The sequence below is a fragment of the Procambarus clarkii genome, chromosome 21, assembly GCF_040958095.1.
Source record: "Procambarus clarkii isolate CNS0578487 chromosome 21, FALCON_Pclarkii_2.0, whole genome shotgun sequence".
Lineage (NCBI taxonomy): Eukaryota > Metazoa > Arthropoda > Malacostraca > Decapoda > Cambaridae > Procambarus > Procambarus clarkii.
The window spans coordinates 29,135,961-29,208,049 of NC_091170.1; the positions used below are offsets into that span (position 1 = coordinate 29,135,961).

At 40.8% G+C, this 72,089-nt stretch overlaps 4 protein-coding genes across 6 annotated transcripts in view; 2 read left to right on the top strand and 2 right to left on the bottom strand.

Annotated features, from left to right (window-relative positions):
* Positions 1–10,185: 10,185 nt before the first annotated feature.
* Positions 10,186–24,909, bottom strand: LOC123760674 (glycoprotein-N-acetylgalactosamine 3-beta-galactosyltransferase 1). 2 transcript variants are annotated; one of them, XR_006773170.2, is made up of 10 exons: positions 24,688–24,909; positions 19,483–19,582; positions 18,867–18,955; positions 17,722–17,865; positions 16,177–16,315; positions 15,471–15,583; positions 14,527–14,637; positions 13,754–14,000; positions 12,480–12,644; positions 10,186–10,675 (listed from the first exon to the last, which is right to left on the bottom strand). XR_006773170.2 is itself a non-coding variant. In XM_045746458.2 (10 exons), the coding sequence occupies exons 1-10, from the start codon at positions 24,695–24,697 to the stop codon at positions 10,604–10,606; spliced, it is 1,092 nt and encodes a 363-aa protein (XP_045602414.2). In that variant the 5' UTR covers positions 24,698–24,909; the 3' UTR covers positions 10,186–10,603. The 2 variants fall into 2 exon arrangements, 1 of the variants encoding a protein (XP_045602414.2); XM_045746458.2 differs by having other exon boundaries at positions 13,852–14,000.
* A 5,096-nt stretch (positions 24,910–30,005) lies between these two features.
* On the bottom strand, positions 30,006–43,669 carry LOC123760829 (glycoprotein-N-acetylgalactosamine 3-beta-galactosyltransferase 1). 2 transcript variants are annotated; one of them, XM_069328236.1, is made up of 11 exons: positions 43,469–43,669; positions 41,343–41,505; positions 36,924–37,023; positions 36,320–36,393; positions 35,562–35,714; positions 33,902–34,040; positions 33,372–33,484; positions 32,308–32,418; positions 31,727–31,875; positions 31,286–31,450; positions 30,006–30,721 (listed from the first exon to the last, which is right to left on the bottom strand). In XM_069328236.1, the coding sequence occupies exons 3-11, from the start codon at positions 37,001–37,003 to the stop codon at positions 30,650–30,652; spliced, it is 1,056 nt and encodes a 351-aa protein (XP_069184337.1). In that variant the 5' UTR covers positions 37,004–37,023; positions 41,343–41,505; positions 43,469–43,669; the 3' UTR covers positions 30,006–30,649. The 2 variants fall into 2 exon arrangements, with proteins under 2 accessions (XP_069184337.1, XP_069184336.1); XM_069328235.1 differs by lacking the exons at positions 41,343–41,505; positions 43,469–43,669 and adding an exon at positions 40,939–41,210.
* Positions 43,670–45,905: 2,236 nt separating this feature from the next.
* LOC138366941 (glycoprotein-N-acetylgalactosamine 3-beta-galactosyltransferase 1-like) lies at positions 45,906–59,495 on the top strand. The gene is made up of 10 exons (XM_069328237.1): positions 45,906–46,132; positions 50,778–50,877; positions 51,942–52,024; positions 52,447–52,596; positions 53,012–53,150; positions 54,091–54,200; positions 54,630–54,740; positions 56,446–56,594; positions 57,775–57,939; positions 58,112–59,495. Exons 1-10 carry the CDS (start codon positions 46,123–46,125, stop codon positions 58,187–58,189), a joined length of 1,095 nt encoding a protein of 364 aa, XP_069184338.1. The 5' UTR covers positions 45,906–46,122; the 3' UTR covers positions 58,190–59,495.
* A 6,446-nt stretch (positions 59,496–65,941) lies between these two features.
* Positions 65,942–72,089, top strand: part of LOC123753839 (glycoprotein-N-acetylgalactosamine 3-beta-galactosyltransferase 1-like) — a 6,915-nt gene continuing 767 nt past the window's right edge. Inside the window, exons 1-6 of the mRNA XM_069328636.1 lie at positions 65,942–66,042; positions 67,391–67,473; positions 67,971–68,120; positions 68,557–68,695; positions 70,443–70,555; positions 70,962–71,072. Of these exons, the coding sequence (XP_069184737.1) occupies positions 65,981–66,042; positions 67,391–67,473; positions 67,971–68,120; positions 68,557–68,695; positions 70,443–70,555; positions 70,962–71,072 (658 nt within the window). The 5' untranslated portion in view covers positions 65,942–65,980. The remainder of the gene's footprint in view (positions 66,043–67,390; positions 67,474–67,970; positions 68,121–68,556; positions 68,696–70,442; positions 70,556–70,961; positions 71,073–72,089) is intronic.

Sequence of the window (72,089 nt, forward strand, 5' to 3'; positions counted from 1 at the left end):
ACTAGTGACTAGTGAGAAATTAAGACAATGTAACAAATTATAATTATTCACATCGATAGCAAAATCCGTGCACAGTAATAACACTTCTCAACGCAATGGTAATGTTCACTTTGAAGATGCTGCGGTATCCTGGTCTCCTAATTTTAAGTATTGCTTAAGATAAGCAAGAGAAGGAACAGACCAGAGAACATCTTATACTGGCATCAGGAAACAAACCCAAGAACTTGATTTGTGTTCACTTAGGCGGCTTATGTTACGAAGGACACCTAATTCAAAACCTTTAATTTATCAAATAAATTTGGAATAATCAAGAAGTAATTTCAGTTGCAAGATGAGTTAGCAGCAAAGTATGGAGCTCATTCGAAGAAGAAAACATTTAAAATGAAGTTGAAGTGCAATGCATCTCAAAGGATGTTGAATGCAACTCAGGAGAAACTGAAAACAATTCCGGAGAAGTGCATGCAATGTCAGGGGTAGGTAATACGGTCATTACCTTACACTATTGATATAAGTGTAAGGTAATATCTGATATTTGGCCTGAAACACAATGCTGATCTTATTTAAATTGCTGGATAAATATTATTCAGAGAATTGATTCGATTGAACATAGTAGCGAAGGCCAACTTTAACAGTTGTCTTGAATGACATGAACTGGGTTCTGCATTCCCTCAACACTTCTCAGACATAATGTTAAAAAAAATATTGAATCTAATACGAGGATAGTGTGCTAATGTTATTTGTAGGAGAATTACATGGAGCAGTAGTATAAGTTTTCGTTGCAGCATTAAAAGTAATATCAGTAGCAGCCGTTGTAGTAGTAGTAGTACCAGTAGTAGTTGCAATAGTAGTAATATAGTAGCAAGAGTAGTGTGGGAAATTTTTACCCACCATATCTAATAATCATCTAAGAAATGTATAATTTCTATATCATATCTAAATCATATCAAAATCATATCTAAATCGTATAAAAATCATATTTGAATTATTAAAGATTCATTTTATAGCTTGATCCTGGATGACAATGGCACCATGAACACGTACGCAACAGGGGCCCTTTTGATGCCTACGTGACTTTGTACATGATCTTTCAAGGATCCAGAAGCTTCTAGAAGGACTTCTTAATTAAAAAACTATTGGAACATTGATTCAACATCCGGTAGGATTAAAAATCGAATCCTTAATAAGATTCAGTGGTACTTTCAAATACTACTTATAATCTTTAAATCTTATATCTAATTATATTATAATCACATCTTATCTTAATCATAAGTCTAGACTGTAAAAATAATCAATCAATATTCATTGCAAGCTACCTCTCAAGGGAGAGGGGGAAGGCTCTCGGGGGGCGAGAAGCGCCCACGACGATGCCTCGAGGCACTCCGCGTTTGTTTACAAATGAGTGAACAAGTGACTGATCCTTAGCGAACATTACCAGCTCAAGGACACCTTATCTAACATTTTTATCGCCAGTGAATACTCTCTAGAACTGGGGGAGTACCTGGACAATATCTACAAGGAAAATCCGTGAACATTCACATAAAATAGAGTGTATAGTGGAGATCAGTGACACGGTTTCCTCCACCTTCATTCATAAACTTTTATCTCGAATCATTCTTCTGCAACTGCAGGATAATCACGTAGCAACGCTACCAGATCATCATACAGCAACGCTGTAGCAAAATATCGTGCCTAAACTCGACAAGAGAGTTAATCAGTCTGGCAAACTTGTCAGACAGGCACCCCGACTGGCAGAGAAGTATATTGAAGGTTATTTAGTGTATGATTGGCCAATTGTATGCTTGTGTAACTTTAATATCCTATAAATCTGTCTGTTGGTTAAAAAGCGAGGCTAAGCCTCACATTTCAGTAAGTTTATTAAAATTGTAGTGTAGCTGTGAATCTTATCCAAGCACTGAACCTCATGAGTGTCCATTCTGTCAGAAAAGAATTCAGCCTCAATAAGTAAAAACCTCACAAGTGTCCATAGCGTGGGAAGAGATTCACTCAAGCTAACTGTATCATATAAATTGAATATGTCTGCATATATATTTGAATATATAAATTAAGTTATCAATTGTTTGCTTAGTTAATTTTTAAGTTATCATATAAGTTCATTTAATTGAATATAATTTCTAGTACTTGACAGTATTTAGACTACATTTAAGGTCATTTATTATACTTTTACAATTTAATTTGTTGTTTATAGTATAAGTACATATTGGCTGTTAAGTTATGGTACTAGGTTAGACTATGTATGTTTAAATCTCTGATTTAAACAGAGCCAGTGTTCAGTCAGATAACTGAATTTATCAAATCTTATCCTTGTATAAAATACAAGCTGATGTGAGATCCCTGTCTACAGGTGGATTGGAACTTCTATCAACATAGTCATTCACCCCACCTGTCCCTTACAGCCCACAGTTTGTCATTAGGAAAAGAGGATCTAGGATTTACAACCCTAGCTAGAGATTTTAATTGAATTAATTTGCAGACAGTAATTTTTTAATTTAGTTCAGTACAAGTCCCTGGTAGTCTCCTCTTATATCAATCCCAACAGGTTTTTCCCACATTAATGGTCCTTCGAACCTAGATAATAATGGTCCTTTGTACCTAGATATTTATGATCATTCGTTTACTGAATATTTCAATGCCAAATACATAAGAAACTTCTTGATTTTGCATTGGAATAATTCTTACATATTCTAGCCTAACCTAGCTATCAGCCAATATTTATCATAGCTATATATCTAAGTAAACAAATAGTTTGCAGTGGCTTAAGCCACCATATCCATTAACTAGTAAGCATTCATAACAAACTGATACTGTTTTGTGTTAAGAAACCACAGTACTTAATTATATCAGTGTCACAGACACAACTGCATCTTAATCATAAAATACCATTATCTACCTCATTGTGGTAACATTACATATATATTTAAGTGTATTATCTAGCATTATCTCTAATCTACTGATTTTCAGAGCTGCTCATTACATAATATTCTTTAAAAAAGTGTTATCATCACTGTAAGAGCATATCATTACAATCTAACTATAATCAACTGTATCAAACCCTATTCCAGGTAAAACCAGTAGACATTCTACTGTATTTTATCTAACAATTATTATGGTAACAGATTTTGTAATAACTTTGCAAAAATAGTGCCATTTACTATTTTTAAAAAATTATTACAGGATTTACCAACTTGGTGCATTCGTGCATTCGGGTCACAAATCAAATTATTACAGTACTTTTGATAATTGAACACCTGCTACAACCAGATTCCAGGGAGGAAATGAAGGACGATCTTTGGAATCATTACCTAAGTAGACAGGAAAGCTCATTTATCAAAATACATTAACATCAAACATATTTATCAGAAAAAAGAGAAAAATCTCGGAATCTCCGAAACTCGGAAAAGGTCAAAATGGCTAACAGTATTCCACCAGCAGCTGAAACAGAAAAGAAAAGGACACAAAGTGTCTAAAAACTCACTTGAATCTACAGCCTACAGACCATTTAAATCAGGTGATAGACAAATGTCATCATCACTTGGCTACAATAGTCTACAATTGGGGATTAAGACCAATCTTAATCTCACATCACAATCTGAAAGGCTAACAACACATTGACAATGTCAATACAAATATTATCATCCATCTAAGATAACTATCTTAATCCAAGAATATAGTCTTGATCACCTAATCTCATGCTTTCACTGGAGTGAAAGCAGCCTCAGAAAATCTGAAGTTAATCAAGCATCTCAAAGAGACTTACTTAATAGAAAGGCAAAGCCGAGAAAAAAGAAAAAGCAAAATGCTTCATCACATCATGAATAATGTAGATACACATTATTACAGATACAATTCATCCTTTAAGGAAATCCTTGGAGGAGTACAAGTGTTACATGCTTGTATAACCTACTTGCATGTAATTACTTACCTACAAGTGTTACATACTTGTAACAACATCTTATCACAAAGCCAAATCTTTGATGGACTTCGAGCTTACGTACAAAGATTACGAAGCCGAGGAAAACTTAGATCTCAAGAAAAAATCCCCAAAGGTGAATCCACGGACAAAAGCAAAAATGTCCAGAATGGCAGTCAAAAATCAAGACAACAAAACTCCTCTTCTGCAAAGTGGAAACAGAATAATGTTGGCTCTTATGCTATATCCCCCACAGTTAACAGAACTGTAGGAAACCAAGCTCCTAAGACAGATAAGACAAAAGGAGCTACAAGTGCCCCAAAATGTTTATTCTGTCAAGAAGCACATACCATTTATCAATGCACAGTTTATGTAGGCCGTGCCAGTCGAATCGATCGACTGAAATCTCTGAACAGGTGCATCCGTTGTCTACGGAAGCACGATACAAGTGAGTGTATCACTCAATTGCAGAACTGCCAATATTGTCATAAAAGTGTACATCACACAGCACTCTGTGGTGATATTAACACTCAATCCAGATCACAAACTTCCAATAATCAACCTGCATCTCAGGCAAAGCCCAAAGATGATAATACCACAACAGCCGTACAATTCTGTACAGTAATGAGCAATGTCAACGACTTGGATACAGAAATTGTTACAGCAGCCATATTGCCTACTGCACAGCTAGAACTATGCAATCAAGGAATTTGTATTCCAACTAGAGGCTTTTTTGATCAAGGGTCACAGAAAACCTTTATCAGTAAAAAGATGGCAGAAGATTTACAACTTAAATCTTCAAAGCAAGTATCTACATCCATATCAGGGTTTTTTACTAATTCTGGTCGTAGAACCTTTCCAGTAGTAAAACTCAATGTCTGTCTAGGTACATCCCAAAGGACAGTAGAAGCCATAGTAGTTGATAAAATTCCTACTGAAATGGAAGTGACTGGTCTGACAGCCACAATTAAATTCCTAAAAGAAAAAGGAATCCAATTAGCAGATCCTCTACTTGATTCTGACTACATAGGGGATATCGGAATCCTGATTGGAGCTGACTACTATCATCGATTCATTCTGGGATCAGAAGAATCTATGGGTATGAATATACTCAAATCAGCAGGAGGCATATTGATGACAGGACCTATACTAGATCTTGAACCTTCAACTCCTGAAAAATCACATCATACAGAAACTGTAATAGTGGCATGACTAGGCAAAGAACAGTCACCACTTAAAATCCCCCACATGATTGATGATGGATTGGAATCTGTACCTCAATTGTGGGAACTTGATGCCATAGGAATAATTCCTGAACAACCAAGTCCTGATGATGTCTGTGCATATAATCAATACTTAGAAACTGTACAGTACAATGATGGACAGTACTGGGTAAGGCTACCATGGAAAATCAACCATAAAACCTTACCTACCAATTATCACATGGCTTATAGTCAATTTAAATCACAACTAGCAAAGCTAAGAAAAAGGCCTGAGCATTTAAAACTCTATCATGAGATTATTGCTCAACAATTAAAGAATAAATTCATCGAAGTCGTGAAACAAGACAATAAGCAAACAGGCCATTTTTTACCACACATGGCTGTAAAGAGAGAATCAAAAACGACTCCTTTACGGATAGTTTTTAATTGTAGCTCTAAATCTGGACCCCAAGGAACCAGTCTAAATGATTGTTTGCAAACAGGTCCAAGTCTAACTCAGAAATAGTATGACATACTGTTGAAGTTTAGACTTAACAAATATGCGTATTCAGCAGATATAAGTAAGGCCTTTCTAAGAGTTGGCTTACAGGAAGAAGATAGAGACTTCACTAAGTTTCTATGGGTAGAGAACCCAGAAGATGTCAATAGTCCTGTAGTGACTTTCAGATTCTCATCAGTTCTTTTCGGCGCGACAAGCAGTCCATTTCTATTGCAAGCAACTCTAGATACTCATCTGAAGAAATCATCAAGTCCCTGTAAGACTGAAATCAGTCAAAATCTATATGTAGATAATTTTCAAGGGACAGTTAACAGTACTACTGAACTGTTACAATTATATCAAGAGGCTAACAAGGAGCTACAAGGTGCAAACATGCCACTACAATCTTGGGCCTCTAATAATGCAACATTGAATAATCAAATAGCAAGAGATTACCCTGAATATCACGTACCAGAATCACAAAAGGTGTTAGGTATGGATTGGGATTTAATCTCGGACACAATATCGATCAAATCTGTGCCAGTAAATTACAACATCACTACAAAAAGGGATTTGCTTTCACAAGTTAGCAAAGTATTCGACCCACTTGGTCTACTAAATCCTTTGACTATCAAGTGGCGTTTATTGGTGCAACAAGCATGGAAGGCTAAGGTTGGTTGGGATGATCCACTACCAATCCAGTTACAAAAAGCTTGGATGGAAGTGGCTCAAGAACAAACTTTAGTTGAAAAGATAATCTTTCCGAGACACATAGTCGAGGAAAATGAGGAAGTATCACTACATGTATTCGCAGACTCGTCAGCCAAAGCTTTTGGAGCTTGTGCTTACTTAGTGACTTCTAATCAATCATATCTTATCACCTCTAAGGCCAGAGTCGCTCCATTAAAAAAGAGGACTTTGCCTCAGATGGAACTAACAGCACTGCTAACTGGAACACGCTTAGCAGTGCATATCAAACAAGTCTTGTCTACCATGAACATCAAAGATGTCATTATATGGTCTGACAATGAAGCTGTCTTACAATGGGTACGAAACGACAACTGTCCAACTCCATATGTAAAAAATCGCGTCTCGGAAATTAAAGAAATTTCCGCAGGCTTTCAATTGTTGCATGTACCAACAAAGGATAATCCAGCTGATCTCTTATCAAGAGGTATGACATTTAAACAGTTTGCAAAGGCAGATATTTGGTTTCAAGGGCCTCGATGGTTAGTGAATGGTAGTTGGCCTGAGCAAAAGCCACACGTCATTACGACACAAACCATAACTACCACCAGGCAGCAAGCTCAAATATCAGTCTTGGATTGTACTCGTTACTCCTCGCTAATCAAATTAATCAATGTAACACAGAACGTGTTTCATTATCTCAGGAAAAAAGGTATAAAATACACTTTTCCTGATGCACTTATCTATTGGGTAAGACAAGCCCAGAGAGAAACTTATGGGAATAACTATGAAAATCTTCCACATAAGTTAAAACACAATCTCGGTCTGTGGATAGACCAAGAAAATCACAACATTCTGCGTTGTGGAGGGAGACTTAAACACGCAGATATCAATCTAGATACCGTGCATCCATGGCTTTTACCAAAAAATCATTGGATCACAAGGTTGATTGTGTTGCATACACATCAACAAATCATCAAACATGGAGGAGTGTTAGACACACTCACACAAATCAGACAGCAGTACTGGATTCCTCAGGGAAGACAGTCAGTCAAATCAATCTTGAAGAATTGCATGATATGCCGAAGGTACGATGCAAGAACTTGCTCTTATCCAGGGCCACCACCCCTGCCAAAGGAACGAGTGGTCCATCTACAACCTTTCGAAACGACAGGAGTAGATTATACAGGAGCAATATATCTAACAGGGACTGCAGATAAGCAACCTATCAAGGCATACATCTGTCTGTTCACCTGTGCTACCACCAGGGCAGTACATCTAGAGGTAACACCCGATATGACTGCTCAATCATTTATTCAAGCTTTCCGCAGATTCGCAGCACGCCGATCATGCCCTAAGCTGATGATTTCAGATAACGGAGCAAACTTGGTAGCTGGAGAAGCATGTCTACGGGAAATCTGTTCCCATCCTGCAGTTACTTCCACACTGGAACAGCGTCATTGCAGATGGAAATTTATCCCTCCGAGAGCCCCATGGCACGGAGGATTTTATGAACGGTTAATAGGAACTGTAAAAAGATCCTTGAGAAAATCTCTACACCGTCAGAAAATCAATCTTCAAGAACTCCAGACAGTAATCACGGAAAAGAATCAAGGGTGAATAACCGGCCGTTGACTTACTTGTCTGAGGATCCTACTCAACATGAGCCATTAAGTCCTGCCCACCTAATGTATGGAAGACTTCTGACTCCAGTACCATCTCTAGTGGATGATGAGATCAGAGATCCCTCATATGTGGGTCAGAGCGAGTTGGTTCAGGGGTATAAACATCTGTCTAGCATAATCCAAAAATGGAATGATGTTTGGACAAAAGAATATCTTACATCTCTACGAGAACATCACTATGGGGCCAATGTCCCACATAATATATCTAATCTCCAACCTGGCGATATTGTCTTGGTAGACAGTGATGGCCCTAGGGCTGACTGGCCATTAGGTAAAGTTGTCTCAGTCCATCCAGATAGTCAGGGGATTTTGAGAATAGTCAAAATCCTGTCTAAAGGAACAACTTCCCTGAAGACATTGGACAAACTCATCCACATGGAATCAGTGAGCCAGCTGCAGTTAGATCCTGAGAGACCTCAAGACACTCTAACTCCACAAGACCCACAGACTCCTAACAGACACAATCGTCCACAACGGACAACAGCAGAAAAGTGCAAGCACAATCTGCACTTGTATTATCAATCCAATGGAGAGTAAATAAATACATATGGTTACTATTGTCCTAAGTATTGGACTCTGTGCCAGTTCTCTCCCTCTGGAAGATGTGGGAAATTTTTACCCACCATATCTAATAATCATCTAAGAAATGTATAATTTCTATATCATATCTAAATCATATCAAAATCATATCTAAATCGTATAAAAATCATATTTGAATTATTAAAGATTCATTTTATAGCTTGATCCTGGATGACAATGGCACCATGAACACGTACGCAACAGGGGCCCTTTTGATGCCTACGTGACTTTGTACATGATCTTTCAAGGATCCAGAAGCTTCTAGAAGGACTTCTTAATTAAAAAACTATTGGAACATTGATTCAACATCCGGTAGGATTAAAAATCGAATCCTTAATAAGATTCAGTGGTACTTTCAAATACTACTTATAATCTTTAAATCTTATATCTAATTATATTATAATCACATCTTATCTTAATCATAAGTCTAGACTGTAAAAATAATCAATCAATATTCATTGCAAGCTACCTCTCAAGGGAGAGGGGGAAGGCTCTCGGGGGGCGAGAAGCGCCCACGACGATGCCTCGAGGCACTCCGCGTTTGTTTACAAATGAGTGAACAAGTGACTGATCCTTAGCGAACATTACCAGCTCAAGGACACCTTATCTAACATTTTTATCGCCAGTGAATACTCTCTAGAACTGGGGGAGTACCTGGACAATATCTACAAGGAAAATCCGTGAACATTCACATAAAATAGAGTGTATAGTGGAGATCAGTGACACGGTTTCCTCCACCTTCATTCATAAACTTTTATCTCGAATCATTCTTCTGCAACTGCAGGATAATCACGTAGCAACGCTACCAGATCATCATACAGCAACGCTGTAGCAAAATATCGTGCCTAAACTCGACAAGAGAGTTAATCAGTCTGGCAAACTTGTCAGACAGGCACCCCGACTGGCAGAGAAGTATATTGAAGGTTATTTAGTGTATGATTGGCCAATTGTATGCTTGTGTAACTTTAATATCCTATAAATCTGTCTGTTGGTTAAAAAGCGAGGCTAAGCCTCACATTTCAGTAAGTTTATTAAAATTGTAGTGTAGCTGTGAATCTTATCCAAGCACTGAACCTCATGAGTGTCCATTCTGTCAGAAAAGAATTCAGCCTCAATAAGTAAAAACCTCACAAGTGTCCATAGCGTGGGAAGAGATTCACTCAAGCTAACTGTATCATATAAATTGAATATGTCTGCATATATATTTGAATATATAAATTAAGTTATCAATTGTTTGCTTAGTTAATTTTTAAGTTATCATATAAGTTCATTTAATTGAATATAATTTCTAGTACTTGACAGTATTTAGACTACATTTAAGGTCATTTATTATACTTTTACAATTTAATTTGTTGTTTATAGTATAAGTACATATTGGCTGTTAAGTTATGGTACTAGGTTAGACTATGTATGTTTAAATCTCTGATTTAAACAGAGCCAGTGTTCAGTCAGATAACTGAATTTATCAAATCTTATCCTTGTATAAAATACAAGCTGATGTGAGATCCCTGTCTACAGGTGGATTGGAACTTCTATCAACATAGTCATTCACCCCACCTGTCCCTTACAGCCCACAGTTTGTCATTAGGAAAAGAGGATCTAGGATTTACAACCCTAGCTAGAGATTTTAATTGAATTAATTTGCAGACAGTAATTTTTTAATTTAGTTCAGTACAAGTCCCTGGTAGTCTCCTCTTATATCAATCCCAACAGGTTTTTCCCACAAGTAGTAGCAGTTTCCGGTAATTAGAAAATTAGGTTCAGCATTATGCCTTTCTAGTTAAATTTAGGTGAAATTATCTTACAATCTGTTGCGTGAAAAACATAAGTTTTCCTGCTGGCAATGTTCCCAGCAGATAAACCAGGAGTACCTTAGGATCTGGCGTTATCTGCTTTGTCTCTCTCTCTCTCTCTCTCTCTCTCTCTCTCTCTCTCTCTCTCTCTCTCTCTCTCTCTCTCTCTAACTGACTAGAAATAATTTAATCTATATTAAGTATTATTGGACAGGAAAATTTATGTTTCTCTAGGGCTTGTAGGTGTTTAAACCGCGCTGCGCTGCTCCCATAGTGGCCGTCACCCCGCTCATCTTCAACACCTGGAATGTGAAGGTGTATATCAATACACGTGACTTACAGCAACGCTGAATTCACAAAGAAATTGTTACACATGTGAGATATTATGTCTAATCCACTCCATCTCATCGGCCCTCCCTGTGAGGCATTATCTTCCTTTATCAGCAATTATGAGAACAAAGACAGATGTGCTAAGCAGTTTATCAGCAAATCCTCCCTAAGACCTCTATGTGATCTGAGTCACTGTGGCGCAACTCTGGTTTCCTTTCACCAAATGCTGCTGTTCACTTAGCAGTAACCCGGCTTCGAACTAAGTCCATTCCATCCAGCGGTCGACCCCAAAGACGCATTTAACAATTTAACTTGCTCTTCATTCAAAATAGGAATATTCTCAAATATAAATTAATATTATTATATATTAACATATTGTGCATATTTAGACACTGGTTAGGTTACGTTAGGTGTTTAGGTTCTGTTGGCGATTATTTGTAGTACGTGGGTGAAGCATTTACAGAGTTGTGGTTCGAACAAAAGTCGTCAGCGAAGCACTTGTTCCGGAAGTGTTCGGACGTCATCAGTTGTGAGTCGTGTGTAAACCGTTTTTCATTCACAATCAGGAGGTTTGATGGGTGCATGGAATGGACCTTGGTCTTTGTTAATGAGGACGGGCTGAAATTGGTACCCGGGAGTTAGGCAACTGTTACAGGGTAGGACCCTGGGGAGGGTCAGTAGTAGGACCTTAGTAGGACGTCCATACAAACCTAAAGTATATATATATATATATATATATATATATATATATATATATATATATATATATATATATATATGATCTCATAAATATATTTGATGGCATATATAATGCCATATCATACATAAATATTCCAACCCATCCGCCTAAAGGTTATCATTTATTGCAAATATTTGATCGAACGTTCAAAAATGGGCTGTGGCAGCGAACATTGTTCATGGTTCGTACTATTAACTTTGTAGAGTTGTAGAGGGCACGAATGAAAGAAGGCAAAAACCAAATTGATATAGTAGGCCTGAGATAGAGTATATTAGGCCTAGGGTACCTTGAGCAAGTTCTTTTGTTATTGTTTGTGTCCACATGTAGTTGCATCAGTACTAAGTTTCTTCACGTAAAACATAATTGGAAGTTGAGTTGCGTCGCCTCCTCATTTTCTGGTGGGTGGTTTGGTCATTATGGGTTGCAATATTCATGAGGAAGGAGTTGTTAGTGTCAGAAAGAAAGGGATTGAGGGAGTAAATCCCACTTGAAGGGAATTGGGGGGATGTTTTTGGTATATGAAAGATGAAAGTCGTGGACTCTTTCTCTTAGTAGATATGATTCTGGTTACCATGGGTACGGGGATTACGTTTATCTGCTGCGAGATGCTACTGGTGTTCCGATCGATACAATCGGTCCCTCACTCACCTGAACTGACCTGAAGTGGAATCCTGCTAGTATCTGAAGGAAGGAGTCGTGAGATGCTGATATTCGCAGAGAAAAGGAATAGGGATAAAAATTTCATCTACAATAGGATGCTGTCGGGACCGGGAATGAGAGGGCGGTGGGTAAGACTCCTGAACGAGGTCTATACAGTGCAGGCGATGAGTCACAAAAACGTGGCTGAAGTATGTTGACCAGACCACACACTAGAAGGTGAAGGGACGACGACATTTCGGTCCATCCTGGACCGACAATCGACTTGAGAATGGTCCAGGATGGACCGAAACGTCGTCGTCCCTTCACCTTCTAGTGTGTGTGGTCTGTTCTATACAGTGTCACGTAAAGAGCGAAGGTCCTCCTGCACCAGCACTCACCTGTGGGGGGATGCTGTTTAGGTCCGGAGGAAGAGGTACCGGAACGGGGTGGTTGGGGTGGAGGCCGTGGGGCCTCAGGTGGTACAACAGGTACTCCATCACGTACATCAACTGGGTGTCAACGTAGTGGAAGGTGACGGCCGAGTCTGAGCAGCAGTTGAGGCCCTGAGGACGGGTCGACAGGCATCAAATTATCAAGAGTACGTCTTGCTACAGAACTGAATTTTCTACAGGAGATTTCTGATTTTATGTTGACAGATAGGGTGATAAAAAGACATTCACAGGTTGTGGTCTGGAAAATAGTGTTCAGAAATCTAAAGTTAAAAACATCAGGAAAGTTTTGGACTCGTTTATCCTTAGCTGTGATTGATCTAGATAATGATTTGTTAGTCAATTTCTAGAAATGCGATATATATATATATATATATATATATATATATATATATATATATATATATATATATATATATATATATATATATATAAATATATATATATATACCGCATATATATAAAGTATATATATATACTCAGAATGCCTTCTCGCAGTTCATGTGTCTTTTTCTTACCCAATATATATTATTTTCGTTTCATATGCACGTGTTCTGTGAGAGTTACCGATGACTATTAAAGGTCATAGGCTCATAATGGTCTCACAATATTAACCAAATTATGTTTTAACTAAACAAGTTACACTACTCACAAACTAGCTACTGTGGTTGTTAGCATACCCATCAAGTGCCTATTTTCATTGTGAGTAAATGCACTCATGATTGCTCCAAACCCCAGTCATGAGCGGTGGTAAAAGGATCACATGGACTCACAAAGTGTTCAACAAATACACACCTACAGTTTTGTTTATGCTAATCAAGTTAATTTATTTTATTTTTTTTTATTTGTTTAACTTTATCCCTTGTTTTTTTTATCTTTATTGTTCCCCTTACGCGTATGGGATATCTAAAGATGGATTGTCTTTTCCATGCACCTAGATGCTCTCTTTCATCCACTAAGAAAGGTCTGCCATCCACCCCACTGACATCAAACATCCACCTGTCGCCATCTTGTGAATGGACCGCCATCCACGGTTTTCCCTCGGCACCTTTGATCTCCAATTTGTCAAGAACCGTCAGTGCAGCTTTGTCTTACTCTTCGTGTTATTTTCCTATTCTCAAGACTGTGACCTTCGATCCTTGTTGCTTGTACGCCGACCTGGTCAACGCCAGGTGACGTACCGTGCTGGGGGGGTGACGTACCGTGCTGGGGGGGTGCCGTACCGTGTCGGGCATGTAGTAGACGTAGTCGAGGTACCAGTTAGGGACGCCACCGAAGAGGTGCGTGCTAGGGGTGACGTACCGTGCTGGGGGTGACGTACCGTGTCGGGCATGTAGTAGACGTAGTCGAGGTACCAGTCAGGGACGCCACCGAAGAGGTGCGTGCTAGGGGTGAAGGGGAAGAAGCGGCCTCGACCCATGTTGTCCCGGGAATCTCCGGCCAGAACGCCGATATTGTCCAGACACTTTCCTGCAAGAAAGCACTGCCGTTATAATTGTGACTAGACACTTTCCTGCAGCGAGCCCTCATTTGGTAAGATCTAGGCAAGTGTCCTCATTAATAGTGGTGGAGGTAATTTATTTCTATAGTCTTTAGAGTGAGGAAGGAGGGAACTATCGTGGGAAAACGCCAACCCATTACGACTATATAGCACTTGGAAAGGGTCAGCATAAGGATTTGGGATGGGACGGGGAAAAGGAATGGTGCCCAACAACTTAGACGGTCGGGGATTGAACGCCGACCTGCGTGAAGCGAGATCGTCGCTCTACCGTTCACCCCAAGTTCTCTTATTTGTTATAATGGTTCTAACCATACACTTGGTTACCATTCACTTGCCCAACTTAGCATCCACTAGCTCATATCAACATTCAATAACCCATCTCAGCATCCACTGATTCATCTCAGCTTCCACTGACCCATCTCAGCTTCCACTGACCCATCTCAGCATCCACTGACCCATCTCAGCATCCACTGACCCATCTCAGCATCCACTGACCCATCTCAGCATCCTCGGCGCCAGTGTTATCCGGCTTACAGAGCTTCTTGTCAGGCAGCGATACCTCCACAAACTGCTTCAAGGCCTCCCTGCTCAACACGTACCCTCCACCTGCGGGATGGGAAGGAAAGAGAGGGAGAGACAGACAGACAAGACAGAAACAGAAAGAAAGAAAGAGTGACAGACAGACAGACAGACAGACAGACAGACAGACAGACAGACAGACAGACAGACAGACAGACAGACAGACAGAGGAAGAAAGAGAGGAAGAAATAGATAGAAATTAATCTTGGTATATACATAATATCAAATCAATACATGTAGAAATATATTTCAAAGAAATAGTCTATTTAAATTTTCAAGTACAGAAACAAAATCTAAAAATTTAATGACTTTTCCAAAATGTTTCTAAGAATTCAGCAGTAACGTAAGACTATCTGCAACATGATTCCAACAGATAAATAGTTAGTGACCTTTAAACTTTTGCAATTAGGTTTATTGAAGTGATGTTTAATTTCTGATCTGTAACACAATTAACATCTCTCTCTCATCGACATTCTTGCAAGCACTTATAATGTCTCATAGACACCCCAGTCTCCCACTCACCCACAGTCTCTCACCCACCTACAGTCTCTCACCCACCCACAGTCTCACCCACCCACAGTCTCTCACCCACCTACAGTCTCTCACCCACCTACAGTCTCTCACCCACCTACAGTCTCTCACCCACCCACAGTCTCTCACCCACCCACAGTCTCTCACCCACCCACAGTCTCTCACCCACCTACAGTCTCTCACCCACCCACAGTCTCACCCACCCACAGTCTCTCACCCACCCACAGTCTCACCCACCCACAGTCTCTCACCCACCTACAGTCTCTCACCCACCCACAGTCTCACCCACCCACAGTCTCTCACCCACCCACAGTCTCTCACCCACTTACCTCCACTCATGTAGCCTTGCTTGGTGAACTTCCTGAACCTTGAGCCGAAGTAGATGGGGAAGTTAGGGTCGTAGGGTGAGAGCATGTAGCGCATGTTCTCCATGATGGTATACCTGAGTGGTAGACTGTTTGTGACTGGTGGTTGGTGACTGTGACTGGGGGGTTAGACTGCTTGTGACTGGTGGTTGATGTCTAAGTCGTTGTTGACTGTGATTGCTAGTGACAGATTGATGGATGACTGTGGTGGGCAATGTCATATGGGTTTATATGACTGGATGGTTGTGGTGGATGAGGTCTAGACTGTCTATAGCTAACATCATAAAGGCTGCAAACTGGTCCTGGTGTTCAGAGAGTGATGACTGTAACTGTAATGCCAGATGGGGCGATTAGTTTACTTAATTTTAATATGTAATATTCTGAATGTGACTGTTACAAGCGAATTAGTTGATGATTTTAACTTGTGATAACAAGAGGATGACTGGCACCTCCAGGTAGTTTACCAATTAACAGGTAACAGGAAGGTAACAGTAACTGGATGAGAGGGGATGGAATGATAGTACACATGTTAAGTTACACATGAGTATCTGGTAAGGACAGTTAAGATAATGACAGCTAATAAATGTTGGATTGATGACGTCCATAACTGTCATCAACTACGAATTTGATATTTAACATCTAATTTGTGTAGATCTACGAGGTGACTTACGTGTCGTCGTCGGCCTTAAAGAACCAGTCGTATTGAGACAAGTAGTTGTTGTAGACGTAGGTGAAGGCTGCCTTTGTCTTGCCCCACAACACGTTCCTCCCCTCACCAACACCAAGGTCGATAGTCCCAAGCTGAGTGTCTGCGGATACGACCTTCTTCAACACCACCAACACAGGGAGAGGAACTTGAAGAATGTTTACCTCGTGAGTTAAATTCAATTGGGTGTAGCTCAGTGTAAATATTGAAATATACTGAAAACAGCTCTGTTGTCACAGTCTATCAGGCGATCACTTCATTGTTCAACGTGGCAAATATTGTAAACATGAGATATCACTCAATATATGACAAACATTACTAAACACATACAAACATTTGTATGCACCTGAAACATTTCAGGTATGTGGAACATTAACTAAATATAACAAACGACATTTCTAAACATGGCAAACTAGTATAATCACGGGAGTCATTGTAAATATGTGAAACATAACTAATAATGAGAGGTTTATTAAACAAGAATAAACAAATAATAATCCATCATTATTCATTGTTAACACTTATCTAACGAGAATAACATAAAATATGAATTAAAAAGTGCTGAATATTTTTTGTTATGATTTCATTAACAAACGCAAAATTACTAACCGTTTAAAACACCTACCACGAAGCAGAAATACAAAGAAAGTTACAAATCAAGCAAGTAAGAATTTAAGTCTACTAAAAATTAATAAATTTTAGGGACATTTAATAAGGTTCAGTAAAAAAAATATTAATTTGTTTATTAACTGCAAAACAAAGAGTAACAACTTCAAACTGCCATCCAAAATGGATTTTGTAGTTACTAAGGATGGAACTACAACAATGGACTAATGGGTCCAAATAAAAGTTAACGTTTTGCACTATTTATCTTGTAGAAGACGCGAGAAAGAGAGCAATGGCCAAAGAGAGAGCAATGGCCAGAGAGAGAGCAATGGCCAGAGAGAGCAATGATATACCTGTACTTAATTAGTCATACGATATTAGGCCTAGAATTGTTTATATTGGTCAAGAACTGGTTAGGTACAGAGCTACTATTTCACCTTTTTTAGTGTGCCGTGAATAGTATTCCAAAGTACAAAATCAGATTATTTAATTTATTTTTCTTTTATACAAACGGTCCATATTTGCAAATACTATCTATTGTATCTGTAGGTATTATCATTTTTTGGAGGACATGTTAAGCAAATTGAACGAGAGAAGCCTTTAGTTATTATGTCAATGAGGAATATCCATCAGGAGAAGGGCCATGCACTGGCCATTCCCAAGAGGGTCATTGACCACTCTGAGAAGGATAGGTACTACTGACCATGTTGACCAATCCACACACAAGAAAATGAAGGAACGACGACGTTTCGGTCCGTCCTGGACCATTTTCAAGTCGATTCTCACAATCGACTTGAGAATGGTCCAGGACGGAGCGAAACGTCGTCGTCCCATCACCTTGTAATGTGTGGTCTGGTCAATATACTTCATCCACGTTATTGTGACTCATCGCCTGCTACTGACCATTCATGGAGCTCATGAAGATGAGTTTGTCACAGCGGGCGCCCCAGGTGGCCTTGACGTGGACGGCCTTGCTGTGGTGTGTCTCTGGACGAGTCATCACCCAACACAGCACCCGCACCTTCTGCGTCTCCTGCAGCGCCTCCTCTGTACACACACACACACACACACACACACACACACACACACACACACACACACACACACACACACACACACACACACACACACACACACACACACACACACAAACATACCATTAGTATGTCACGTTTATACAAGTCTAGTATTGACTCAATATTAAAGAGTAGCGAATATTAGTTATTAGCGAAAGTCCTTAGGAAAATTAAGCGATTATTAGTACAAACCCCAGGTACACAACAGGCTTATTATCACAATACCCTCGTTAATTAACTGGTTATTAAGTCTGACTATAAAGAGACATCAATTACACTGCACAAAAACACTCAATATCATCGTTATTCCATGGTACATTTACAAGCATTAGTGTTCATAATATTTTCATTCAAGGTTTAACAAGCGTAAGGGGAGTTTACCTGGGTGTTGGCTGTGGTTGAGGGTACTGAGAGGGACCACAGAGGGGCTGAGAGGGGAGACGTAAAGGGGAGTTTACCTGGGTGTTGGCTGTGGTTGAGGGTACTGAGAGGGACCACAGAGGGGCTGAGAGGGGAGACATAAGGGGAGTTTACCTGGGTGTTGGCTGTGGTTGAGGGTACTAAGAGGGACCACAGAGGGGCTGAGAGGGGAGACGTAAAGGGGAGTTTACCTGGGTGTTGGCTGTGGTTGTGGGTACTGAGAGGGACCACAGAGGGGCTGAGAGGGGAGACGTAAAGGGGAGTTTACCTGGGTGTTGGCTGTGGTTGTGGGTACTGAGAGGGACCACAGAGGGGCTGAGAGGGGAGACATAAGGGGAGTTTACCTGGGTGTTGGCTGTGGTTGTGGGTACTAAGAGGGACCACAGAGGGGCTGAAAGGGGAGACATAAGGCGAGTTTACCTGGGTGTTGGCTGTGGTTGTGGGTACTAAGAGGGACCACAGAGGGGCTGAGAGGGGAGACGTAAGGCGAGTTTACCTGGGTGGTGGCTGTGGTTGTGGGTACTGAGTGGTGAAATGTGAGGGGTAGTTTACCTGAGAGGAAGGTATGATTGTGAGTATTCAATGGCAAGGCGGGGATGAACTCTCCAACCAGGTCATCGTGGGACATCGGCTCTCTGGGCCTGGGAAAGGGTTCAGTAGTCAACATATATTATAGGGGGAAATAAGTATAATAGCAGGAGAGGAAATTAAAGGAGCAAATGGTGGATAAGGAAGAGGGAGTTGTGAAAGCGTAAGTAGAGAATAAGGAAGTACGAAGACGAGGAAGAGAAGAAGATAGGGAAAGAGTAAACAATAATATATGTGAAACATATACCGGATATTGATAAGCGACGAAAGAGAAAGTATGAATGACAAAGAGATAATAAGCCAAACAAAAGAATATTGAAATCAGTTCCAATCAGTATTTTGGCTGCATATATCATTATAAAACCATGTAAAAGAAAATTAGCTTAAATATATAAATAATATATATATATATATATATATATATATATATATATATATATATATATATATATATATATATATATATATATATATATATATATATATATATAGAAATATATATATATATAGTAGACACACAAAAAAACACAGATTGGTCAACCAATGTTATATAACGTAATGAAAGAGGTTGAGTTGATACCTGACGTAGAGGTAGTGAGCAGGGATCACCCCCAGGGAGGAGAGGAGCACTCCCACCATCACCGAGATCACCATCAGAAGGCTGGTCTTCACCGACGACCCTGCAGGAGGAGGCGCGGGATAATTATATTGTAGCAAGTCTTCATTGATGATTATATAGGGAGGGAACACTGTGTTACATGGTGGGCAGTCTTAACTGATGAGTCTACAGATGGTAGACAGTCTTCACTGATGATTCTACAGGGGGTAGAATCTGTTGGGCTTGAGGACTATCACTCTCTGCTGGGTTATTAAAGCCAAAGAAGTACTTATTGACCAACTTATTTTATTTTAGATTCGACCGCGTCCACAGCTTAAGTAAACTCTCCTTCTATATACACAGCTATTGGTGTGTGAGTGTGTGTGTGTGTGTGTGTGTGTGTGTGTGTGTGTGTGTGTGTGTGTGTGTGTACTCACCTAATTGTACTCACCTAATTGTGCTTGCGGGGGTTGAGCTCTGGCTCTTTGGTCCCGCCTCTCAACCGTCAATCAACTGGTGTACAGATTCCTGAGCCTATTGGGCTCTATCATATCTACATTTGAAACTGTGTATGGAGTCAGCCTCCACCACATCATTTCCTAATGCATTCCATTTACTAACTACTCTGACACTGAAAAAGTTCTTTCTAACGTCTCTGTGGCTCATTTGGGTACTCAGCTTCCACCTGTGTCCCCTTGTTCGCGTCCCACCAGTGTTGAATAGTTCATCCTTGTTTACCCGGTCGATTCCCCTGAGGATTTTGTAGGTTGTGATCATGTCCCCCTTACTCTTCTGTCTTCCAGTGTCGTGAGGTGCATTTCCCGCAGCCTTTCCTCATAACTCATGCCTCTTAGTTCTGGGACTAGTCTAGTAGCATACCTTTGGACTTTTTCCAGCTTCGTCTTGTGCTTGACAAGGTACGGGCTCCATGCTGGGGCCGCATACTCCAGGATTGGTCTTACATATGTGGTGTACAAGATTCTGAATGATTCCTTACACAGGTTCCTGAACGCCGTTCTGATGTTAGCCAGCCTCGCATATGCCGCAGACGTTATTCTCTTTATGTGGGCTTCAGGAGACAGGTTTGGTGTGATATCAACTCCTAGATCTTTCTCTCTGTCTGTTTCATTAAGTACTTCATCTCCTATTCTGTATCCTGTGCCTGGCCTCCTGTTTCCACTGCCTAGTTTCATTACTTTGCATTTACTCGGGTTGAACTTCAACAGCCATTTGTTGGACCATTCACTCAGTCTATCCAGGTCATCTTGTAGCCTCCTACTATCATCCTCTGTTTCAATCCTCCTCATAATTTTTGCATCGTCGGCAAACATTGAGAGGAACGAATCTATACCCTCTGGGTATAGATTCTATACCCAGATTCTATATAGAATCTATACCCTCTGAATCTATACCCTCTGTGTGTGTGTGTGTGTGTGTGTGTGTTGGAGAAATTATATATCTAATTCCAGTCATATATTGCAAAGCGAAATGTTTGGAAATTTTAAGGAAATTAGGCCTGTTAGGCAACTCTGGCTATTATATATTTATGGTCAGTAGTATATCTACTGTATACCATTTCTATGCTAGTTTTGACTCGAATTAATATATATATATCATATACAATGTAATGGAAAGCTTTATCATTCCGTGAAAAAATTGTGGAAAATATATTTCAGGAAAATTTGGCTTGTTAGGCAAATTGGCCTATTAAGTACAAGCAATAGAGTATGGATAGCATAAAATTTCTTGTAATTTTTCACAGATTAGTGAATAATGGTGTATATTACTATAAGAAAAAAGACATCCCTTGCTCCATCTCAGAGTTAATACAGGATTATCTTCAAGAACGGACTCTAAGAGTAGTTCTCAATGGAGAAGAATCCGAAAACCACTCAATTGGTGCCAGCTTTCCACAGGGTATGCTGGGCACCTCTGCTGTGGAATGTCTATTTGAACAATCTACTTAATCTCATTCCTAAAACTCAAGCCTATGCTGACGGCTGCACGCTGACCTTTACATACAGAGAGGAAGAAATGCCAACTGCTATAAAACTCATCAATCACAAACATTTTCAGCGATTTCTACCTGAGGAAGGAGATAACAGGTCACATTTGCGGCTGAGAAACCACAAGCGTTGATGATAACTCGACTGAAAATGGCAAATCGGACGGGCTTGTAAATGGATGTCAAAAACCTCGAGTTCAAAGATGAAACTGACATATTGGACATGAAGTTTGAATCTTCTATGACCATGAAGAGTTACTAAGTTTCAAATAATAATCTCATGAAATAAATGAGTCTCTAGGAGCAGGCTTCAGATGAGCTGAGGTAAGAGAACAGCTCTTGCTTGCAGTTTCACTAGACACGTCATGTGACAGCCCTTATTAACCCTAATCTTAGTTAAAAAAAAAAAAAGGAGAGAGAGAGAGGGAGAGGCAGGGAAAGAGTGGGAATGGTGAGAGCGGGAAGGAACAAATTATTACAAAACAATGCTCATAAAGAAATACCTTAAAAACATTAAATTCAAAACAAGACATATCAAAACACATTGGAAAAGGAAGGGAACTATCAGGAGAAAGCGCCAAGCCATTAGACTATATAGCACTGGGAAGGGGTCAGGATAAGGTTTTGGGATGGGACGGTGGGGAAAGGAATGATGCCCAACCACTTGGACGGTCATGGGGATTGAACGCCGACCTGCATGAAGCGAGACCGTCGCTCTACCGTCCAGCCCAAGTGGTTGGGCGTCCATATTGGCAAGCGGTCACTCCACTTGTGCTAACCGCTTGATACTCCTCGAGAGCTTCACCTGTAATGAATGCTCAGGTGTTTATCACAGCTGATGACTCCCAATTGAAACAGCTGTGTAACCCATTTTAGTGACACGGAAACATGTCGCGACTCACTCTTCAACCCTTACTAACCATCCCCCCCCCCTTACACGCTCCTATCTCTCCCCCCCCCCCTCACCCTCCTATCCTCCCCACCCGATCCTAAACCCAACCAGCTCGAGGGAGGATGGAAGGATTGCCTTTGCCTGCCGCCGCCTGTAACTGCATCGTTTGTAATTACCTCTGATTCTGTAACCTACATTTAAGCGGAGGTTAAGTTATCAGTTGAGGTTCTGTGTATATTTCGGTCTAGGTTTGGTTAGGTGTTAAGGTTCTGTTGGCGATGATTTGTTTGTGAGGTTTCTGGGTGAACACTGACAGAGTTACGACTCGAGGAGTTGTGGGAAACGCGTAAATGTTTTTCATTCATTAACAGGGAGTTTGTTGGCTGCATAAACGATCACTTGACCTTTGTTGTGGAGGATGATTTGTGTTGATGATGACGGGATGTGTTCATGATGAGTTGTGTTGATGATGACGGGATGTGTTCATGATGAGTTGTGTTGATGATGACGGGATGTGTAGATGATGGCGTTTCTAATTTAAAACATTTCCACCATTAAACTCTGTCTATATCTTATATTTTGTTTATGTTATCGTAGTTCCCTGATTCGCTTTACCGTCAAATGGAGAGTTTGTGCATTCTGAGCCTTTTACTGTACGTGAGATCCCTTAGCTCTGAAACAAGTCTAGATGTGTCTCTGTACCTTTCTATTTATTCTATTTATTCAGATGTGAACTCTGTACTAGTGCTGCATACTCAGTTGTTGGTGTTATGTAGGTTGCCCAATGCAATACAAAGGCCTCTTTATCTAGATTCCTGAGGGGGACTCTGTTCGTGATCCTGCAAGTGTGATTAAGTAGCAAAGAGAGTGGGAAGTTAATACAAGTATATGGTTAGTTATACATATGTTTGTGTGAAGTTAAACACACACCACGTACGCCCAAAATTAACATTAATGCTATTAAGAAGGAAGTTTGTGCTGTCGGGTAATTAAGAGAGAAAAGTAATTTCCTGATTCATGAATGAATAAAAGTTATCTCATATTAATTACTCAAGGACACACTCATCAGTGAAGCAAAGTCATCAGGAGGTGCCATAATAATTTCGTACATGATTTTTAAATGCATAGATGAAGTAAACAAAACGACCAGGTGAATGTTGATTGGATACATTTCTTTAACCTTGAAGAGATATATTTTAGTATGAATACTCTCTCCCTCTGACTGACAGTAATGGATATCATCTGTCAGGTTCAATATACAGCTGGAAATCAGAACAAGAAAATTTCATTTAAAACTGTAATTTACATGTGGAATTGCATGTAGCATTTTAAAAGAATATGTTAGCATCGCAAAGCCAGGGAGCAACATGAATACCTCAGCCAGTGCCAGTGGGAGGCAACATGAATGTCTTATCGTCGTCAGAGGCCAACATGAATGTCTTAGCCATGCCAGAGGGGCAACATGCATGCCTTAGTTATGACACGGTGGGAAGGATATATCAAGTGTCTTAACATCATCAGAGGGTGAAGGTGAGATGGTACGTAACTTATTCATATCTAAGATTATTGTTTTTTCAGTTGGATACTCAACTAATATATTATATAGTTATTGTTATTAATTTATACACTCACCGCCTGAAAGTACAGGAGTAATGAATGGTTATAATGGTAAGGTCATTATTATAAACACATCCATTGTAGAGTTTTTGTAAAAAAAAAATTGCATTATTTTTTATAAAGTTAATTGCTTTTTTTCACTGTTTTCGACTTTTGTCTCATAACTTTTAGGCAATTTGAGTTTAATTCGATTAGAGATTTTATACCCACAATTTCTTCTTAGTCTTGTGCAAAAACGTACAAATATCTTTCAAATCCTGAAGTGCGGTTGATGTAAATTCCAAATCATTAACTTAAGATTCTTCAATTATGTAATCTGTAATTACCAGATTATTAATTTTAGATGCTAGTGTTGAAGAAGGACAACTGCTCCGCTGGTTTACATTCCCACAGATGATGTAAACTCTTTTCCTGAAGCCGAGACGTCCGATCGTTATATACTTGGGGGTATTTACGAACCAGCTGTCGTTTGGGCTTCGTACACCAATTAAGCCGACCCATAAATAAATCCTTGCTCCCACCCTTACATCTCTTCATCAACTCGCCCACCTATGAATTAAACCAAAAGATTCATCCTCTAACCCATCAATCCATTCTTCTAGTCACACACACACACAGCTATTAATCCATTCACCTACCCATACATCCATATATCCACAAAATCCTCCCTTACCTTTCAGCATCTTCTCGTGAAGCAGATTCACAGCAGTAACATAAGAGATAGCAAAACAGGATCGCCTGCTTCCGGGGGGAAAACAGCAAGAGGTACTTGTAAAAAATGCCTTTTGAGGAATAAACTATAATCGTCTAGGAGATGGTGGAGTCGATGAGAGAGCTGGTGGATCCTGCCCGACCCGCAGGTGCGCCTCGTTCACACTGCGAATTCGTTCGCTCTCAGTGTGTCTCATAGCTTGAGACTTAGTGAGATTTCCAACACGCGAGCTTATCTGATAATTCTGACGCTCTCGTAGCCCTTCCCTAATACCCCTCCCAGGTCCCTGTCCTTTGTCCCTCTGTCACCTCTCAAGCACACAGACATACCCTACCTGTCCCCCCCTCTGTCATTCTTATACGTGAGTGCCTCTCGTTTCTAATCTACTCGTTTCAATCTATTGCCACTTGGCATCTCCCTCTGCCCACTGTAGTCACGTGTTCGCCTAGGAGGGGCTTTGGTGGGAGATGATGGAGTGGGGGGGGGGGGGGGGTTCAGCCTCTGCATACCACCATTCAATAGTACACTTGTGTGTCTTGTAAAAATCAACGTGTGCCCGAAACGATAAATATGTAGTAATGGCTTTATAGAATGTTTATTTTGTATCTACGAATTATCCACTGTATCATGTATTAAATACATATACTTTTTATAAATAAATTTATTATTATTATTAACAATAATGATATTATTATTATTAGTATTAGTAGTAGTAGTAGTATTAGTAGTGGTAGTAGTAGTATTAGTATTAAAGTAGAATATGAAGGTCCCCACAGCTCAGGGAAGAGAGGGCCGGCATTCGGGGAAACATTCTCCTCACTCTCAACACCATAAGGTCTGCGCTTATATGAATTGAGATTAGTTAATTTAGCTTCATTAAGAATCATTTTATGGCTAATCGGATCTAACTAAAAGATTTAGTGCCCTTTACTGTCTCTGTAGAATCTATAATTAGAATCTATAATTTTATTAGGCGTCGCAATTTGATAATCTAACAGGATATATACAATTCTACTGTTATTAAAGTTCATCATGTGATTGAATTCCATTGCTAACTATTGTTGTGGTTGTAAGAGAATGTATTATGGAGAAACTGACTACAATGTTGTAGTGCTTAAGTGAAGGTGAATGTCAGACCCAATTTTATGTTAAAGTGTAATAAAAACCTTGAAATATATATTATCTATGAAAATATATTTTTTCATTAATCATCACAGCTCATTACACCCTAAACATGTCACTCGAATGGTACTTGCACTGAGCACATACTCACCACATATACACACACTCAAGTATGACACACCTGAGTACATATACTCACGATACTTTGCATGCATTCAGGGAGTTTCTCTCTCTCTCTCTCTCTCTCTCTCTCTCTCTCTCTCTCTCTCTCTCTCTCTCTCTCTCTCTCTCTCTCTCTCTCTCTCTCTCTCTCTCTCTCTCTCTCATCTGAGAACTCGACAAGGTGTCCAATTACTGATTACGCAACACTTCAGATCTTCAGATACTAAATGTTATCTCAAAGGCTTTACGTGTGCTGAGTCTTATCAGCTGCCACGGTCTTGCTGGACTTGGTCGAGAGGTCTTGCTGGACTTGGTCGAGAGATCTTGCTGGACTTGGTCGAGAGGTCTTGCTGGACTTGGTCGAGAGATCTTGCTGGACTTGGTCGAGAGGTCTTGCTGGACTTGGTCAAGAGGTCTTGCTGGACTTGGTCGAGAGGTCTTGCTGGACTTGGTCGAGAGGTCTTGCTGGACTTGGTCGAGAGGTCTTGCTGGACTTGGTCGAGAGGTCTTGCTGGACTTGGTCGAGAGGTCTTGCTGGACTTGGTCGAGAGGTCTTGCTGGACTTGGTCGAGAGGTCTTGCTGGACTTGGTCGAGAGGTCTTGCTGGACTTGGTCGAGCGGTGAAGGTGTGGCTGTGGCTCAGACCCGATCTGAAATTCGTTTGTCTATTTTTGGTAATTTTATGTATGACGATTAAAGTTTTTGAAGGTAAAATGTGCTTAGTATTTAATAAGTAATTTTGGGTTCCTTTTTGCAAGTATTAGCGTTGTTATAGGGACAGTGGTGAGGCTAGGGTCTGCTGTAGGGTGTGGTCGGTCTGCTGTGGGTGTGTGGTCGGTCTGCTGTGGGATGTAGTCGGTCTGCTGTGGGGTGAGGTCGGTCTGCTGTGGGGTGTAGTCGGTCTGCTGTGGGATGTAGTCGGTCTGCTGTGGGGTGTGGTCGGTCTGCTGTGGGATGTAGTCGGTCTGCTGGTAGTTAAGTCAGACAGGCCAGGACCTGGATTCAATTTTAATTTTAATTTTAATTTTTATCTTTTTAATTTTATTTTATCTTAACATTTTAATTTTATTTTAACATTTTAATTTAATCTTTCTGGCTTTTGTTTACGTTTATTAAACAGTTTATGAACTCCGAAGCACTAGAAAGCTGTTTATAGCAATATTAACATATCGGGAAATTTCGATAGTGTAATTTTATCTTATATCTCGACAGAATAAGGCCCAGTGTACCAGTATTTAAACGACAATGGTTGCACAGATGGGGTGAGAGAAAACTCAACCTGTTTGCGACACAATAGTATCTGCTGCACTATAGCAGCTTAGGATATCGTTTTCTATATTACTGTGTTAAAGAAAACTGATCTTAATGAGGATATACTTAATTGTTGGCTGCTTTTTTTCATCTCTACAATCTTTTCAACTCTTCAAAGCTTCACATTACTATGTGAACTCACAACATTATGTGAGGTAAATGCCGAGTGCTACAGACTATGTGATACTATATCTAGCGATTGTAAACAAGGTATAAAACACTGTTCGCTCCTCACATATCAGTGCGAGAAGTTACCATCAATATTGCAAAACCAGATATATATTCAACATTTGAAAATGGATTTCATTGCAAATAAATTTAGAATTATTAAATTCAAAATAATATATATTTGGTTAATAATAAATACTCTTAATGTTAAGCAGCAGTCATGTTAGACTGATGTGAAGCACTTAAAATGTGTCTTTAAGCATTCATGTGGTAAGTCAACCACAATTCATGTGGTCATTCAACCATAATTCATGTGGTCGGTCAACCACAACTCATGTGGTCATTCAACCACAATTCATGTGGTCATTCAACCACAATTCATGTGGTCATTCAACCACAATTCATGTGGTCATTCAACCACAATTCATGTGGTCATTCAACCACAATTCATGTGGTCATTCAACCATAATTCATGTGGTCGGTCAACCACAACTCATGTGGTCATTCAACCACAATTCATGTGGTCGGTCAACCACAACTCATGTGGTCAGTCAACCACAATTCATGTGATCGGTCAACCACAATTCATGTGGTCGGTCAATCACAATTCATGTGATCGGTCAACCACAATTCATGTGGTCAGTCAACCACAACTCATGTGGTTGACTTGATTTCATGAGTATCTAATTACTAAGTGAACAATTTTTTGTTTAATTAAGACTAGGGTTCATAAGGGCTGTCAAATGACGTATCTAGTGAAACTGCAAGCAAGAGCTGTTATCCTACCTCAGCTCATCTGAAGCCTGCCCATAGAGACTCATTTATTTAAAAAAAATGTACTTTGAAACTAACTATAGTTAGTTTAGTTCATTTATTATGCACCCCATACCCATCTTGTGGGCGGTAGTGGCAAGGGTTACAGAGGCACATAATGGGCTCAGGGACTGAACACCACAATTCATTTAGCTAAGCAAGCTTACAATCTTAATGAGTTAGTTACAAAATTAAGTATAAGTCGTCACGTCAATGGGTTTGAGATCGACCAGTAGTACAGTTTCTTAATTAAGCAACTGACATATATGGAGAACTAGTGTTACAATTGATATGTTTGTCCTGCAAACCGCCCCCCATCCAGTGGGCAGCGGTGGATAGGTTACAATCACTTAGTTACTACCTATAGTTAGCAAACTGGGGATATTTGGCTAAAACTTCTGGTAGCAGATCATTTTAAAATATTTAGCAACATAGCAGAAATATTTACACATCGTTGGAACATTGGTTATAGAATTGTCTCTGAATTCACGTATCTTTTCGCAATCCATTACATAGTGACGGAGGGTGAGCGAATAATTTTGTTGACACAGTTTACATTTGGTCAGGTCTACATCAGCAGATAATGAGAATTCCCAGAGATACTTGTAACCGAGTCTAAGCCGAGCAGTAGTAACATCTAGAAGTCTGCTGATTTTATTGAAGGAACCATAGATGTGTGGCTCCTCTTGCATGATAGTATGATGATAGATGGAATTACTGGTGTCGATTTCAGATCTACAAGATTTTGTTGAAGTTCTCGGTGTACTGCTGCTCTCAGATTGCTCATTGGCAATCCAAGATTACACTCAACGTCTCCTTTAAAGGCAGATTCTTTAGCTAACTCATCAGCTCTATCATGCATTCGGAGGCCAACATGAGATGGAGACCACATGAAATGGACTCTGTTACCATCATTAATAATTTTGTTGTATTTGTGTCTAGCTTCGGACACGAGCATGTTATAGTCATGTCTTAAAGAGTTGAGAGCAATTAAGGATGGTAAAGAGTCACTTACAATTAATGTATCAAGTTTGGAGACTTGTACACATTTCAGTGTAAAGAGCAAGGCAAATAGTTCGGTCTGCAGGGTAGAGGCCCAGTTGTTTATACGGACTACGCACTCAAAATATAAGCCATCGCCCATTGTCAGGACAACTGCACTTCCAGCTGCACCCGTGGTGCTGTGTAGGAAATCATCAGTGTATGTGATTTGAGAGAGAGAGAATGCTCTGTGGAAAGAGCATCAATATGGCTTAAGGCGTTGAGCTTTGCCTCAAGACGAAGCTTGAGCTGATCTCTAATTTGCTTCTTGGGTGGAAAGGGAGGGATTAAAATTGGAAAGGGTATACTCTCCCACAGTGCAGGAAAGTGCCGTTGTTGTCTCTCTTGGTACAAATTATATACCTGATACATTTTGAGTTCAGTTCCAGTTTTAGTTATCTATTTGGAACAATGCTGATCTTCAATAAAGAAATTCTGGAACTAACTATAACAAAGGGAAATAGCATAAAAGGAACCTGGTGAAACTGAAAGCAAGAGCAGTAATCCTACCTCAGCTCAGTTGAAACCTAGAGACCCATTTATTTCATGAGCCTATTCTATACATCAATAGGAATCAACTTTATTCGTTAACATTAGGTAACAATCGTATAAGGAACAGGATGAGCCAAGTTCAAGTTTAATCATATAAGGAAAAGGACGACTCAAGTGCAAGTATGTTTATTGAGACTAGAACAAAATACATCCCAAAGCAAAGGGATACTTCATTCCCAAAATGTCAATTTCATTTGTGAACTTTAAGGTTTTGTCACCCATTTGCAAGCCTCTTCGATTTGCAATATGCAGTTTTGTTATCATCATCATCGTCGCTTGTGTTTTCTCAGCCGCAATTTCTCTCTCTCTCTTTCACTCTCTGATCTTTTACTGACTGAAATCAGAAATAATATTCACAGGGAAATCACACTAACGTGATATATATCAACGATAGCATCACCTGGGACCAGATTCACGAAAGCACTTACGCAAACACTTACGAACCTGTACATCTTTTCTCAATCTTTGGCGGCTTTGTTTACAATTATTAAACAGTTAATGAGCTCCGAAGCACCAGGAGGCTGTTTATAACAATAACAACAGTTGAATAGGAAGTTTTCATGCTTGTAAATTGTTTAATAAATGTAAACAAAGCCGTCAAAGATTGATGAAAGATGTACACGTTCGTAAGTGCATTTCGTGAATCTGGCCCCTGGAGCACTGAGGTGACCTGAACTCAGCACAGAGTTGATTGTCTCATTCGAGGTAATATGGTCTATATTAAGTATTATTGGACAGGAAAATTGATGTTTGTCTAGGGCTTGTAGGTGTTTATCCCGCGCTGCGCTGCTCCCACAGTGGCCGTCACCCCGCGCATCTTCAACACCTGGAAAGCGAAAAAATAATTCAAAAATCTACATAAAGAAGTAGATGAGATACCCGGCTGTGCCCGGGTCTCCCCCCCCCCTTGACACCTCCCGTTCCTTACCCTTCTTCTCTTCTCATCCCATCTCCCTCCCTCTCACCCTTTCTCCATTCATTCCTAATCTTTCCTAATTCCCTCTCTCTCACTCTGCCCTACCCACCACAAAATTATCATTGGGCTGAATCGCGAAATTAGCAGAACAAGGTTGTTTCCCTAATGTCGGCTTTTTACCTTTCACGTTTGTATTCTCCTTGGCGTCCTACAGAGAAGTCTAACAGTCAACAGTCAACAGTCAACAGTTAACAGTCAACAGTCAACAGTCAACAGTCAACCGCCATTGCCTATACTGGAGTCGTGACGTCAAACTCCTGTCGGTTGCAAGGACGGGGGGAAGGGAACTATCAGAAGAAAACACCAGGCCACTACGACTCCATAGCCCTTGGAAGGGATCAGAATAAAGACCTGGCAAGGGACGGGGGGGAGAGAGAATAATCAGAATAGGACAATCAGGGGGATAAGACTCACTTGAGAGGGGACGCTGTCCGTATCCGGGGGCAGAGGTGCTGGGATGGGATGCTTGGGGCAGACGCCGTGGGGCCTCAGGTGGTACAACAGGTACTCCATCTCGTACATCTTGCGTATGTCGATGTTGTGGAAGGAGACGGCCGAGTCTGAGCAGCAGTTGAGGCCCTGAGGACGAATGAACAGGTAAGACCTCCTCAGATATCCTAACACCTGTCTACTGGGCATTTTCTGCTGGATTTCTGATTTCAATTCGAAGTATATCAATTCTAATATCTTGAAAACTCATAAAAAAAAAAGAGTCTAATTTGAGAAACACTTTGGAAAATAAAAAGGCCACTTCAAACGTTATGAGAAATAAATATAAAAATATAATTATAACTTCTAGACGGTCAAGCAATGGTTGTTGTGAGAACAAATGACCCGCATGATGAGAGGCCGTACCGTGTTGAGGTTGTAATAGGCGTAATCGAGTAATGAGAAATGGAGCTCGTTGAACAAGTAGCTGGTGAGGGTGCCGGGGAAGAAGCGACCTCGACCCTTACCATCCCGGGAGTCTCCTCCCAGAACTCCGATATTGTTCAAGCATATTCCTGCAATGAGTAACTATAGCAATGAACAGATACTCTCCTAAAGCCTGTTATTATCACTAAAACAACTCACAAGATACCTTTCCAAGATCATTCATCTACTTTACTGCATTGTCCTTAATATTGTGTCTTTACTCCTAGACTGCAACTTACATCAATTTACTGACCCCAATTAGTGAGGTTATAAGCAGCTTTCGTTAATATATTGTTACTCTTAATAATATTTGAATTAATTACTGAAATAAACTAATACAATTTTGAAGCTTACAAGATATTAACACCAAATTATCTTGGGTTTTACTGATCAATCTCAGCATCCACTGAGACATCTATAAGCATCCACTGAGACATCTATAAGCATCCACTGAGACATCTATAAGCATCCACTGAGACATCTATAAGCATCCACTGAGACATCTATAAGCATCCACTGACCCATTTCGAGATCCTCGATTCCGGTGATTGATGGACTGCACAGCGTCTTGTTAGGCAAGGACACCTCGACAAACTGTTTCACAGCTTCTCTGCTCAGCACATATCCGGCACCTGTAGCCACAGGCACAGAGAAAGTGAAATGCACAGAAAGGTGCATAGGGAAATGACAAAGAGAAAACGGATACAGAGAACGAAGAGCAGAGAAAGAAGATTTATTGAGATATATTTACAGAGAAAGAAGGGTAAGATATGAGATAAGGAGCTATTAGAATTAGATCTACTTTATACAGATGAAACCTTTGATGATGTGGATTATAATGAAACCATTGATGATGTGGCTTACAATGATGGGACTTACATTGAAACCCTTGATAATATGGCTTACAATGCTGTGACTTACAATGAAACCCTTGATGATGTGGCTTACAATGAAACCCTTGATAATGTGACTTACAATGAATCCCTTGATAATGTGGCTTGCAATGAAACCCTTGATAATGTGGCTTACAATGAAACCCTTGATGATGTGGCTTACAATGAAACCCTTGATAATGTGGCTTACAATGAAACCCTTGATGGTGTGGCTTACAATGAAACCCTTGATGATGTGCTTTATAATGAAACCCCTTGATGTGCATTAAAATAAAATCCTTGATGATGAGGAGATTTACAATGAAGAATAAAGCTCCAAAGAAAATATTTCTTTCACAAAGCAAATTAAATACTACGAAGAATACAGCTGTAACCTAAGAGAGACTGTAACTTATGGTTATATTAAGTGAATAATTGTTATTTACTACAAACATCCAAAATGATATAAAGAAAATTTCTGAATTAATATTTTGCATCACAACATCAGGAAAAAAAAATATAGTTTTCTTACCCAGAAAAATTTTAATTCGAATCAATTGTTAATTCTTCCCCCCCCCCCCCCCCCCTTCATGTTCTTTGATCTATATACAGCTTCTAACTCACCTATATTCTTTGATCCATATACAACTTCTCACCCATCTATATTCTCTCAATCCACTTAATGTCTTGCACGAGCCTTCAAGCCCACTTACCTCCACTCATGTAACCCTTTTTGGTGAAGAGTCGGAATCTTGAGCCGAAGTAGATGGGGAAGTTGGGATCATATATGGAGAGCATATAGCGCATATTCTCCATAATGGTATACCTGAGGGGTAGACGAATGTGGTTGATGTTTGTGACTGGTGGTTGATTAGTGTGTCTGATGGTTGACATCTGTGAATGGTGGTTTATGACTGTGACTTGTAATAGCAGATAAGTTAACAACAGACTTGGAGTGATGAAGTTTACAAAAACCAACATTGATCACCCCTGTCATTACATAAATTATAACATACAAAGATGCAGCAAAACAATGGAATTTAACCATTGGTTCAAGATGATTAACAGTGAGTGAAAGGTTGACTGATGACTAGTTATATATATATATATATATATATATATATATATATATATATATATATATATATATATATATATATATATATATATATATATATATATATTGGTGGGTTAACATCTTCGAAATAACTTCTTGTTTCAGGAGACCTTCAAGGTTACTCACGTGTCGGCATCCGCCTTGAAGAACCAATCGTAGTCATTCAAGTGGTTCTTATAGACGTAGGTGAAGGCAGCCTTGGTCTTAGCCCACAGTTCATTCCTTCCCTCAGGAACACCCAGGTCGATGGCTCCAAGCTTCGGGTCTGAAGAAAGAATCTTCCAGTGGCTGAAGATATAATAACCAAACCACACATCAGAAAATGAAGAAGCGACGACTTTTCGTTCCGTTCCGTCCCGGACGGGTAACAGAAGAGAGGAAGGTACGGGCAAATAATACCAACTCTATTACTAGACTCCATAATGGTCCAGGACGGAACGAACCGTCGTCGTTTCATCCTTTCCTGATGTGTGGTTTGGTTATTATATCTTCAGCCACGTTATTGTGACTCAATAACTCAATTATATGTCGTGACTCAAGTTATTGGGACAATTATCTATCGTTTATATATCACTAACATGTTCCTTTCTTGCTACAAGTTGTAAACAAAGATTTGTGGGTGACGAGAACCTAGTGGGCATAACCGTGAGTAAATCATATAGTAGATAAAGAAAAAGTTAAGGCACCACTGAAAGAAATGCGAAAAGCGAATAATAATAATAACATCAGAGAAGTCATTAAAAGAACAGCTGCTCATATGAGGAAGAGATTTATGTCTTCAAGTAACTGGTCAGTGGCTTTATGTTGGTCTTAAAAAAAGAAACAATGTATACAAGACCATAGACTGACCAGTTTAACGTCTGTTACAGGTGTTTATGGCTGGTTACAACCAGTCTAACTTCTGTTACAGGTGTTTATGGCTGGTTACAGCCAGTCTAACGTCTGTTACAGGTGTTTATGGCTGGTCACAACCAGTCTAACTTCTGCTACAGGTGTTTATGGCTGATCACAGCCAGTCTAACTTCTGCTACAGGTGTTTATGGCTGGTTACAGCTAGTCTAACTTCTGCTACAGGTGTTTATGGCTGGTCACAGCCAGTCTTACTCCTGTTACAGCTGCTCGTAGCTGGTCAGACCAAACAGGAGGTGTTATAACTGTTATAATTGTATATTATATAATGTTATAATTGTTAAGTGCTACCAGAGAGCATTCATATTGGCAAAGTTCACTATTCATTATGAAGAGTGTGTTCACTTTTTGAGTAAGGATGCTGACGATTTTGATGAACTCAAGTGATGATTTTTATTGAATTCGGTGACCATTTTGATGCAATCCTTTAATTATTTAGACCACTATGATAGAAAAGCGTGACCATTTTCATGGAATCAAGTGTTATTTTTAGAAGATCCAATGGCCACTCAGAAGACGGCAACTAACAATTCCTGAATGAATCAGTGGAGAACCTCAGTGAGGAGTACCACTGACCACAGTAAGGAAACTGACTTTCTTTGACAAAGTTACTATTTTAATTAGGTCAATATACTCTTCAAACTATGGTATCAGACCTCATAAAAGGCATCTGAGGATTTTCAGAAGAACTACCAAAGTTTATATTGAGAACCATTAATCACTCTAAGAAAAGCCTTTAGATATTTTAAAAAATATCAGAGACAATTGTCATAAGGGATATTGACTTTTCTGTGGAAAGATTTCGAATCACTTTGAGATGGGTGACTAATAATCAATCTAAGAAGAACCGCTGACCATTCTGAGACGTACAACTAACCATTCTTGGTGCTCATGAAGATGAGCTTGTCGCAGTGGGAGCCCCAGGTGGCCTTGACGTGGACTGACTTGGTGTAGTGAGTCGCTGGGTGTGTCAACACCCAACACAACACCCGCACCTTCTGCGCCTCGGCCACCTTCTGCAGCGCCTCCTCTGTGTACACACACACACACACACACACACACACACACACCACACACACACACACACACGCACACACAAACACGCATAATATAACATTAACATATTGTTAATTTTTTTAAATGATTGTAGACTTAGAACTAATACACTGTAACATACACAAGTCCTTAGATAAATATACTTTCATTAAAGAAAGGTCTTCTATATGTATAAATGTATTTAGAGAATTATATATGTATCTACCCTTCGACAGACTTTAGATTACTTTAGCCTAAAGGTAAATTTACATTCATCTACGTAAGCAATTATATCAATACGTTTCTCAGCTCAATCTTGCTGTTTATTTACCAATCTTGCTCAATCCACTGGTACTTTGTGGCACCAGTGGATTGTGGCACCAATCGACGCCAACACATGGCGTCGACTTCTTATATTAAGTGTTAATATACTTACAGGTACTTACAAATATATATATTTTAACACATGTCTGAAGTGTGTGTGGCTCTTTGTTAAGGGATTTTAGCCGAGGTTGTGAGCATTAAAGAAGGATTGTGATAAATGTTTTATCTGGGTTGTGTCAGAGGTTGTGAGTGATGTCTTGAGGAGAGACGCTTTACCTGGGATGAAGCTGTGGTTGTGAAGCTTCGTGGGTGAAGCGGCGATGTCTTCTGGGATAAACGGGCTTCTGAGTCTGGGAGTTCAATGGGCAACATTTATTAGGAGGAAATTGAAAGGGAAAACAAGAGAAGTAGCAGAAGGACAGTAAGATTAAGAAAAGTAGAAAGACGAGGATGAGAAAGCGACAGAAGAAAAAACAAAAGATTGAGGAATGTGATAAAACAGAAGTAAAAGAGTAATTGATAAATGTAAAGAACAAACGGTCGATAAACATATCACTGAAAAACTCATGAAGACATAATCTGATGAAACATCAAAATATATGAAGAAATAAAGTTATTAAACAAATATCGAGCAAGAATAAAAAAAATAAAAAAAAATTGAGGACAATTTTTTTTACAGTAGCACTAAAATTACCAATTAATGAAATAATCTTTGACATGAATTTTTTGAATAAAAATTACATTAAAGCAAATTGAAAAAATTCAGGCGACTTTTCTACTCACAGGTTTCTCAATTGGTACATAAATCTACACATAACAACATATAAGACATCGTTAAAGATGTTCTAAACAGCTCGAAAGGTCTGCTAGGGGTCTGTACCTGGATAAGCTGAAATATTGAGGTGTGAAACTTATTGAAGACAGAAGACCTCCGGCTATTGCAGAGACTGTCATGAGCATAGCCGTCCTGAGTGGTGACTCTGAGGGAATGGAACGTTGTCATGTGAGTCCTTCAGAGTGGGTGAAGGAAAGAATGCGTATATGGGTGGGGAAATCTGGAATATGGAAATCAGATTGAGACGAGAATATAAGGAAACCAGAGAGAACAGAATAAATGGGTAACTCAGAGAAACGAGCATAATGGCATATTAGAGAAGGAATGAGAGGAATACACGGGAAAGACAGAAACCATGGGACCTATTGATCCACGACGCGGTTATCAGATAGGGAGGGAGAAAGACCTACTCCAGCCTGGTCTAAAACTCAGGACAGAAGGTTCACGCCACGCTATGTGCTCACCCCGCCATTGAAGTTTGATAGGAAAGCGGGAAAAAATGGTTCTGTCCTGCTGTTATTGTCCTACTTGACTCTATAATAAAAGTCATTGGGAATAATGACTCTGTCCTACTTTAAGGACACTACAACAACAACTACTACAAGATACTATCCCCAGGATGCAGCCCGTAGCAGCCGTCTAACTCCCAGATACCTATTTACTGCTAGGTGAACAGGCTATCAGGGTGAAAGAAACCCTGCCCATTTGTTTCCGCCTCCTCTGGGGAGCAAATATGGAACCTTAGGACTACGACCCCCCGAGCGCTGTCCACTCAGCCACGAGGCCCATGGATACACACATACACACTGTGTGTGTATGTGTGTGCTCACCTAGTTGTACTCGACTAGTTGTGGTTGCGAGGGTTGAGCTTTGGCTCTTTCGTCCTGCCTCTCAACCCGTCAATATACTGGTGTACAGATTCTGAGTTCTCGATCTCTATCATACCTACACTTGAAGCTGTGTATGGAGTCAGCCTCCACTGTGTGTGTGTGTGTGTGTGTGTGTGTGAGTGTGTGTGTGTGTGTGTGTGTGTGTATGTGTGTGTGTATGTGTGTGTGTGTGTGTGTGTGTGTGTGTGTGTGTGTGTGTGTGTGTGTGTGAGTGTGTGTGTGTGTGTGTGTGTATGTGTGTGTGTATGTGTGTGTGTGTGTGTGTGTGTGTGTGTGTGTGTGTGTGTGTGTATGTGTGTGTGTGTGTGTGTGTGTGTGTGTGTGTGTGTGTGTGTGTGTGTGTGTGTGTGTGTGTATGTGTGTGTGTATGTGTGTGTGTGTGTGTGTGTGTGTGTGTGTGTGTGTGTGTGTGTGTGTGTGTGTGTGTGTGTGTGTGTGTGTATGTGTGTGTGTGTGTGTGATGTGTATGTGAGTGTGGATGAGTAGGTGTCCAACAGGTGTCTGTAACAGGTGTTCGATAATATGTTTATTCTTTTCCCCGGCATTGAATGTACGCACAAAGATGCAAATTGTGAGCAGATAACAATACCTCGCTATCTGATTATTAATGAATCACATATGTTATCTCGGCAGCATCCTCCTGGCTGTTATTGCCTAGTTTATAAACCCTTTTTGAACGGTGTTCCTACTTCCTCTTCATAATTAAAAGTTGTATTAATAACACCTTGTAGAAATCATTACAGTTTTCTGCTTGGGGCAGAGAAAAGATGCAGACCATGACAGATAGATATATGAATGGATAAAGGATGTATAGCGAGATGAATTGATAGATGGATAGATATATGGAGAGAATAATGGATACATAAATGCATGGAAAGATGAATGGATATATAGATGGATAGATGAATGGTTTGTGAATAAAGTCGGAATGCGAAAGGAATCAGAGAGTTATAATTAGTAAGAATTTAAAATAATAAAATCAATGCATAAATGTTCGTAATAAGGCAAATAGGACACTGGGATTTATTAATCGAAGCGTTAGTAACAAGACACCTGGTGTTATTCCTCAGCTATATCTTGCTCTGGTTAGGCCCCATTTAGATTATGCAGTTCAGTTTTGGTCGCCGTACTATAGAATAGATATACCTTCACTTGAACGTGTCCAGCGTAGGATGACAAAGTTAATCCCACAAATTAGAAACCTGTCCTATGAAGAAAGATTAACAAAGCTTAAGTTGCATTCACTGGAAAGGCGAAGAGTTAGGGGTGACATGATAGAGGTTTACAAGTGGATGAATGGACATAACAAAAGGGATATTAATAGGGTATTAAAAGTATCAACACAAGACAGAACACGAAATAACAGGTATAAATTGGGTAAGTTTAGATTTGGGAAAGGCCAGGGTAAATACTGGTACGGTAACAGGGTTGTTGATTTGTGTAACCAGTTGCCACGTGGTGTGGTGGAGGTGGGGTCCCTTAATTGTTTCAAGCGTGGGTTGGACATGTATATTAGTGGGATTGGGTGGTTATAAATAGACGGATAGACAGATAAGTAGATGGATGGACAGATAGATGGGTGGCTAGATGGATAGATGGATGCATAGATGGATGCATAGACTAATGGGTAGATGTATGGTAATATAGATATATGAACAGAGGGACAGATAAATGGATAGATGGGTGAATGGATGTAGAAATAGATTCTTAGATGGATAGATGAGGGCTAGATAGACAGATGGAGTGATAGACATATGGATGGATAGATGGGTTTATAGTATTTTTCTGATGAATATTCAAAGAGACAAACTAATGTAATATGTCGATGACCTTTTTGTTAAGACTTTAACCCTCACACTACCTCCGTCTAGCTTAACCCTCACACTACCTCCCTCCAGCTTAACCCTCATACTACTTCCCTCTAGCTTAACCCTCACACTACCTCCCTCCAGCTTAACCCTCATACTACTTCCCTCTAGCTTAACCCTCACACTACCTCCGTCTAGCTTAACCCTCACACTACCTCCCTCCAGCTTTACCCTCACACTACCTCCCTCTAGCTTTACCCTCACACTGCCTCCCTCTAGCTTAACCCTCACACTACCTCCCTCTAGCTTAACCCTCACACTACCTCCCTCCAGCTTTACCCTCGCACTACTTCCCTCTAACTTAACCCTCACACTACTTCCCTCTAGCTTAACCCTCATACTACTTCCCTCTAGCTTAACCCTCACGCTACTTCCCTCTAGCTTAACCCTCACACTACCTCCCTCTAGCTTTACCCTCACACTACTTCCCTCTAGCTTAACCCTCACACTACCTCCCTCTAGCTTTACCCTCACACTACTTCCCTCTAGCTTAACCCTCACACTACCTCCCTCTAGCTTAACCCTCACACTACCTCCCTCTAGCTTTACCCTCACACTACCTCCCTCTAGCTTTACCCTCACACTACCTCCCTCTAGCTTTACCCTCACACTACCTCCCTCTAGCTTTACCCTCACACTACCTCCCTCTAGCTTAACCCTCACACTACTTCCCTCTAGCTTAACCCTCACACTACTTCCCTCTAGCTTAACCCTCACACTACCTCCCTCTAGCTTTACCCTCACACTACCTCCCTCTAGCTTTACCCTCACACTACCTCCCTCTAGCTTTACCCTCACACTACTTCCCTCTAGCTTAACCCTCACACTACCTCCCTCTAGCTTTACCCTCACACTACTTCCCTCTAGCTTAACCCTCACACTACCTCCCTCTAGCTTCACCCTCACACTACTTCCCCTTACCTTCACCCTCACACTACTTCCCCTTACCTTAACCCTCACACTACTTCCCCTTACCTTAACCCTCACAATACCTCCCCTTACCTTAACCCTCACAATACCTCCCCTTACCTTAACCCTCACAATACTTCCCCTTACCTTAACCCTCACACTACTTCCCCTTACCTTAACCCTCACAATACCTCCCCTTACCTTAACCCTTAAGCCCCAGCAGGTGGTGACACATATTACTCTCCCAACAGGCGATTTTTTTTGTAAACAGTGAACACAAAATGTATCATCCCTTTTCTGTCGTAATAATTCCAATAACCCATCCGTTTATCCACCCACAACCCCATTCCATCATACACCCTTCTGTTTATCCATCTAGAATTGTTTCCTCACCTCTCAAAACAATCTTGTTCATCTTGTAGTATTCGTCGCTATGTGTCTCTTCTACGGCAGGAATAACTGGAATTATTATTGCATAGATATTGGGAGCAGGATTTTACAAACTGGGACACTGTTTCTGCCCCGACATGCCAGTGGCGTCCTGCGGTGTGACAGAGATCTGTGGAGAGGTCTTCACGCAACAGTTTCTCACTCGTACTGTGAGATGCTACGCAGGTGGAGGTCTCAAACAAACAGGTGTAAGGGGGCTGTGAGGGAGTGTTTGCGTGGTAACCATATGACTCTAACACTGCTCTGAGTATATGCACTCAACTGTGAACACATGTTCTCTTTTTTTTTCCTAACCACATGTCAAAGGAGAGAGAGGGGGGAGGATTGTCACACCTGAAACAGCTTACCTTGCCACGTCTCACTAAGCAGTGAGGTTGCCTCTATTCAGTTCTCGCTACCTGCCAGGGATGCTTCTCTCAGTTGGTGACGAGGCTCTTGACCGGGCAAAACCACTTGACTATTGTGTCTTTTTCATTGTGGGGTTTTTCTTGCATTTTGAAGTCACGGGTTCTGTGACATACAGTATTTAATTAGGCAATTAAATTATTATATTATATATTAGTGATAATATATATATATATATATATATATATATATATATATATATATATATATATATATATATATTATTAAATATGACCGAAAAAGTAAGATTAATAATTCTAACACGAATTTTCTCTATCTTTCTTACGTTTCTTTTCACTGTTGATGGTAATTCAAAGATCAATTCTCCAAAATTCATTTTTATTTCTAGTCTGACGCGACACTTGAGCGCGTTTCGTAAAACTTATTACATTTTCAAAGACTTTAGTTTACAAACACACAACTGAAACTGAATAGAGCTTAAATATCTTCGAGTTTATGTAAACTAAAGTCTTTGAAAATGTAATAAGTTTTACGAAACGCGCTCAAGTGTGGCGTCAGACTAGAAATAAAAATTAATTTTGGAGAATTGATCTTTAAATTACCATCAACAGTGAAAAGAAACGTAAGAAAGATAGAGAAAATTCGTGTTAGAATTATTAATCTTACTTTTTCGGTCATATTTAATAATATATGTCTACAGGAACGACTGCTACCAAAATATACTAATATATATATATATATATATATATATTTATATATATATATATATATATATATATATATATATATATATATATATATATATATATATATATATATATATGTCGTACCTAGTAGCCAGAACGCACTTCTCAGCCTACTATGCATGGCCCGATTTGCCTAATAAGCCAAGTTTTCCTGAATTAATATATTTTCTCTACATTTTTTCTTATGAAATGATAAAGCTACCCATTTCATTATGTATGAGGTCAATTTTTTTTCATTGGAGTTAAAATTAACGTAGATATATGACCGAACCTAACCAACCCTACCTAACCTAACCTAACCTATCTCTATAGGTTAGGTTGGGTTATGTAGCCGAAAAAGTTAGGTTAGGTTAGGTTAGGTAGGTTCGGTAGTCGAAAAACAATTAATTCATGAAAACTTGGCTTATTAGGCAAATCGGGCCTTGCATAGTAGGCTGAGAAGTGAGTTCTGGCTACTAGGTACGACATATATATATATATATATATATATATATATATATATATATATATATATATATATATATATATATATATATATATATATATATATATATATATATATAATATCAGTGCTCCCCACACTCATCCCTTTCAATTCCTTCTCTCTCTCTCTCTCTCTCTCTCTCTCTCTCTCTCTCTCTCTCTCTCTCTCTCTCTCTCTCTCTCTCTCTCTCTCTCTCTCTCTCTCTCTCTTAAAAATTATATAATGAAGAACCGAAATTGCTAAATTACTTTACATACAACACTACCAATATTTCTTACTTGAGTTCATTAAAATTGCATTTGGGAGGAGCGTGTGTGTGTGTGTGTGAACGGATCAGATGGCGATATTTTTACAGCGTGGCACTAGAGCCGAACCAGTCGGGCTTATGACCCCCCCCCCACCTCCACCACCACACCCCCACATGCGTCATGTGTGAAAGTTTGGTGAGGCTAGCCTTAGCATCTGGCCTGAAACTTGAAGGGTTCTGTCCAGTTCCTTATGTATATTAAGCATACATAAGGAACTGGATAGAAGTCTTCACGTGTTAATAAACAACTGGTACACGAATAGAGAAATCAGCACCTGTGTCAGAAGATATTTAGAATAATAGTATAACAGAGAACCTTCCATAAAGCTCTGTTGCAAGTCCACCATGATCTCACAGAATAAAACAGAAGAAATTCTAATCAAAAATATTTCAAATGGATTGAAACCGACAACCCCAGACCAAAAATTGGAATTCATTATTTACATCAATACGAAAAAAAAAAACTACTTTTAGCCTAAATACTATTAAACCTAAGCCTTAATACTTAAGAACTGCCCCCAGTAAACAATACTGCCTTCTCCAGAACACATGCGTGGTACACCAATTTACCTGCCAAAATTAAGGATGTCACCGTCGATCTACTTATGTTGGTATGACCACCTGATAAAAGCTTTCGTGAAGACTTGACTGCCTAAGTCTATCAGAAAAACGAGGTGCAGCTGCGTTGTTGTTATTGTGGTTTAAGATTCAGCTACTGGGAACAAAAAGTTCCAAGTAGCACAGGCTATGGTGAGCCCGTAGTGGACTTACCTGGCACAGGATAGGGGCTGTAACTAGTGCAGCTGCGGACGACGGAGAGTAATATAGTGTGCTAACACCTGTGGCCAGGACACCTGACTTGACGACATTAGAGCGTCGTCATTCTCACATATACCTGGACGGATAATCTGGTCAAGATTCTAAAGAAAGTGGACTTGAAATGGACCATTAAAAAGAAAGGGGAAGATAGACCATATCAACACTTTCGGCAGCCTCCTCCATGAGAAGAATCGAGTCTAAAGATAATCATTGAAGAATTACCAGATAAAAAATCAGCTAGTGACTCGCAGAGGCTCAAAGCAGTCATGGAACAATAAATGGAAACCATCTCAAGACCCACAACGACTCACATCTTCACAGACGGATCAGTTGATCAAGAAAGAGGTTCTGCTGGGGCAGCAGTTTACACTAACAACCATAAAGCTTACTGGAGCATGAATAGTGGGTGCTCAACATTGCAAACAGAATTATATGACCTGAAGGAGCCCATAAATTACACAATTGAGAATAATTTACATTATGTCATTCATACCAACTCTAAATCTTCGCTCCAGGCATTGTTATCCAGCCAGCACAGAGATAATATACAATTCATCACAGAAATTCTACATATAAGAAAAGAAGCCCACAATCTAGGGCTGTCAATCACCCTAAATTGGATACCAAGTCACATTGGCATAGATGGTAAGGAAAAGGTAGACACACTAGCAAAACCTGCCAATGCTCTACCTGTTCTACAGGTAAAAATACCTCAAGTTTTTCACAGATTAAGGTGCAAATCAAGAAGAAAATACAACTATCAAAATCGCCATAGAGCCAAAGTAGCGGAAGGAAGATCCACTGCGATATGGTACGAACAAGCCACAAGCCACAAGCCACAAAATAAAACCAAACAAGCTAAATTAAAAATGGGTATGTATAGCTAAGGTACACCCCCCCCCCCCCCCCCCACCCCCACCCCCTAGCTATACTTATTGCTGGGTGAACAGGGGTATTTGGTGATAGTAAATGTTCCCACCAGCCCCGGATCATCACCTTCTCTCATATATCATGTTCACCAGTGTTTATTTACTTAATAACTACTGGTATAATATCTTGCTATTATAAAACTAATTTTAATATCATGAAAGACATATTTACTACAAGTTTCAAGCAGAGAATGCAACACGAAGGACTCCTTCTTGAATGAGACTCGCCAGTTAAAATGTTTGTTTATAATAAAATCGATCCTCCGTGTTGTGTAGTAGAGAAAAATTGAGTTATATCCAGTTTACGTAAAGCTACGTAAAGTTTACGTTTACGTAAAGTTTACGTAAAGAGTGCTCGAGAGCGTCTTTGCGCGACGGAGCATACATACGAAGATTTTGATACTTAGATGCCTACCTGAATACCAACGTAGCCGCTACGAAAAGGCTAAGAAGAAAAACGTTCGTAAATACGTATGCAACATCTTCGTGAATCTGGCCCCTGTTTCCTAACTGGGCATGATTTGCATACAGAAGAATATGAGCCATTGCGGTTGTTACATTTTCATGTTGTGTTGGTTCAAGATGTCCAAAGAATGTACCTGATCGGAGAACTTAGAGCAGAATTGTGGCTCTTGCTATATTGCAGACGAGTTTGATCTTGATTCCTCTAACAGAGAAAAAAAAACACATTGAATGAAGCTTCAGCAGGTCCAAGCTTAGACTTAGACCCCAAGTCTAAGCCAGAAATAAGAAGTTCGTTGGTATTACCATATTTGGATGGACTAGTAAATCTTGCCCCAGCCCTGGAAAAACCTTAATATTAACCCAGTCTTCAAAAATAATAAAACACAGTTTACTGAAAACACTCTCACACACACACACATATATTAATCACTGTTCGAAGACTTCATCCAGCTCTTCTGAGGTGGGTGGTGCGTGCCTAAGATACAGCAAGAATTTCCTAAATGGATCGCGACCCTGAGGTCCCTGGAACAGGAAACTGGCCGTCCTTGAGTCTCTAGTTTGCCTAATGAGTTCCTCACCCACCTCCATTATGAACTTAAGTGCACACTCACCCCAGGTGGCCAGGGGTCTCAGAGCCTGTTGGCACGAACCTGTAAATTATAATAACGAGCATTTTATTTGTCGTATGTGTATCAGCTTATGTGCCACACCTAATTGCACGGTGCTCGATAGCGCCAATGCTGCGGTGTACAACAGCTGCAGGATATCGGTAAGATCATTCACATGCAACTCTACATGTCAGGCGGATCATACACACGCAGCTCTGCACGTCAGGTAGACGTTGCATAAATGTTGTGTTTTACGGCTCCAACAGACCGCATAGAAAAGTAGGAGCGTCAAGAGCAACCAGCCGCCGCCTCCTCCACACAGTGTGGCAGAAGCTCTTGGTTGACCAACTTCCTCCTTGTTCCCGGGAACAATACACGAAGGCCGCAACTAACGAACGGGAAGATGTTGAGAGGTAAGGGGAAGAACTGCTAGTAGGCGGATGGGTGGATTGCTACGATGGGTAGATGGAAAGTTCCTATCTGTTATATATATATATATATATATATATATATATATATATATATATATATATATATATATATATATATATATATACTCTAAGTGAGGGTATATACTTTCAGAGTGTATATGAACAGAAATGAAAACACTTCAAGATCAGTCCAGAATATGATGAGTACAGTATAGTGCAGAATATGATGAGTACAGTATAGTGCAGAATATGATGAGTACAGTATAGTGCAGAATATGATGAGTACAGTATAGTGCAGAATATGATGAGTACAGTATAGTGCAGAATATGATGAGTACAGTATAGTGCAGAATATGATGAGTACAGTATAGTCATCATCCTGCGCCAGAGAAGAAGAGATAATTATGAGTGCAAGTAACACATAATCTAACACTAGAGGCAAACATTAGCAGAATAATGTTGGCAGCTAATGCTAAACTGGCCAAGGCCCGGATATCCTTCAGGAAAAACGGGCAATGCGAGACGTTTTATCGCGTGTTCTTACACCTTATGCGTATGTTCACCCAGCAGTAAATGGGTACAGAGAAATTAGGCGACTGTTGCGGATTGCATCCTGTCCTCGACAATGGCAAATAATGGTAAAGTAAAATTGGAAATAGTACAACAATATGCATCAACGAGGCTAGTTCCTGGTCTGAGAACGACACGAACACACGAAACACTTCGACCTTGTATACCACGTATGTCAGACCAATCCTGGAATATGCAACTCCAACCTAGAGGTCCATAACTTGTTAAACACAAGACAAAGTTAGAGAAGATTCAGAGGTATGCCACCAGGCTATCCCAGAACTGAGAGGTATGAGTTACGAGAAAAGGCTATGGGATCTAAATCTCAGGTCCCTGGAACACAGAAGAGTAAGGGGAGACATGATAACCACCTACAAATTTATCATGGGGAGTTGATAGGGTGGACAAAGACAAATTCTTCAGCACGGTTGGAACACGAACAAGGGGACACGGGTGGAAACTTAGTACCCAAATGAGCCACAGAGACATTAGAAATCATCTTTTCAGTGTCAGAGTAGTTAACAAATGGAATGCATTAGGCAGTGATGTGGTGGAGGCTGACTCAATACACAATTTCAAATATAGATTTGATAGAGGCAGCAGAATAGACTCCAGAATCTGTACACCAGTTGATTGACAGTTGAGAGGCGGGACCAAAGAGCCAGATTTCAACTCCCGCCGCAAGCACAACTAGGTGAGTACACACACACACACACACACACACACACACACACACAGGGGGACATGATCACCACATTCAAGATTCTGAAGGGAATTGATAGGGTAGATAAAGACAGGCTATTTAACACAAGGGGCACACGCACAAGGGGACACAGGTGGAAACTGAGTGCCCAAATGGGCCACAGAGATATTAGAAAGAACTCTTTTAGTGTCAGAGTGGTTGACAAATGGAATGCATTAGAAAGTGATGTGGTGGAGGCTGACTCCATACATAGTTTCAAGTGTAGATATGATAGAGCCCAATAGGCTCAGGAATCTGTACACCTGTTGATTGACGGTTGAGAGGCGGGACCAAAGAGCCAGAGCTCCACCCCCGCAAACACAACTAGGTGAGTACAACTGAGTACACATATGCTTTCACATTTTTAGTCGCAGATAATTGCAAAGGCTTTATGACGGACGGAAATATATTATATCGTTCACCTGAAGCATACACACCTGTGTGTCCTAACAAGTGTGTGTGTGTTAGCACACATTTCCTCAACGCACACACACACACACACACACACACACACGCACGCACACACTACTACTCCACAGTCACATCAGAAGGAAAACAACAGTGAAAGAACAGGTATTGAAACTTCGAACAGGCGAGGACAGGTATACAGAGAATGACAGAGAGGTGTGTGAAGAACTCAACAAGAGGTTCCAGGAGGTCTTCACAAAAGAACAAGGTGAGGTCACTGTGCTAGGAGAAAGGGAGGTAAACCAGGCGGCCTTGGAAGAGTTCGAAATTACGAGAGAGGAGGTCAAGAGACACCTGCTGGATCTGGATGTTAGAAAGGCTGTTGGTCCAGATGGGATCTCACCATGGGTACTGAAAGAGTGTGCAGAGGCACTTTGCTTGCCACTTTCCATAGTGTATAGTAAGTCACTGGAGACAGGAGACCTCCCAGAAATATGGAAGACGGCGAATGTGGTCCCAATATACAAAAAGGGCGACAGGCAAGAGGCACTGAACTACAGGCCAGTGTCCTTGACTTGTATACCATGTAAGGTGATGGAGAAGATCGTGAGAAAAAACCTGGTAACACATCTGGAGAGAAGGAACTTCGTGACAAATCGCCAACATGGGTTCAGGGAGGGTAAATCTTGCCTTACAGGCTTGAAAGAATTTTACGATCAGGTGACAAAGATTAAGCAAGAAAGAGAGGGCTGGGCGGACTGCATTTTCTTGGATTGTCGGAAAGCCTTTGACACAGTACCGCATAAGAGGCTGGTACATAAGCTGGAGAGACAGGCAGGTGTAGCTGGTAAGGTGCTCCAGTGGATAAGGGAGTATCTAAGCAATAGGAAGCAGAGAGTTACGGTGAGGGGTGAGACCTCCAATTGGCGTGAAGTCACCAGTGGAGTCCCACAGGGCGCTGTACTCGGTCCTATCTTGTTTCTGATATATGTAAATGATCTCCCGGAGGGTATCGATTCATTTCTCTCAATGTTTGCGGACGATGCTAAAATTATGAGAAGGATTAAAACAGAAGAGGACTGTTTGAGGCTTCAAGAAGACCTAGACAAGCTGAAGGAATGATCGAACAAATGGTTGTTAGAGTTTAACCCAACCAAATGTAATGTAATGAAGATAGGTGTAGGGAGCAGGAGGCCAGATACAAGGTATCATCTGGGAGAGGAAATTCTTCAGGAGTCAGAGAAGGAAAAAGACTTGGGGGTTGATATCACGCCAGACCTGTCTCCTGCAGCACATATCAAGCGGATAACATCAGCGGCATATGCCAGGCTGGCCAACATACGAACGGCATTCAGAAACTTGTGTAAAGAATCATTCAGAACTTTGTATACCACATATGTCAGGCTAATCCTGGAGTATGCAGCCCCAGCATGGAGTCCATATCTAGTCAAGGATAAGACTAAACTGGAAAAGGTTCAAAGGTTTGCCACCAGACTAGTACCCGAGCTGAGAGGTATGAGCTACGAGGAGAGACTTCGGGAATTAAACCTCACTTCGCTGGAAGACAGAAGAGTTAGGGGGGACATGATCACCACATTCAAGATTCTGAAGGGAATTGATAGGGTAGATAAAGACAGTCTATTTAACACAAGGGGAACACGCACAAGGGGACACAGGTGAAAACTGAGTGCCCAAATGAGCCACAGAGATATTAGAAAGAACTTTTTTAGTGTAAGAGTGGTTGACAAATGGAATGCATTAGGGGGTGATGTGGTGGAGGCTGGCTCCATACACAGTTTCAAGTGTAGATATGATAGAGCCCAGTAGGCTCAGGAATCTGTACACCTGTTGATTGACGGTTGAGAGGCGGGACCAAAGAGCCAGAGCTCAACCCCCGCAAACACAACTAGGTGAGTACAACTAGGTGAGTACACTTCGACCAAAGAGCCGGAGCTCCTCCCTCGCAAGCACAACTAGGCGAGTACACTACGCTCGGGGGATCGTAGTCCTAATTGCCCGGGTTGGATTCCTGGGCGGAGACGGAAAGAAACGGGAATAGTTCCTTTCACCCTGTTGATCCTGTTCACCTAGCAGTGAATAGTTACCTGGGAGTTACAGTTCTTACGGCTGCTTCCCACGGATGTGTGTGCGTGTGGTTAGAAAAATATATGTAGTAAATATAAGAGAAAATATTAGATTGGATAGAGAGGCGGGGTCCAAGAGCTAATATCTCGATTCTGCAGGCACACATAGTAAAAATGCACACACATTCAATGACTCTTCACATCCCAGCTACTCCCTGGCTCACCTACTCAACCCTTATGGAACACCCACTATAAAACTCAATATTCCTCCTCCCACAGGTACCAGACGGGACAGATCTCCTCATAACTCCCTGTATGGAACCCTCACAATATTCCTCCTCCCACAGGTACCAGACGGGACAGATCTCCTCATAACTCCCTGTATGGAACCCTCACAATATTCCTCCTCCCACAGGTACCAGACGGGACAGATCTCCTCATAACTCCCTGTATGGAACCCTCACAATATTCCTCCTCCCACAGGTACCAGACGGGACAGATCTCCTCATAACTCCCTGTATGGAACCCTCACAATATTCCTCCTCCCACAGGTACCAGACGGGACAGATCTCCTCATAACTCCCTGTATGGAACCCTCACAATATTCCTCCTCCCACAGGTACCAGACGGGACAGATCTCCTCATAACTCCCTGTATGGAACCCTCACAATATTCCTCCTCCCAAAGGTACCAGACGGGACAGATCTCTTCATAACTCCCTGTATGGAACCCTCACAATATTCCTCCTCCCAAAGGTACCAGACGGGACAGATCTCCTCATAACTCCCTGTATGGAACCCTCACAATATTCCTCCTCCCACAGACTCAGTAGTAAAATATGTTCTGCTCGTGACTGTCTCCATGGCCGCCGGAGCGCTCCTCACCCTCACGATGCTCCAGCCTCAATACATCAACTTCAACAGGTACTAACTATCAAACTACTTACCCGTCTCTTAAGTAACGCTCAACCTAGATTCACTAGGAACCATATATAGCTCCTTAAGTATAGTTAACTCGACGGACGGTGCTTAGGAGCTTGTTGATGCTTTCGTTGGATTGATGCAAGAAAAGATTCGATTGTACATTTAAAAGATTTTGCAACGAAGCTTTGTATATGATTATTCAGAGGGGAGGGAATTATCAGGGGGAAAGCGGCAAGCCATTACGATTATATAGCACTGGGAAGGTGTCAAATGAGGTCAGGATAAGGATTTAGGATGGGACGGAGGGGAAAGGAATGGTGCCCAACCACTTGGACGGTCGGGGATTGAATGCCAACCTCCATGAAACGTGACCGTCGCTCTACCGTCCAGCCCAAGTGGTTGGGTATGATTAGAGTAAAGGTAACTTTGTACCTTTTATCCCCTGGCCAGTCACATTGCCTGTTTAGCTGTGGAACTGACCAGTTAAATTAGTTTTATCAGTTGATGTTTAATAGAGAAAATTAGTGTCGTGTTGACGTCGAGAAGTTTACCCAGTTTCTCGGTAAACTGAATTTCAGTCTTTCTAATATATATCTATAAAATAAAATCTATTAGTCTGTATTTATCCAACTATGAATGTATCAGTCTATGCGCTATATATGCTAATTAACCTAACCAACCCAAAAAAATTCTTAACTTGTGCTAACTTTACATAATATTATTTATACGACAGCAAACATGTAAATACAGTTCGCACAGATGGAAGAATATGGTGATAACATCACCAGTCGATAACTGTATACGCTCAACTGTGTTGGTTTTACACGCGATGGTAATATACAAAACAATTTGTATTACTTGACTCAAAATATATATTATTGTCTTGTTTCTCTTTTTCTTCCCAAAATTGTCCTACTCCTTCACTACCTTGTCATTGTCTTTTATCTTCGTGTTCTGTATTTCCTCTCTCACCTCCAGTTATTCTTCACCTCTTGTTCCTTCATATTCTCTCCCATTTCTCTTCTCGTTTCTCTCTTCACTCGACTGACCAACTCAACTTCCAGTTCCAGAGAGATGTTGACCCTTGATGACCTAGCTGGGGAGGTCACACCGGTGTCCCGTCTCAGAACCCACAACCACCACCCAGGTAAACTCCCCCCTTACATCTCTCAGTACCCACAGCCATCCCAGTACTCTATATGATAAGCCAATTATCTCTTCAAATAACGTGAATGGCACAAGTAAGGGGGAACAAATACAGAGGAGTAAATCAAATGATTTAAGTACTTCGAAGGTCAGTTTCTCTACGACAATCCGGTCATCTGAGGGTCAGTGTTGACGGCTGAACTGGCGGTGTGTCACACACTTGTCGTTGTCTTTCTCAGATATTGCACGCAACGTCACAATTATTTTAGAAATGACTGCCATAATATACACGTAGTTATCCAAATATTTAAGCTAACAACAAGATATATAAAGAATTTTCAAAGCCCTCATCTTATATTTAGACTATAATGAGTAAAACTTTATTGATAACCTTTTGATATTATGTTTCGTGTGTGTGTGCAGATAAGATCGTGGCTCTGCAGGAGACGCAGAAGGTGCGGGTGTTGTGTTGGGTGTTGGCACACCCAGCAGCTCACTACACCAAGGCCGTCCACGTCAAGGCTACCTGGGGCGCCCGCTGTGACAAGCTTATCTTCATCAGCTCCAAGAATGGTCAGTGGAAACCTTGAGATAGGTCAGATGTCATTCTAAAAATGTTCAGCGGTCTTCTTAATGCTCAGAACCTTCAGCAGAAGTCAATAGATCCCCTTCTATTGATCACCTACAGCAGAAGTCAGAGTGGTTTCTCAGCACGGTTATGTCTATTATTAATGTCAAATGTAATATTAAGGCTAACATTGAATCCTAACACACAGACAAATGACCTGAGGAGAGAAAAGTTTCTCAGACCTGCAGCTGCTCTTGTAATTGACTTAATTAACATAATTTAGCAGTCAAATGCAGCTTTTTCACTTCCTTTTGTTCTTAAGGTCTACTTTTTGTGCTTTAGTACTGCCCTCTAGTTTGCTTCCTATCATTAGTACTCTTCTTGGTTTTCTGGTGGTAAAATAAAAGGTCTTTTCCCCAGACACGAAGCTTGGAGCCGTCGACATTGGTGTTGGTGAAGGGAGGCATAAGTTGTGGGCCAAGACCCGGGCAGCCTTCACCTATGTCTACAAGAACTACTTGTCAGAGTACGACTGGTTCTACAAGGCGGATGACAACACGTAAGTTGTCACGGAAGGTCTACGTAAAATTAAATCAACCCTAGAAGTTGGGTCATTATAGAAATGATGTCGTTATCAGTCAGCAATATGCCACTTACAACCAATCATCAACATACGTGTCACTTTCAGTCACTTGTGTTACAAACAGTTTGGTAATCAGTGCCGTCTTTGATCCCTCTTGTTTTAACTCATCAGCTGAAGAATCCCACTTGACCTTTCACTCATTCAGCACACAGCCCCTCGCAGACGTACCACCGCTTTGTGGCAGCTACCAGAGGTCTGCATAACTTGCTCTGCTTTCATACACATTGTAGTTTGATGCATGCAACAGCCCTTCATTATGTAGGATGAGGAGAGCACTTCCACTTGCTCTCGTCTGATACTTCCTTCAAACCTAACTGTGCATCGCCCGAACCTGAAATGTGCCAACAACGTAAATCGTAACTGGAAATTTTCGGTGATCGAAACATTGACAATTGAAATTCCACTTATATTGGGATTTGTAGGCCTGGTGAGCCTACATTGTAGGCCTGGTGAGCCTACATTGTAGGCCTCTCTCAAGATGGTCACACTCTGGCGCGAATGTCGATACTTCCAGGTCCTGTGATACATTAGCTTCCTGCTTGTTGGCACTAATTTCTCTGATTACCTCGGTGAGCAATCTGTCATATGCAAATAAGGGAGGTCAGGGAAAGTGTATCTGACAGTCATTAACCACCGGTCACAGTCATCAACCATCAGTCACACTCATCAAACACCAGTCACAATTATCAGTCAATAGTAATCAACTACCAGTCAGAGTAATCAACCATATGTTACTGTCATTAATGTGCAGTCACACTCAGCAACCACCATTTGTTGTCTTCCATTCTACCACTCTACCATAACTACCACTCTACCATAACTACCACTCTACCACAACTACCACTCTACCACTCAGGTACGCCATCATGGAGAATCTGCACTACATGCTCTCATTCTACGACCCCAACTTCCCCATCTACTTCGGTTCAAAATACAAAAATGGCTATTATCGCTACATGAGCGGAGGTAAAGGGGTGAGGGACTGTAGGTTAAGCGAGAGATTTATTATCTCGTGTTTCATAGTTTTTTTTTATTTAAATAATCTTTAAAATGACTGGGCTTTAAATATGTATATGTTTTGGAAACAAAATGATTCGTTATATAGTATCATACGTATAGATTTCTGATAAATTACTCCCTCCATTTTTACAAAATTTCGAAGTGTTTTCAAACAGCATCAGAAGATTAATTGGTATTTATAAACGTTACAAATCTGGATAAATAAAATGACTTTTGATTAAAACTTCAGTATTTCTTTATTTGTATGTGTAACAGATATTACTAATCTCTCTCTCTCTCTCTCTCTCTCTCTCTCTCTCTCTCTCTCTCTCTCTCTCTCTCTCTCTCTCTCTCTCTCTCTCTCTCTCTCTCTCTCTCTCTCTCTCTTGGGTACAGGTGCTGGCTATGTACTAAGCAGGGAGGCTGTGAAGAAGTTTGTGGAGGAGGCGCTGCCAAACAGGACGATATGTTTTCAGGGCGACACGGGTGGCGAAGATGTTATGATGGGTCAGTGAATGCTGAGATGGGTCAGTGAATGCTGAGATTGGTCAGTAAATGCTGAGATGGGTCAGTGGATGCTGAGATGGGTCAGTGGATGCTGAGATGGGTCAGTGAATGCTGAGATGGGTCAGTGAATGCTGAGATGGGTCAGTGAATGCTGAGATGGGTCAGTGAATGCTGAGATGGGTCAGTGAATGCTGAGATGGGTCAGTGAATGCTTTGATGGGTCAGTGAATGCTGAGATGGGTCAGTGGATGCTGAGATGGGTCAGTGAATGCTGAGATGGGTCAGTGAATTCTGAGATAGGTCAGTGAATGCTGAGATGGGTCAGTGAATGCCGAGATGGGTCTGTGGATGCTGTTATTGTTCAGTGAATGCTGAGATAATTCAGTGGATTCCGAGATGAAATTACTGTACTGCTCAGTAATATATAATACAACATTTCTAAATAAAACTGAACTACTGAACTGAAAAAAATACTTATCCCAACATATTCTTAAGGTACAAAATTAAATATAAAATAAAATATTTCAGTGTGTATCTTTATATATAAGTATAGATTACTGATCATCTTGAGCGAAAGTCAATGTTCACTATCACTATGTATATAGGATTAGAAAATAGATTATGTCCGCTCGTGTATAGATTCAGAATCAGTTTTGTTCCAGATATAAATATATTAGATAGGGTACCCGGTGGTGCCCGGGATACTTTGTAAAATTATGGAAAGGAAAATGTAGCAATTCTTGTATTGGAGTCTGCACTCTGTCATTTGAACCTTTCTAATTCATAAATGAGGTAGTTCAATGTCCTCGTGGTTTTGAGTATGGGGAAGCAGAGATCCATGTTCCTACCATTTTGGCGAAGGACATCGTCTTGTATTGGAGGCCAAAATGCTGTACCGTTTTGTGTAGATGCGTTTCGGCGCCTCTTCCCCTCATCTACTTCATCAGGTCCATGATGATGGACCTGATGAAGTAGCCATGGGGGCTGACCTATGAAATGCATGGGGACCGACCCCACCTCATCACCGTTCTGTTACACACAAGAGTGGGGGAAATCTGCGTCCTTTGATAGCACTCAGTGCGGCCTTTAAAAGCAAAATATGAACAAAACTATATAGGAAATAATGTTAGCCCTATACAAAGATAACTTACGGTTGAAACAATCTAACTATCGCACGTTCCTTGAATTACTCGGCAATTTATTCCGTCAATCACAACACTGTTTCCTAACCAACACTGTTATGACTTCAGGTTATGTTCCTGGTGCTAGATTTCCCTTCTCAATAGTAAGAACACTTAGCCATGAGTAATACGTCTAGGGTGAGGGGACACTAGATCAAAGGCTTCCTGTTTACTTGGCGAATGCGTAACACGTGATATAACATGCAATATGAGTGACATTTATATTATATACCAAGTACATGGACATATCCGTCCATGTTGAGTTTATCCGTTCATTTGAGTTTAGAGTTAGAATAGATTTCAAGCGCCCTGGTGTGTTTATCTAGACCGGTGTTCATGTTCCCCTTGTGTGAAGTTTCAGCAAGGCATTAATTTCCCTTCGTGTAAGTTTCAGCAAGGCATTAATGTCCCCTCGTGTAAGTTGCTATCACATAACGTTCCATGTTCTATTATGTGTCTGAACTGTAGCGGCATACTATTGGAAAGTGTTCATTCACTGTTTTAGCTGAAGTGACTCATTTCAGGAGCATGTCTGCAGAATGTTGGAGTTATGGCCGGAGACTCGCGAGACAGTAGTGGTCGTGGCCGCTTCTTTCACATAAGCTTCACAAATTACCTCTTCAATGAGCTTCCTGGATGGTACACCTCCGTTATCTACTACAAGCCTGACACGGTACGTCGTCTCCTGTTATGTACACATCTGACCTCGTCGGATATTCATTATTCAGGTATGTACATCTTCCGATTACATTTATCTCCTCGTTATCTCCAATAATCTGCTCCGCAATTACATTGTTGGGAAACACCTGATTGGAAGACTTAGGTGAAGGGTATTTGAAAAATATTGCTAAATATATTGCCAATGACACCTATCTCTTCACGGAAATATTAATAGAAAGTTGTTTTCACATATCCATACATTAAAACATTGATTGTAACCATGATATATATGTGCTCCAGCCTACAGTTTAGACCTATTGTCTTATGTATGACCCTCTGTCCTGCGTGACAGTGAATACTAGCATTATCCTCAATTTAATAAGACTATCAAAATCCTCAGATTAGGCAAAATTGTAATTAATTTTGTCAATAAAGATGTTAATAATAATAATAACTCTAGCGTCTAGAGTGTACATACACTATCACTCTAACAAATCCTCCGCGGCAGCATCCGACTGCTTCATACCACAGGAGTGTACAGTTTTATTTGAGAGGCGGTAAACTCCAAACACCCACTTATTGCTGTGATGAATTTGTAAAGAATTTGAGGAAGTGCAAATTCCACCAGAAGAATTTGTAAAGTGCAAAAATATACATTTTTAATGTACAGTTTCTGAGGTCCACTTTCATTGGGAATGATAAACACATTAGTGAAGATTATTTAACATAGAAGGACCTCTAAATATCTTTTTAGATATATTTTATAAATATATTTTCTTTTATTTATAAAGATTTTAGACAAAATATATACATCCATATCATTATGAGGTTATCTTGAGATGATTTCGGAGCTGAGCGTTCCCACGGCCCGGTCCTCGACCAGGCCTTCTTTTTGTTATACACACACCCCAGAAAGCACCCACTAGCAGCTGTCTAACTCCCAGGTGCCTATTTACTGCTAAGTAACAGAGCATCAGGGTAAAAGAAACATTCAGCCCATTTGTCTCCGCCTCCACCGGGGATCGAACCCGGAACCATAGGACTAAGAATCCGATGCACTGTCCACTCAGCTATCATGCGCCCTTCATAACGTCATGACGTAACATGACGAAAGCAGAAAGTGAACATATTATTCTCTGTAGCTAGAGTTGTCCCTATCATCGCCTTTGATTTACCTGGTGACCCGTTTTCAGGGTTTCAACTTCAGTTCAGAGTCGGCCATCTCTTTCCACTATATTGAACCCCGCAAGATGTACGAGATGGAGTACCTGTTGTACCACCTGAGACCCCAAGGCGTCTCCAGCAGCCATCCCTTCCCTCTGCCCCTACCTCCGGACCGCGACTGCATCCCCCCTCAGGTGAGTACTACCCCTACGAAGGGGCAGAGGTCCCTACCCCCTTCACGGAGGAGGAAGTGGAAGGGACCCTGGGACTAAAGACAATGGCATGTATGTGTAATGCTTCCTCAGTGACTTTAGGGTGGACTCAAGAGCCGTGTGCTGTTGACTGATATATTAATTTATGTTTCAGCTGCTGAAGGAGCGAGGAATGACATCCACATCAACAACAGACAGTAGAAAGAATACAAGTAGCAAGAACAGACATTAGCAAGAATAAACAGGAGGAAGAACAGACATTAGAAAGAATAGATTGTACAAAGAACAGGCATTAAATAGAACTGACAGTAATAAGAACAGGCGTAGCACGAACAGGCTGTGGCAAGAATAGACGCTAGCAAGAACAGACACTAGAATGAACAGACTGCTGCAAGAACAGACAGTAGCAAAAAAGAATTTAGCAATAACACTTAATACTAAGAACAAGCGACAGTTTGGTCAGACGGAAGCATGAACAGACGCCAGAAAGAACAAAAACGACAGAAGGAACATAATAACAACAGCAACAGAACACTGACCATCAAAACCATTATAGCGTGTATCAAAATTATATAAGTTTAAGTAATATTTGACATTCAGAAATTATTGTGTTGCTGATGATAATCAAGGTCACCTGTCAGCCAGGATTTGGTAACAGTTATTGTGGCGTAGGAGCACACGGACCACAACTGTCTTCACACAATCCCTCCGCTCAGCAAAGAGGATCCCTATCTGAGTAGTCAGTATTAGTGCCAGAATTAATTCATGCAAACTAGTGACTCTCCTGAGAGCAGATGACTTGCCCTCCGAGGTAGGCACACTGTGCTCAGCTGGCCCCAAGTTGGGAGGCACCACGCAGCGTACTGCTCTTGTTACACTGATCCCCAAGTCTAGTTTGTTGTTCGGCCTATCAACCGCTGGAGGGTTATTCAGGCCACCAAAATAGCGTGTACTGGCCAACTAAGAAATGTACTTTAGCCCAGAACACAGCTCCAGGACTACACTCTCAGTGTATATACACACCTGGTAGTTGGTACACTTCCCTTGAGTGTGTGTATATATATATATATATATATATATATATATATATATATATATATATATATATATATATATATATATATATATATATATATATATATATATATCCCATATGTAATCTCCCTCCCAGGTACAGCGCTATTTGCGTTTTCTGCACCAAAGTGGTAGTTGAGCAACGTCAAAACCCTGATGGTTATACATGACTATTTTTGGAGAGAAATAAAGAACAGTCAGGAGTCCAGATTTACTTTTATTAAAACACCTGTTAACGTCACTGTTAAATGTTAACGTCAGGCTTTTTAATTTCAAGTCTTACTTTATTTATTTTTTATCATTATACATGATGTTTGTACATTTTATGGTGCATTATTATACGTGTATGTGTATGCTGACATGATGACATTTTGTACGTATTTCAGCTTTCTCTAGAGATCCTGCAGAGATACTGAGCTCTGTAAAGATGCTAAAGATAAAGATAATAAAAATAATTGAATTAAGCCGAGACATATTTTGCCATACATACTTGTCAGTTTGCAGGCGATGAGTCACAATAACGTGGCTGAAGTATGATGACCAGACCACACACTAGAAATTGAAGAGACGACGACGTTTCGGTCCGTTTCGGTCCGTTTCGGTTCAACATTAGTTATTGTTGAGAACGATATGAGGATTTAGTGAATGAAAATGAGCAAGAGAAGGGAGGGAGGGTGAGAATTATCAAGGGGAAAGTTCCAAGCCATTACGACTATATAGCACTGGGAAGGGGTCAGGATAAGGATTTATAATGGGACGGGGGGAAGGAATGGTGCCCAACCACTTGGACGGTCGGGGAATGAACGCCGACCTGCATGAAGCGAGACCGTCGCTCTACCGTCCAGCCCAAGTGCGAGAGTGAAAGATGTGTGATAAGTTTAAACAGAAAAGTAAGAAAGGAAAGAATATAAAAAAAGGAAGGAGAGCGAATAGGCAGACAAGGAGGAAAAGTGAGAACAACTAATCAGGAATCAGGAAGATATTTTGGATAGAAACAATATTAGATTATTAGACGAGTAAATGGGAATATTAAACATAGACATGAGAGAATGTTAATCAATGAAGAATAGGCTAGAAACAGAGAGAATATTTTTCATGTCTAATGGGTAGATGCGATGAACGAGTTGCTGAGGTGAACGTGGTTGTATTTATGTAGTGAAAAAAGTGGAAAATCTCACGACAGCTGATATATCTTTGGAAAAGATTATTGAGCCGTGAAGCTGTGAGAGGCGAGGGGGGAAGAGGGGAGGTGCAGGTGTTGATGAGTAATGTATCATAGAAATTATTAAATGCTGTAAGGCAAAATGATTGGAGTGGGTTTGGGTATTTTGCGAGAAGGCAGAGAATTATAGTAGTGTGCCAGAGGATTGGAAACATCTGTGATGGTTCCACTGTATAGGAAAATATGACGTAAACTTTAACAATTAAAATTGTTCAATCACTAAATCTGACACAATTATCCACATGAATGAAAACAATATCCTTTACAGCTCCGCTTCAGAGCTTCGTGAGATGACATTTGTTAACAAGTAGCCGGTCGGCCGAGCGGACAGCACGCTGGTCTTGTGATCCTGTGGTCCCGGGTTCGATCCCGGGCGCCGGCGAGAAACAATGGGCAGAGTTTCTTTCACCCTATGCCCCTGTTATCTAGCAGTAAAATAGGTACCTGGGAGTTAGTCAGCTGTCACGGGTTGCTTCCTGGGGGTGGAGGCCTGGTCGAGGACCGGGTCGCGGGGACACTAAAGCCCCGAAATCATCTCAAGATAAGTCAAACATACAATACCTCATTTAGGTGTTAATTATTTAAAACAATATTTCCAAAATGCAAAAGTATATTAAAAAAAAAAAGGATTTTTTGGACGTCTACTCCTCGTGGTAGCCAAGAGTCCCAAGTGAAGACAAAAGGTTAATGTACAAGAAAAAGAATATAGAGGAATTCTATTCACCTCGACTGTATGGGGCTCGAACCGTAGACCCCAAGCGTGTGACGCCGACGATCTATCGACTGGACTATGAGGAGTACTAAAAGAAAAGTTTCCAGAAGCAGCACCCTGCTGCCAAACTGGAATTTTCGGCCTCACGCGATTGGGGTCCACAGTTCGAGACCCCCATGCAGCCCAGGTAAATGGAATGTTTATTTCCCCGGAAATGTGGATGACAATTTATATAGAAGAACCTTTAATCACTGTTTTCCTAAGATTCATGCCTTTGTTGGTGACCCTTCGTCCTCAGGGCCTCAGGTGCTGCTCAGACTCCGCCATCGCTTTCCACTACACTGACCTCCGCAAGATGTACGAGATGGAGTACCTGTTGTACTCCATCAGGTACTCCAACTGTGATGGAGTACAACATCACAGTTGTCTGAGAAAATGTTGAGACAACTGTGTCTCAACATATTTGAGACACAGTTGTCTCAAATATGTGTCTCTGGTGTGGTGATGAAACGGACAGAGAGAAAGATCTAGCAATTGATATCACACCAAACCTGTCTCCTGAAGCCCACATCAAGAGAATAAAATCTGCGGCATATGCGAGGCTGACAAACATCAGAACTGCCTTCAGGAACCTGTGTAAGGAATCATTCAGAATCTTGTATACCACATATATCAGACCAATACTGGAGTATGCGGCCCCAGCATGGAGCCCGTACCTTGTCAAGCATAAGGCGATGCTTGAAAAAGTTCAGAGGTATGCCACTAGACTAGTCCCAGAATTAAGAGGCATGAACTACGAGGAAAGGATGCGTGAAATGCACCTCACGACACTGGAAGACAGAAGAGTAAGGAGAGACATGATCACTACACACAAAATTCTCAGAGGAATTGACAGGGTGGATAAAGAAAAACTGTTTAACACGGGTGGTACGCGAACAAGGGGACACAGATGGAAACTGAGTACCCAAATGAGCCACAGGGACGTTAGAAAGAACATTTTCAGTGTCAGAGTAGTTACCAAGTGGAATGCATTATGCAGTGATGTGGTGGAGGCAGACTCCCTACACAGTTTCAAATGTAGATATGATAGAGCCCAGTAGGCTCAGGAATCTGTGCACCAGTTGATTGACAGTTGAGAGGCGCGACCAAAAAGCCGCTGCTCAACCCCTGCAAGCACAAATAGGCGAGTACAAATAGGTGAGTACACACGCAGCCTCTGCACGTCAGGCGGACGTTGCATGAATGTGGTAGATTACGGCACCAACAGACCGCACAGAGAAGCAGAAGCGTCAAGAGCAACCAGCCGCCGCCTCCTCCACACAGTGTGGCAGAAGCTCTTGGTTAACTAACTTCCTCCTTGTTCCCGGGATACACGAAGGACGCAACAAACGATCGAGAAAATGCCGAGAGGTAAGGGAAGAACTGCTAGTAGGTGGATGGGTGGATTGCTACGAAAGGTAGATGGAAAGTTCATTTCTTTTTGTGCCACGAATGACTGAAGTTGACCAGAGGGTGAGAAGGACGCCTTGTAGGGCCAGTTGAGAGGAGAGAATAGTTGTGGGAAGAGTCTCTGGTTTGAGGGTTCAGGACGAAGGGTAGACCAACAGCAGGGTCCAAACACCTTTGAACTGCCAAACCTGTTCTACAGCCACGTCATTCGGAGGGTGTGTGGGAATTATCAAGTGATCAAGCTGCACAAAAGTATGGGGAAAATGCACAAAGAAAAATTACAAGAAAGTATGCCAGGTTCCTGATGAAAATGTTCGTACTCGTGAAAAAATTATATATATATATATATATATATATATATATATATATATATATATATATATATATATATATATATATATATATATATATATATATATATATATATATAAATTTTTGGGTGAAGTGACAGAACACGAATCAATGGTGCAATTGTAGGGATCCACAGCCTCAAAGAAGGGAACACAGAGAATTTACAGAGAAACTTGCCATTTAACTCTGAAAACGTATGAGTGTTTACTTCTACCACACCCTTCTGTATATATATGTATATATATATATATATATATATATATATATATATATATATATATATATATATATATATATATATATATATATATATATATATATGTATATATATATATATATATATATATATATATATATATATATATATATATATATATATATATATATACATAGGGTGGACAAAGAATTGATAGGGTGGACAAAGACAAACTATTTAGCACGGGTGGAATACGGACAAAGGGACAGGTGGAAACTTAGTAAAAAAAATAAGCCACAGAGACATTAGAAAGAATTGTTTCAGGTCTGAGTAGTTAGCAAATGGAATGCATTAGGCAGTGATGTGGAGGAGACTGAACACATACACAGTTTCAAATGTAGATTTGATTGAGCCCAGTAGGCTCCAGAATCTGTACTCCAGTTGATTGACAGTAGAGAGGCGGGACCAAAGAGCCAGAGCTCAACCCCCGCAAGCACAACTAGGTGAGTATACACATTCACACATGCTCTCACGTTTTTAGTCGCAGAGAATTGCAAACGTGACTTAATGACAGACGGACAAAAATATATGCGTTTACCAGTAGCATACACACCTGTGTATTCACCTAGTTGTGTTTGCGGGGTTGAACTCTGGCTCTTTGGTCCCGCCTCTCAACTGTCAATCAACTGGTGTAAGCATGTGTGTCCAAGCAAGTGTGTGTTAGCACCCATTTTCTCAACACACACACACACACACACACACGCAAGCACGCACGCACACACTTCGATCAAAGTGCCAGAACTCATCCCCCGCAAGCACAACTCGGTGAGTACACTCAGTGGACAGCGTTCTGGGGTCACATACATCCCCTGTGCTTCCTGGGGATGTGTGTGCGTGTATTAGGTTAATATATGGAGTAGATATATAAGAAGAAAAATAGATTGGTTAGAGAGGCGGGGTTCAAGAGCTAATAGCTCGATTCTGCAGACACAAATAGTAAAAATACACACTCACATTCAATGACTCTTCACATACCAGCTACTCCCTACCTCCCAGCCACTCACTACCTCCCTGCCATACCTTGCCACGGAATTTTTAAAAGACAAAGGCAGTGGACTTATATACTGTGACTCGCAGAGTGAACTCCTGGCATTGAACGTACATAGTAATAACACCCAGAAAATAGTCAGTGATATTCGAATGAATGTTTTGACTGCTAAAGAAAAGAGATTTGAAATTAAATTCCTACTGCACACTAGTTTCTCTTTCAGCTATCTCACCCTGTCAGAGTAAAAGAGACAAATGTATGTGTAAGCATGTGTGTGTATATATGTATGTATATATGAATATGTAGGTGAAAACATGGGGGGATACATAAGGGATAAATGTGAGGTGAAACATAAAGGCTGCAGAAGGCTTATTGGCCCATACGAGGCATCTCCTATCTAAACACAAAGATTAATCCAGTGTAATTGGCCTGTTATGTTGGACATTGTCTTCTGTGTTGGCATCGATATGTTCTTGTCTTGTCCTTACTCTCATGGTGGGTAGAGTAAATAGTTCCGTGATTTGGGTGTTCATGGTAGGTCGCTCTATTCTTATGTGAATTGCCTCAAGAATTTGTAATCTTCTTGCATCTTGGGTTTTGTCTATTATGCAAGTATTCTTGTTCAACATTTCTCTTGTTAGAGTAATGTCATGGGCTTGTCTCATGTGATTCCTAGGGGCACCAGATTGAAGATGGCATGTCAAACGCCTCGTCAGCTTGGTCGACGTCATACCTATGTACTTACATTGAAGGTTACATCCTTCGTGGGGGCAAGTGTACATGTATGCAACGCTTGACTGCTGTAGAGGGTTCTCCGTCGGCTTCGGGCTGTTTTTGATAAGGAGTTCGGAAGTCTTCTTGGTTTTGTAGAATATTATCAGGTTTATGTTTTGGTTAGGAGTAGTGCTTTTTACTCCTTTACGGATTATTTCTTTCATTATTCTTTCCTCTTTTATATGTTCACTGTGCATGGTTGATTTGTAATATAATTTTATTGGGGGTGTTGTGGTTTCTGTTCTAGGTTCTGAATTATACCAACGATCCAAGTGTCTTCTTATAGCAGCGTTTATTTCCGCGTTGCTATATCCATTGTTCACCAATACCTGAGTTACTCTTTCAAACTCTCTACTCACGTTGCTCCATTCAGAGCAGTGGGTAAGCGCTCGACGAATATAAGCATTGAGAACACTGGCTTTGTATCTTTGGGGGCACTCACTTCTACCGTTCAGGCATAATCCTATGTTGGTGGGCTTGGTATATACGTTGGTGCTTAAAGAGGTTCCTGTTTTTGTTATATGAATATGTACGTATATGTGTGTCTGTGTATACGTATGTGTATAAAGTATTTGTGGAAGCTGATTAGAATTCCATTTCACCTTTGTAAATGCACATTAATGACTCTATGTAAAAGACACATCGAACACTTTATGTAGGGCATACGTAAATCTGTGTATTCATGTATCTACGTATGTAGCTTAGCCTAGCATTTGAAAAGCACTACAATCACCTGTGGTTGACTGTTCAATAAATCCCTGAACTATATGTTTAACAAATCTTTAACCCTGTCCTTGGAGAACAGAAGAAAATGTATATATGCTGGTTAGCATTGTTAATGTGTGGTCACGTCTGTGGTAGAAAATAATAATAATAAAAAAAAAACTCCCTGCCTCTTACTCAACCCTTATGGAACACCCACTATAAAACTCAATATTCCTCCTCCCACAGGTACCAGACGGAGCAGATATCTTCATAATTCCCTGTATGTAACCCTCACAATATTCCTTCTCCCACAGGTACCAGACGGGGCTATAATCTCCTCATAACTCCCTGTATGGAACCCTCACAATATTCCTTCTCCCACAGGTACCAGACGGGGCTATAATCTCCTCATAACTCCCTGTATGGAACCCTCACAATATTCCTCCTCCCACAGAGTCATCATTAAAAAATGTTCTGCTCGTGACTGTCTCCATGGCCGCCGGAGCGCTCCTCACCCTCATGATGCTCCAGCCTCAACACATCAACTTCAACAGGTACTATCTATCAAACTACTTACCCGTCTCTTAAGTAACGCTCAACCTAGATTCACTAGGAACCATATATAGCTCCTTAAGTATAGTTAACTCGACGGACGGTGCTTAGGAGCTTGTTGATGCTTTCGTTGGATTGATGCAAGAAAAGATTCGATTGTACATTTTAAGGATTTTAAACTAAGATTTTTATATGATTATTTAGATGGGAGGGAATTATCAGGGGAAAGCGCCAAGCCATTACGACTATATTGCACTGGGAAGGGTTCAGGATTAGGATTTGGGATGGGACGGTGGGGAAGGAATGGTGAACAACCACTTGGACGGTCATGGGGATTGAAAGCCGACTTTCATGAAGCGAGACTGTTGCTCTACCGTCCAGCCCAAGTGGATGGGAATGATTATTTAGAATGAAGGTAGCTTTGTACCTTTTATCCCCTGGCCAGTCACATTGCCTGTTTAGCTGTGGAACTGACCAGTTACATTAGTTTTATCAGCTGATGTTCAATAGAGAAAATTAGTGTCGTGTTGACGTCGAGAAGTTTACCCAGTTCCTCGGTGTATTGAATTTCAGTCTTTCTAATATATGTCAATAAAATAAAATCTGTCTGTCTGTATTTATCCAACTATGAATGTATCAGTCTATGCGCTATATACGCTAATTAACCTAACTAAACCAAAAATTTCTAACTTATGCTAACTTTACATAATGTTATTTCTACGACAGCAAACATGTAAATACAGTTAGCACAGATGGTAGAATATGGTTATCTTGAGGTTATCTTGAGATGATTTCGGGGCTTTAGTGTCCCCTCGGCCCAGTCCTCGACCAGGCCTCCACCCCCAGGAAGCAGCCCGTGGCAGCTGACTAACACCCAGGTACCTATTTTACTGCTAGGTAACAGGGGGCATAGGGTGAAAGAAACTCTGCCCATTGTTACTCGCCGGCGCCTGGGATCGAACCCAGGATCACACGTCCAGTATGCTGTCCGCTCGGCCGACCGGCTCCCTATAACATCTAATCTCAACGGCTCCCTCCCTAATCTCCCGATGGTGAGATCACCGGTCGGTAACCGTATATGCTCCACTGTGTTGGTTTTACACGCGATGGTAATATACAAAACCATTTGTATTACTTGACTCAAAATATATATTATTGTCTTGTTTCTCTTTTTCTTCCAAAAGTTGTCCTATTCCTTCACTACCATGTCGTTGACTCTTATCTTTGTGTTCTGTATTTCCTCTCTCACCTATAGTTATTCTTCTCACTCTTCTCCTCTTGTTCCTTCACCTTCTCTCCTATTTCTCTTCTCGTTTCTCTCTTCACTCGACTGACCAACTCAACTTCCAGTTCCAGAGAGATGTTGACCCTTGATGACCTAGCTGGGGAGGTCACACCGGTCTCCCGTCTCAGAACCCACAACCACCACCCAGGTAAACTCCCCCTTACATCTCCCCTCTTAGTACCCACAACCACACGCACCACCCAGGTAAACTCCCCTTACATCTCTCAGTACCCACAGCCATCCCAGTACTCTATATGATAAGCCAATTATCTCTTTAAATAGCGTGAGTGGCACGTGTAAGGGGGAACAAATACAGAGGAGTAAATCATATGATTTAAGTACTTCGAAGGTCAGTTTGTCCAAGACAATCCGGTCATCTGAAGGTCAGTAATAGTACCCGTGTTGACGGCCGGTCTGGGGGTGTGTCACACACTTGTCGTTGTCTTTCTCAGATGTTGCACACAACGTCACAATTATTTTAGAAATGACTGCCGTAATATACATGTAGTTATCCAAATATTTAAGCTAACAACAAGATATTTATATTATAAAAAGCAAAACGCTTATGTAATATGTTGACTGTAATGAATAAAACATTATTGATAACCTTTTAATATTATGTTTCGTGTGTGTGTGTGTGTACAGAGGAGATCGTGGCTCTGCAGGAGACGCAGAAGGTGCGGGTGTTGTGTTTGGTGTTGGCACACCCAGCAGCTCACTACACCAAGGCCGTCCACGTCAAGGCCACCTGGGGTGCCCGCTGTGACAAGCTTATCTTCATCAGCTCCAAGAATGGTCAGTGGAATCCTTCAGAATGGTCAGTGCAAACCCTGAGAGAGGTCAGTTGTCTTTCCCAAAATGTTCAGCGGTCTTCTTAATGCTCAGAGCCTTCAACAGAAGTCAATAGATCCCCTACTATTGATCACTTACAGCAGAGGTGATAGTAGTCTGTCAGCAGGGTTATATCTATTAATAATTTTAATGTAATTTTAAGACTAAAATTGAGTCCTAACACACAGACAAATGACCTGAGGACGGAAAAGTTTCTAAGGCCTGCAGCTGCTCTTGTAATTGACTTAATTAACGTAATTTAGCAGTCAAATGCAGCTGTTTCACTTCCTTTTGTTCTTAAGGTCTACTTTTTGTGCTTTAGTACTGCCCTCTAGTTTGCTTCCTATCATTAGTACTCTTCTTGGTTTTCTGGTGGTAAAATAAAAGGTCTTTTCCTCAGACACGAAGCTTGGAGCCATCGACATTGGTGTTAGTGAAGGGAGGCATAAGTTGTGGGCCAAGACCCGGGCAGCCTTCACCTATGTCTACAAGAACTACTTGTCAGAGTACGACTGGTTCTACAAGGCGGATGTCGACACGTAAGTTGTCACGGAAGATCTAAGTAAAATGAAATCAACCCTAGACGTTGGGTCATTGTAGAAATGATGTCGTTATCAGTCAGCAATATGCCACTTACAACCAATCATCAACATACGTGTCACTTTATGTCACTTGTATCACAGTTTGGTAATCAGTACCGTCTTTGATCCCTCGTGTTTTAACTCATCAGCTGAAGAATACCTCTTGACCTTTCACTCATTCAGCACACAGCCCCTCGCAGACGTACCACCGCTTTGTGGCAGCTACGAGAGGTCTGCATAACTTGCTCTGCTTTCATACACTTTGTAGTTTGATGCATGCAACAGCCCTTCATTATGTAGGATGAGGAGAGCACTTCCACTTGCTCTCGTCTGATACTTTTCATTAGTTGGTCACCACGAGCATTTCGCTCCATACAAAACTACTGGTAATCTAAGACTAGAGACACGTTCGTTGACCTCTGTAACGAAACCTCACCAGAGCAATTCCTGCTCTGATCATTCATTATATTTATAAAAACTCCCACCCAACTCCTGGTATCGATCCATTGCTCGGCACACGTTCTCTCTCTCACAAAAGTCTGCAAGCAACAATTAGTCATGACCTGCCTATTCTAACTCCATTTTTTTTAATACTCAGAATCTCAGTTAGTTCTTCGAGAACTAAGTGACATAATTATAAGAGAGGTGCAGGTTAGATGTAGCTGTTAATGTACAAATCTCCGCGGATGTCTGATTAAGACCTTACGTGGATTCTTTAAAAATTGCTTGTGCTGCCACTCACAGGATGAGCATGGAATGAAGGGACGGAGGGCTGTGGATGACGGTCCGTCGAGCGACAAAGACCGTCATCCATGTACATAAGATTAGGTCTGTGAATAAACTACAGGTCAGCGAAACACACACACTCACACTTATTTGTTATTCTCTCTCCCTCAAGTCTCTAACTGTGCATCGCCCGAACCTGAAATGGGCCAACAATGTAAATCGTAAAACTTATCGGTGATTGAAACTTTGACAGTTGAAATTCCACTTATATTTGGAATTGTAGGCCTGGTGAGCCTACATTGTAGGCCTCTCTCAAGATGGTCACACTCTGGACAAATGTCGATACTTCCAGGTCCTGTGATACATTAGCTACCTGTATGTTGGCGCTAATTCCTCTGATTTCCTCGGTCAGCAATCTGTCATATGCAAATTAGGGAGGTTAGGGAAAGTGTATATCTGACAGTCATTAACTACCGGTCACAGTCATCAACCCCCAGTCCCAGTCATCAACCACCAGTCCCAGTCATCAACCACCAGTCCCAGTCATCAACCACCAGTCCCAGTCATCAACCACCAGTCCCAGTCATCAACCAACAGTCCCAGTCATCAACCAACAGTCCCAGTCATCAACCACCAGTCCCAGTCATCAACCACCAGTCCCAGTCATCAACCACCAGTCCCAGTCATCAACCACCAGTCCCAGTCATTAACCACCAGTCCCAGTCATCAACTAACAGTCCCAGTCATCAACCACCAGTCCCAGTCATCAACCAACAGTCCCAGTCATCAACCAACAGTCTCAGTCATCAACTAACAGTCCCAGTCATCAACCACCAGTCCCAGTCATCAACTAACAGTCCCAGTCATCAACCAACAGTCCCAGTCATCAACTAACAGTCCCAGTCATCAACCAACAGTCCCAGTCATCAACCAACAGTCTCAGTCACCAACCACCAGTCACAAACAGTCTACCACTCAGGTATACCATCATGGAGAACATGCGCTACATGCTCTCACCCTACGACCCCAACTTCCCCATCCTCTTCGGCTCCAAATACGTGCGTGACAAAAAACACCTCTACATGTGTGGAGGTAAGTGTGTGAGGAACTGTGGGTGAGTGAGAAATTTTTGTTTTCTCGTGTTTCAAAGTTTTTTTTTTATAAATAATCTTTAAGTTGCCCTCTTTAAATTTGTATATATTTTAGAGACAAAATGATTGCTTACATAGTATCATAAGTTTCTGATAAATTACTACCTCCTATTTCACAGAATTTCGAAGTGTTTTCAAACAGAATCAGTTTAATTGGTATCTATAAACGTTACAAATCTGGATAAATAAAAAGAAACTTTTAATTAAAACTTCAGTATTTCTTTATTATATGTGTAACAGATATTATAAATTTATCTCTATTTCCCTCTCCTCTCTCTCTCTCTCTCTCTCTCTCTCTCTCTCTCTCTCTCTCTCTCTCTCTCTCTCTCTCTCTCTCTTTGGTACAGGTTCTGGTTATGTACTAAGCAGGGTGGCTGTGAAGAAGTTTGTGGAGGAGGCGCTGCCTAACAGGAAGATGTGTGATCTAACCAACAAGTTTGGCGAAGATGTTATGATGGGTAAGTGGATGCTGAGATGGGTCAGTGGATGCTGAGATGGGTCAGTGGATGCTGAGATGGGTCAGTGGATGCTGAGATGGGTCAGTGGATGCTGAGATGGAGCAGTGGATGCTGAGATGAAAGCACAGCTCAGTAGTACAGAATACAACACTTCTAAATAAAACTGAACTGAAAAATACAGAAAGCAACATATTGTTAATTTTTAAGGAACAGAATTAAATATAAAATAATACAAGAATTCAGAGTGTATCTTTATATGTGTCTAGATTACTGATTACATCATCTTGAGCGAAAGTCAATGTTCACTCTCACTATGTATATAGGATTAGAAAATACATTATGTCCGCTCGTGTATAGATTCAGAACCGATTTTGTCCTAGACGTGAATATACTACATAGGGTACCCGGTGGTGCCCGGAATACTTTGTTAGAGTTATGGGAAGAAAACTGTAGCAATTCTTGTATTGAAGTCTGCATTCTGTCATTTGAATCTTTCTGATTCATACATGAGTTAGTTCAGTGGCCTCGTGGTTTTGATTATGGGGAAGCAGAGCTCCATGTTACTACCATTTTGGCGATGGATATCGTCTTGTGTTGGAGGCCAAAACGTTGTACCATTTAAGTGTTGGGAACCCCCAGAATGCCCCACTTTCTAAACGCGAGTTTTTGGCGCGTTTTCTGTTCACGTTCTTTATCAGGTCCATGAAGGGGGTAGCCATGGGAGCTGATCTCAATGCCCCTTCAAGGAGTGCATGGGGGACATACCCCGACCCCACCTCATCACCGTTCTGTTACACACAAGAGTGGGGGAAATCTGCGCCCTTTGATAGCACTCAATGCGGCCTTCAAAAGCAATATAAGAACAAAAGAATATAGGAAATAATGTTAGCCCTATATATGGCTAACCAACGATTAAAACACTCTAGCTATCGCACGTTCCTTGTATTACTTGGCAATTTTTTCCGTCAATCAACAACACTGTTTCCTAACCAACACTGTTATGACCTCAGGTTATGC

Coding starts and splice junctions, on each gene's coding strand:
- LOC123760674 (XM_045746458.2), bottom strand. Junction 12,645..13,851: donor TCTACTACATGCCCGACACG/GTACGTCACCCC, acceptor ACCCGTCCTCAG/GGCCTCAACTGCTGCTCAGA. Junction 10,676..12,479: donor TAAACAGCATCCCCCCACAG/GTGAGTGCTGGT, acceptor TTCACATTCCAG/GTGTTGAAGATGAGCGGGGT.
- LOC123760829 (XM_069328235.1), bottom strand. CDS start 40,960: ATGAACAAGATTGTTTTGAGAG. Junction 31,876..32,307: donor AATCGAGGATCTCGAAATGG/GTCAGTGGATGC, acceptor TACTCATTGCAG/GAATATGCTTGAACAATATC. Junction 30,722..31,285: donor CGGACAGCGTCCCCTCTCAA/GTGAGTCTTATC, acceptor TTCGCTTTCCAG/GTGTTGAAGATGCGCGGGGT.
- LOC138366941 (XM_069328237.1), top strand. Junction 54,741..56,445: donor TGGCGAAGATGTTATGATGG/GTCAGTGAATGC, acceptor GACTCATTTCAG/GAGCATGTCTGCAGAATGTT. Junction 56,595..57,774: donor TCTACTACAAGCCTGACACG/GTACGTCGTCTC, acceptor ACCCGTTTTCAG/GGTTTCAACTTCAGTTCAGA.